Source organism: Bradysia coprophila (genome assembly GCF_014529535.1).
Source record: "Bradysia coprophila strain Holo2 chromosome X unlocalized genomic scaffold, BU_Bcop_v1 contig_40, whole genome shotgun sequence".
NCBI classification, from domain to species: Eukaryota; Metazoa; Arthropoda; class Insecta; order Diptera; family Sciaridae; genus Bradysia; species Bradysia coprophila.
This window is the reverse complement of record NW_023503332.1, coordinates 1-61,257: the sequence shown is the minus strand read 5'-3', so window position 1 is coordinate 61,257 and position 61,257 is coordinate 1. Positions and strand designations below refer to the sequence as shown.

Below are 61,257 nucleotides of genomic sequence, written 5' to 3'. Positions count from 1 at the left end.
AATTTGCTTCAGCTGTTTCTCAGCCGGTTCACTTCTTTCAGAACCTTGAAAAAGCTCTCGGGCTTGAAAAAGTTTATTAAAATAATTTTTCGGAAGTTGCATTCAAATGCTTATAGGTCTTTATTCGGACGAAATATAGTTACACGCATGCGCGTATAAAGACGATTGATCAGGTTATTTTTTTTGGATGAGTGAATCAGGCAAAAAAAATTGAAGCAAATTTATGACTAAATTTCATTGACATTTGAAGTAAATATAAAAAAAAGTCGGAATTTCATAGCAATCTTATAACGGTTAAACGGAAGTCCGTTGATAAATCTGGAGCGTCAAGAGACCTGATTCTAACCTGGCCACTTCAGTGCAGTGGTCGCTAAATTAAACAGTTTTGGTTGAACCGCAAAGTCTACGTACCTAAAGTTTTTAGTCAATCATACAATAGTTATTTATCGATTTCGTCTCCAATCGTTTACACCATCACGAACCGATAACCCGTTTAGTTTACAGTAGATCAAAAGCAACCTTTCAGTCCGTCCATATACAAAACTATTCATATAGCAAGCCTCAATCCTTCCCCTCATAGGTCAATAATCTACTATTATATAGGCTGTTCTGATTAGAGCGAAAGTTCTGACGACCAGTCAATTATAAGTCCAGAAGATGAAAATATGCAGTTCTGGGCAATATTATTATCGCTGGACAATAATATCATTTATTCTATGGACCAAATAAATGGACCGAATCTTTACCTATAACCGAGGTAGTCATTTTCATCGATTCTAAGAATAGCTGTAATTGGAAATCACAATGACCTCACAACAACTACTTAGCACACCGCTTACGAGAACAAATCTCCAAACTGAACAAGATCACCTTAACTATTCAATGGATTCGTACCCTAGCCATGTTGGCATAAAGGATCAATTCTGGGACCACTACTGTTTCTACTATTCATTAACGACCTACCTGATGTCTTTACTTCGTCCTGCTTGCTATTCGCTGATGACAACAAAAATTTTCGCAAGATCGAAAGCTCAGCAGACAGTTTCAACCTGCAATCAGACATCTCATCCTTATCAAAATGGTGCGTTAATAATGAACTGAAACTGAATCCGGAAAAGTGTTCGATGATGTCTATAACGTACAAACCTCAGCCGATAGAGTATCATTATCACGTCGAAGATAAGGCTATTGAAAAGATGTCGTTTAAAAATGACCTGGGTGTCACATTCAACAGAAAGCACAATTTCAGCGAACATTTCTCGGAAATCACAAAGAAATCCTATCAGATGATTGGCTTCATATTTCGATCAACCCAGCATTTCAAGCGGCCGGAGAGCCTGATTACACTTTACAACACTTACGTCCGCAGTAGACTGGAATATTGTTGTGCTGTGTGGAATCCGCACTATGACAAGTACAAGGAACAATTGGAAAAGGTACAACGGAAATTTACGCGGATGCTCCACTACAGGTTCAACTGGGCCAAACCAGACTATCCGGCTAGGCTTAAACGACTCAAAATGAAAACCCTTGAGACCAGGAGACTAGAAATGGATGAGTTGGTTCTGTACAAGCTAATTCATAATAAGATTGTTACCAACCTGTCGTCACGAATCTCAATTCATCAACCCCAACGGTTTACTCGACAAAATGTCCACATTCTCTTTCACCTATCAACACCTTCATCCAATGTACAACTCAACTCGCCAGTCTACCGTTTACAGAATCACCATAACATTTATTTTAAGTCCAATGATGTTTTCATAGTTTAACCAAAGCACCAAGCAGGGTAATAGAAAAATATAGAGTAGTACTTTAATCGAAGTATGCGAATATTTCCATACCTTTTTTTTCATAATGTCATTGCAAAATTACCATTAAGGCTGCTGATGGTATTATTGGTATCAACAAACTACTCTATTTGACATGTAAAAATCTCTATTACCCTCCTAGGTGCTTTGGTTTAACGCTTAATCAGTATAAAAGGCTTGTGAAGAGTATGTATCAGTTTTGATGAGTGAAGTGTGACTTTGATTTGATAAGTTTTTTTTGTTTTATCTTTTCTCTTTACTGCTTGTTAATTGAATTATTACTATTATTATATCCGATCGATGTATAATTGGGCGTCATGCCTGTTCGTTTGATCTAGTTTTATACACGACAGAGTAAAGTTAACCAGGCAGGATTGTTTGACTAGGGACCTGAATAATCTAGTAGCCCTTGATATTTTGCGAATAAAATTTTTCAATTTATGTCAGTGTTCACTTGAGTTCATTTTCATCCCATGTATTAGGTCCCTTATTTGACGTTTCGAAAATGAGCCGCTCCTGCCTGGTTTATTTTACTCTGCCGTGTTTTATATCATTTGACTTTTTTTCCAACTGGCAAGTTCAATGGGAAAGCTGAGGCAGCCGATCTGCTCCAGTTGTCGAGAGACAATATTCTTTTGTCTGTTGCTATGAAAGCGTCAAGAAAAGTGGCCACCGGGTTGAACAAATGTCATCTATTCATGCAAAATCGGTTCCTTTTTCATCTAAAAAAAAAACTATATTTCCGCAAATCATTGCAACAGAAGGTGCAGCACAGCTCCTTCAACAACAACAACACACAATTTACCAGCAATAACAATCGATTTTAAGAAATTTATCGACGATTTGGAGGATGTACTCGGTCAAAACAACCAAAGTAAAAACAATTCAATTTATTGTTTAGCCGTTTCGTTACCAAAATTTTTCCAATTAGTACCCAATATTCAGGCGTCTACCGAAGCTCGAGCCATTACTTCATTCATTGCACGCGTCGAACGAATAATGGAATCAAAGGGGTTCCAATCTGAAAGTATCTTTGCCGTCAAGAAGCAACTTCTGACGATTCAGGCCGATTTTCTAGTTTATCTGGCTGAAGTGGATGGATACGTTCGTATAAAGGAAATTATGAAATACTGTGTTTAAGTAACACCCACTGTTCACTCGCATAGATCTCAGTTTGATAAATCGTTTTTCTTTTCCATCTGGAGCAAAAGTATTTTTCAATTGTGTTATTTGAATACATTCATTCGATGCGACCGGTTCTGGAAGTGTGGATGGTTGAAGATGTTTTGCACGTAAAAGTCAACGTGTCGATCTTCCTAGCTGAGCAATCTAACAGTTCTGATAGTTTTGATTCAACTCGTTTATACCATTCGGCAGACTTGAGTTTAGATGGTTGAACACTTGGCAATTCCGTCGAAATTAGTGATTTCGAAATATGATTGGTGGCAAGAGGAAGAAGGGACGTATAGGTTTTGGTTCTCGTCCACCTCATCTCTAACATCGAACCAAATGAATCTGAAGTCTCACCTGATATTGTTCCGGATCCCATTAAATCTGTCAAAAAAGAAACATTTTCAAACTTATTTCGCTTTTTCACTATTATCAGCTTGTATACCTCCTGGTCTAACATTGCAACCAGTGACTGTATGATGAAATTAAATTTAAAAATTTTGAATTCATAATTTGTTTAAAAGTAACAAAATTTCCGCAAAAATTATTTGCGTTTTCAAAAATTTCGCGCACAATAAAAATCCATATGACGCTCAATAGTTGTCATTGCATAAGCGGCGGATGTCCGGAACGAATCCGACGTTTAAAAATCGGTCAACTTTTGGCTGGTAGAGAGCCTTTGATATCGGACATATCGAAATATCTTCTGGGCGATATTATCATCCTTTTTTATTAATTAATTCATTTCGTAGCGAGGCTTCCTGACTTCTTACATTTAATATTTCAAAAAATCTACAATTCAGTTTAAGCACAGCACAGCATGAACATAGAAAATATTAATTTGGAGGCTGATGAATTCACAGCAGTGCCTTTTCTTTTGTAAACGTAGATGACTTGTTTACGTTCGCGGCAGCTTTTATCACTAAAGCCTCTAAATTTGACACTTGTCAATTCAGTGTTCATGCTAGGAGCAGTGCTGTGGTTTAAGTCACAATTCATTTCAAAATTCATTAATAACGGCGATCAGCAACAGATCGATAACCAATAAATAATCAGATAGTCAGCGTACTATGTTCGGCAAAGGACAAGTGTTCCCTTTAGTCAGTGACCAGTTGGACAATAGATTAATAGTGACAAAGCTAAATTATTGTCGACATATACGAAAGCCAACCTAACCGTTTGGTTCTGGGCGATATGCGATATAATCGTTTTTTCGGTTTTTCTCGGAGCGATAATATTGCCCAGAACTGCATATTTTAATCGTCTGGACGAGAATCACACGATGGAAATGTCATGCCTTCGAATGGTAGTTGGTTCGTCATTAATGTTCTTGTTTCATGTGTCGCTACCGACAATAATAAATTCTTAAAATAAATAATATTTTCATTGAACATACTTGACGATCTCTATGCTTTTCATATGGTTCTTGTGATCGCATCGTTTAATATTTCCGTGCACTGTATTATGATATGGAAGAAACTATAAAAGCTGGAAGCCCATATAAACAGAGCATTTTTTGAATGTACCTCATATTTTCATAGATGAAAAACAGAAATAATTATTTGTGAGATTTATAAATAAATATGTGGTAGCACAAGGCTCCAAGATAACGTATAGTCATACTTAATCGAAACGGGCGGTTAAGACAGTATACTTTCGGGATGTGTATATAATAAGTTGGATTTTCGGTTATACTTATTCAAAGCACCTAGCAGGGTAATAGAAAACAAGGCAAGGCATCAGAAAAGTCGGAGCGTTTGCTGCGACTTAGCCCCGTACGACCCGTAATCCTATTTTGTCCGTAACCATAATACGTCCGTAGCCGTAATACGCCCGGAACCCTAATACGTCTACAACCCTCTAATGCTTCTGTTGCCAAAATGCAAGTCAAGTTGGGCATGGTCAAATTTACTGAAAGTGTTCATTTTTAAAATTGCGCATAGCGCAATTACGAAAGCCCGTATGAAGTACCTCTCAAATAAAACCAACAATTTACGACATTATTTTAGAAACCCACAATTTTTTGCCAACTTTCTATTGGGTATTCAATTATCTCTCAAATGAAACAAAAACTAGCAAAATCGGATGAGATTTACTCGATTTATGTGCAAAAAACACTTAGGGCCGAGTAGCGGCCTTAGTCCAAGGGCCCAAATTTGAAACTTTTTTCGCCACGTTCTTTTCGGTATTCAATTACCTTCCATAAAAAACTAAATCTGGCAAAATCGGATGAGATTTACTCGATTTATGTGGAAAAAACACTTAGGGCCGAGTAACGACCTTTGAGCCCTCCCAACAAGCTCGCGTTGCATCCTACACAAAAACAATGTTCAGCAACTTTGTTCTACTCGTCAATACCTTTCATTTGATATATCACAAGCAGCTATTGCGTGCGTATTTCGGTAGATATCGTCGAAAGACTGAAAAACACCTATAGGGCCCTAGCTCTGGAAGGGCCGACCCTACCATGCCCATTTTCGAATTTGACCTTACTTTTGTCGATACCAATCGGGGAAAAAAAGAATTTTGAAAAAAGGTTGTGATTTGCTCAAGCTAGAGGGGTCACAGACGGACGGACGGACGGACATTTTTTTTATTGCGGATTCGTCATCTATGAACACAACCAAATGCTTTGCCCTTACTGTCTGCTTCCAATTCGACGTGTTACAAACGGCATATTAATCTTATAAGCCCCCAGTACTTCGTACGGGGCTAAAAATAGAATAGTAATTTAATCTACTAAGTATGCGAATATTTCCATACCTTTTTTCTTAATGTCATTGCAAAGTCAAGGCTGCTAATGGCATCAAAATACTAGTCTATTTGACGTGGTAAAACCTCTACTACCCTGCTAGGTGCTTTGACTTATTCTATACGAGGGATAATATGACGAACACGATTTCAAAATTGTTGTTTTAAATAAATTCCCATCAGTAGCATGTGATACTCTCTTCTGTTTTTCCAATAAAAATACATGTTCCTCTCCTCTCTCACTTACTGTCAAACCGTCGTTTGTTTCTCCGCAGTCCCATACACGACTTCACATAATGTAGCTGCATGTCGGGTGTATAGTCCTTCAACCAAAAAGAATTTTTTTTTTTAATATAAAAATTGTTTGTGATAATAACAAAATAAGTTTTTTTTTATTATTTGTTTGTGCACACCAAGACAATTGGTAAACAGACTTTATGGCTGCCAATTCATGAATCGAACAACAACCAAAAACAATCAGAATTTTGTGCACTTTCGCAGATAGTGGTCTGTCTATCTCACTGGTGAATGAAGTTTTTTTTCTTTAAATAATAATTTTGATGTTTTTACTTTCATTAGAACTCTTTGTTGTGTTTATGGAAAGAAGAAAAAATGAGTTGATGCAATGATGAATCATATATTGTGAGTTATACGAGACGTGTAGGTACAGGAAATGATTTAATACGCCTACAATTTGTTACCAAATCTTAACTTAAGTTAGAAAACAAGTTAGTCAAACCCGTAAAGTTTTATAGTTAATCGGACAGCCAGTTGTTGGTTAATATAAATATTATACGTTCACTTCCACGAAAATACTCTCCAGTGTGGATACCGAAAAAGAAAAAACAAAAAAAATTTTGTTCAATGCGGTAAGTTTCATTTTAGCCATCGATTTAGCGAAAGAATCAAAAAAGCAACAGAAACAAAAAAAAAGAAAGAAATAATTTCCCATTCTTTTTGCATTACCATAAAAGTACATTTTATGTGTTAAAAGTGAATTTATAATTTATTCGGTTTTATTACTGACACTTTCGTGTGCTATTTCCTTTTATATATGTGCCACAAAACCTTCTGGTTTGGGGTTTGTTTATTTTATGCGCTAAAAATGTTTATGACGAATGAAAATTCGCTTATCATGTGTGTTGAGTTCGCATAGAACTGCATTTTAGTTGATGTGTACATATTATCGTTGTTGCGGTAAAAAAGGGTTGCAAAATATGCCCTTTTTTCCACGTACGTGTACACACAACCATGTACAAAAGCTGTGCTCTGAGCAAAAAAGAAGAAAAGAAAAACGAAAATTGCACATGAACCATTCGATAGTTTACTTTACGAGTGTGCACCGCACCGTATGCTCAATATGCGGAAAATGTCTTAACATTTGATTGCCATTAAATATATCATTTTATACATCGTTAAACAATATATGAACTGTTCCATATAAATTTTCTGGGACACGGGAATTTCTATTTTTTTTTTGTTTTTCGTTCCCTCAGTCATATGAACGTTTTGATGACTAGAAAAGAAAAAGCTATCCACTCCAGTTGTTTCTATAAATGTGTGATTGATCTAGATGTATACATACATATATACATATATTCGTATGTTACAGAGAGTACTCGCCTCATACTTTATTGCCGATAAAATGCAATTCCTGAGTGGAAAATGCTGCCAGAGTTTTCAACCCACTTTTTGCCTCACCATTGAAATGTCTTGTTTGTTTGTTTATTTGTTTAAAATAGAGCAGAAAATGCCAAAAGTCGACTTAAGTGTTTTCACTATAATTGTTACTGGATGAGAGTACAGTCATTATTGTAGGTAAATAAAATCGCTTAAATTTTATGAAATCAAAATCTGTCACGTTCGAATTGCTTATTCATGACATCGAGTGCGACGCACTATATTAGGCTCTAGATGTGTGTTTATGACACGACGCCGCAGGCTGATGAGGTACTTTGCACCGAGATTCATACAACGATTTATGGGCTAAATTGCAGTTTATAGTACAAACTCCGTTTGGGGCAAACGTGGGTGGGATCGATAGGGGGAGGTTACCTGATGACAAAACAACAAGAATTAGGGCGCGGAAGCCTCTCGTCGAGACGCCAGGGCCCCCCAAAGTTTTCATATTTTTTTCAAATTTTCACGCTTTTTTTGACGAAATTAATAGAGACAGGTCCCTTGATGACAAAGCAACAAGAAGTGGGACGCAGAAACCCCTCCCGAAGCGCCAGACCACTTCAACGTTTTCATAATTTTTAAAATTTTGGCGCATTTTATACGAGATCAATACTAGATGACCCCCTCACACAACAGCACAACTTTATGTTCCTTGTACGAAATGCCGACGACTAGACTGCGCGCTTCAACATAACTTCATGTTCCTTGTACGAAATTCCGACGACTACACTGCGCGCTTCAACATAACTTCATGTTCCTTGTACGAAATGGCGACGACTAGACTGCGCGCTTTAACATAACTTCATGTTCCTTGTACGAAATGCCGACGACTACACTGCGCTCTTCAACATAACTTCATGTTCCTTGTACGAAATGCCGACGACTAGACTACTCGCTTCGACATAACTTCATGTTCCTTGAACGAAATGCCGACGACTAGACTGCGCGCTTCAACATATGTTCCTTGTACGAAGTGCCGACAACTACACAAACAATTAACTTTACTTTTGTGAATTCTGGTCCGGAATTCGTTTCTGCGTCCCGATTCTTCTCGTTTTGTCGTCAGGGTACCTGTCTCTTTTAATTTCGTTAAAAGGACAAAAATTGTAAAAAATCTGAAAACTTTTGAGTGCCCTGGCGCTTTGAGAGGAGTTTCTGCGTCCCACTTATTGTTGCTTTATCATCAGAGGACCTGTCTCTATTAATTTCATCAAAAAAGCGTGAAAATTGGAAAACATATTAAAACTTTGGAGGGCCCTGTTGTCTCGGGAACGGGCTTCCGCGCCAAAATTCTTGTTGTTTTGTCATCAGTGGACCTCTCCCAAACGATCCCACCCACTTTTGCCCCAATCGGGGTTTGTACTATAAACTGCAATTTTGCCCTGCTGCCTCCACCCTATCACGAAAAAAACCATAATTCGAGCCACTTGATAATCCATAATACGCTGTAGCTTAGAGTTTAACCCAGCCGAAAAATTCAATCGAAATGCCGACGGCGACAGCGTTCTTTTCAATTTTGATTCGACCGATCTGTTTAACCAGATTAAACATTCATTCAAAATGCATTTCAAACAAACATCTGTCTATTGCTCTCTCCCTTTCATTTCCATTAAAGTCAAAAGTTTCCCTAAGTCGACCGAAAGATTATGTGCCATTTAATACAGAAGTAATCTTATCTTCTCGAGGGTGAATGACTTGACTTTGCATGCTGTTGCGAAAAAGTCAATCTGGTTGGTTAAAATGTATTTGTTCCAATTTCGGTTCATATGCATTATTACATCGCGAACATTATAGTAAAACGCTGTGCAGCACGACAAAGTTTTGTGAAACAAACTTGGATTCTGTTTCGAAAACAAAACCACAAAATTGCACCAATCACAGCTGAGAGAACGAGGGAAAATTTTCTTTAATTAAAGTCAGTGGCAGCATGATTTAGTTGTGCAATTACCCTCACAAATTGTTTTCTGACGACGATAAAAAAGAGATTCCAGCTTCGTTTTGCCAATGTTTGAACCCGTGGCCCACAGACTGAGGGTAAAATGTTCTTAGGTTTTGTGTGTGTGTGTTCAACTAAACAAAACATCGTCGCCCACAAATCAAGTCGATTTTATTGATTCGCAATTTATAAAACATTTTACATCAATCCGTCTCCTTGACGATTCCGATCCATAGTTACGTACGATTTTCAATTATTTCGCTAATGATTCAACCACCCCTGAGTCCCCAGTCCTTTCATAACTAGTTGTAACTAATTTTCGAGCAAATTGATTTATTTTATGACAAAAGATTTTCACGCTACGAAAACATTCAAACACCCGACACATTCAATAACATCTCATGTGAGCTAATTATCACGTTGTATTATTTGTTGTCATAAAAGGAGTCGGAACTGGCAGAAACATAATTTGAATCTTGTGACATTTTCTTCAGAAAATTCTAATTAAATCAATTATATTTGTAAATGACGGTATTTTATGATGCCCTTTTCGTTCTTATCGCATTGTTTGCAACGATACACGGTGGAATGAGAGATTCAATTACTTCGAAGACAATGCATCTTTTACGCTTATATATTGTGAGAATGGTTCTTTATTGTGATTTGTCAGTGTATCAGCGTCGCTAATAGTCTGCTAGCGTAAAGTTATGTACTCATCATCGTGTAGAAAAGTTTATTCAAATCGAACGAGTACTTTTAGGTCGTACAGCGTTCTGTTTTAATCTTTCATTGTGTCTCTTCAAATTGAATGGATTTTTTCGCAGATTGTTTTCCCTGGGGTCGAAAATGGCTTATAACACATCTAAGGGAAAAAAATTGGTCTAGGTTTCAAAAGCATATAATAGTTATTTACTTTACTAAGTAGGGAAAGTGCCGTTTCCCTCACTAGGGAAAAGTCTTTCCCTCGCTCGTAAAGCACAATGCCGTACAGTACACGTGAAATAGTTTGATGTCTCGTATCACGATGATTGAAAGTACCTTGGGCTAAAGCTGGTATTGTATTACATGACAAGGGATAAAAAGTTGCAAAGTCCAGTTTTCGTGTGAAGTTGATCTAATTTTCGTCCCTAGATAGACCATTACATAACTCGGTGAGGGATTCTTTTGAATTTCGACTGACCGAAATCGGCGCTATTTTTTCCGGGACTTTTTTATATATGCCTAGTTAGGCCTTGGTGCCTAGGCCCCAAAACCAGTCTCAGATATTTTTGATCTTCTATACCTGGCTGGTTGTAAGTGGCCAAAAGTCGAAAAATGGGGTTTCGTAGTCCGGATGTCATTTCCGTAAGGTGGCGAGGACACGGGCGTGTATGGGTTCGTTGGAAAGCTGAGGTCAAGTACTCCTGGGGCAAATAATAACTTCATAAAATTTGATAATAATCAGCCGAAAATATGACTTCCGGAAAATTTCTCAAAATTGATGTAACCTCGGTGAACTTTGATGAGTGCTGCGACCTCCCTAATGCAATTATTTGATTAAATTATTACTTATTATGAATGTGGAAGGCCTCAGCTTTACAGCGATACGCATATTTACTAGTTTGGCGGAGTGAAACACACAGTTTTCATCTGTTACGTACCAAACTACTAAATATGGATATCGGTGTAAAGCTGAGGTCCTCCACATTCATAATAAGTAATAATTTAATCAAATAATTGCATTAGTGAGGTCACAGCACTCAGCAAAGTTCACCGAGGTTACATCGATTCTGAGAAATTTTCCGGAAGTCATATTTTCGGCTGATTATTATCAAATTTTATGAAGTTAATATTTGCCCCAGGAGTACTTGACCTCAGCTTTCCAACGAACCCATACACGCCCGTGTCCTCGCCACCTTACTGAAATGAAATCTGAACTACGAAACCCCATTTTTCGACTTTTGGCCACTTACAACCAGCCAGGTATAGAAGATCAAAATATCTTAGACTGGTTTTGGGGCCTAGGCACCAAGGCCTAACTAGGCATATATAAAAAAGTCCCGGAAAAAATAGCGCCGATTTCGGTCAGTCGAAATTCAAAAGAATCCCTCGGTATAAAAAAGAAAAGTCTCATTTTCACGTGTTTATTGCCCTCGGCTACGCCTCGGATCAACAAAATTCACACGAAAACACTACTTTTCTTCTTTTTGTCCCCTGTCAGGTAAATAACTATTGCTCTTGTTGTTGCTGTTGTCCATTTTCTTCTCAGTTTCCATGTTACTTAACGCAATTTATTAACTTTACTCAATTTTCAATTATTACAGGTTTCATCACAGATTCAGTGATGTTAATCGGTGCGTGTACAACACAATAATAGTGTGACTAAAATACAAATAATAATGAAATTGCTTTTAACTGGTTGAAAACTATGACGTGAATTTTATACATTAAACAAAACGAAACGAAACGAAACAAAATAAGAAACAACAACCCCAGACCTGGGCGTGATAGCATGGTACTGTTTAGACTTAAGCTGAGAACAAAAACAAAACATTGTGGTTAAGATCGGGTCGTAATTTTATCAACCGCGTGTAACATGTTGTTATTGAGTGCAATGGCACTTGGTCTGGTGGTGGAGTCCACCAAGACAAGTACTGATCTAAAAGTTACACGCGATACGGATCTGTTAGGAAACGAAACCCACAAATCAACTGGACCGGTAGATTGGACGATTGAACACTGTGCATTGTGGCACCGACCCAATCATCTGTATTACCAGTTGGGCAATGCGTTCTTTTTTTTAGCTTTTGTTGCGCCGCATGGTTCTTATGGAATGTTATGGTTGCGGTGCTCACTGGTGGTTGGATGCATATTGCTAACGATGTGGGGATGGATTATTGAATGTTCTGCTGATGTGGTTTTATGGAGTAGCATTTTTCTAGCAACGAATTTAGTATATCTAGTTGTACTGTTGTGTCGACTCCGACCAGTTCGATTTGAAAAAGAAATTGAGTCGGTAAGTTTTGTTTGCCATTTAGAATGGGATTGCGATAAGTAATTCCGTAATGGAAAATAAGATTTGACCGCAGCGGGTGAATACGGAGCACGCAAGCGATCAAATTTTATTTTTTTTTAAATTTCCGGTTTCCTGCCACGATCATGATCACTTTCTGATTAGTTGAACTGATCGAATAATCGGCTTCACATTTGCATTACATTTCTTCAACAGATATACTCATCACTGTTTCAACCACTCCGCGTTTCTCGCTATCAATTTAAGAAGATCCTAAGCTGTATGAAGCTTATCAGATCCCTGAGATACCAGGAAGTGTATGCACAAGAAAAGGTTTCAAAAATCGACAGTCTGTCACTGGTTTTATCGGGAAAGTAAGTTTCACATGCAAATATCCTGGTCCCGATTCCCGAAGAATTCTACTAACCAAAGCATTTGTAGGCTGGTCGTGTCACAAAATCAAAAAGCTTTACACATCGTCTTTTCAAATCAATTCCTCGATTCGCCGGAATGGTTCGGTGTGTCGACTGATGACTTTTCACAAGTAAAATTCACATTTTATTGGTAATTTCGTTTGATGCAGACTTCTCACAATGTGATGGTTGTTTCAGGTTTCAATTACTGCGATTGAAGATTCGCGGATTTTAATCTGGCATCGTGACAAACTGAAACTTTCTATCATGGAAGAACCGTTTCTACAAACCGTATTTGATCATATTTTAAGCAGAGATGTAGTGAAGAAGTTGATGCAGGTCACCCAGGTATGGAGAACTTTTTCTTTACACACCATATATTCATACAGTGCAAGCAAGGGGTCGTTCATAAATTAGAGTGGTATAAGGCTTGTATGACGGTCCATACATTTTTGTGTGTGGATTTTTTTTTGTATTATGTGCGACAGGGGGAGAGAAGAGTCTTGAAAATCCTAGTTTTTGCGTTACGTGGAAATGGCACAAACAGCACTATGAGATAGCGATGTGCTTTCGTGCACTGCTTTAATCAGTCGTCTAATGACTAAAGCTCTGACATCACAAACACTATGTGCCCAGTAGGGCGTATCGAATTTTTAGAATTTTTAAGGGCCGCGATAGCCTGTGTGCGGAAAACGTAGATCATTGAAAACTAATTCCAGGCATATGGTTGATGGATCCGAAGGTGCCCGGGAAGAAGTCCCCCCGGACGACTTTAACTTTCAAATGGTCATAACTCGGAAAGTTGAGAGTATTTTTGAAAACAATGTTCTAGCAGGATGTAGAGCGTTAAAAACTCTACAAAACTGCCAAAGAAACCGATGGTCCAAAAGGTGTGTCTGTCGAGGTTTTCTAACATCGAAAGTTCGACATTTTGGTTTTTGACTTTTATTTCCTGAGAGACAAATTATTAACTTTAGCTTTTGGCATGAGGTTGTAGAGGAGGTCGAGTACTACCAGTACACTAGGCATTGTCCCGGTCGGCGATCCATCCGAAACCACTTTTTCAACATTAATGAATGAACTTTTTAAGTGTACCCACGTCGCCCACGAAGCCAGTGCAGCCACTGTAACCGGTGTTGCTGAGTCGAGGTAACCTTGGCCAGTAAGTGCACATAATATTCCATAACAGTAGCTGAACTCTTTTACAAAATATTTGGGATCTCGATGTAGCACATTATATTGACACGGTATACCACGAAGTTCAACCTTTTGTAAAAATATCGAAAAATGTGTATTTGCAACGAAATCGACTTCTTACTACTGTTCGTGGGTCAAATAACTAATTAAAACGATTATTACGAATTCTTAAATATTTTGTAAAAGAGTTCAGCTACTGTTATGGAATATTATGTGCACTTACTGGCCAAGGTTACCTCGACTCAGCAACACCGGTTACAGTGTCTGTTCTGGCTTCGTGGGTACACTTAAAAAGTTCATTCATTAATGTTGAAAAAGTGGTTTCGGATGGATCGCCGACCGGGACAATGCCTAGTGTACTGGTAGTACTCGACCTCCTCTACAACCTCATGCCAAAAGCTAAAGTTAATAATTTGTCTCTCAGGAAATAAAAGTCAAAAACCAAAATGTCGAACTTTCGATGTTAGAAAACCTCGACAGACACACCTTTTGGACCATCGGTTTCTTTGGCAGTTTTGTAGAGTTTTTAACGCTCTGCATCCTGCTAGAACATTGTTTTCAAAAATACTATTAACTTTCCGAGTTATGACCATTTGAAAGTTAAAGTCGTCCGGGGGGACTTCTTCCCGGGGGACTTAGTTTTCAATGATCTACGTTTTCCGCACACAGGCTATCGCGACCCTTAAAATTCTCAAAATTCGATACGCCCTAGTGCCCAGAATGTTTACTTGCATCTCACTTTGTTTCATACGAAGTTATGACTTGAGCTGCAATCTTTTGATGATAGATTTACCTTCGACATTTTAGGTAAGCGAAACCATGGCCGCCAGCAATGGATTTCTTCCTGGAGAATACGATGATATGAAAGATAAACCAATGATGTTGATGAAAAAAGGCTCGTCAGATGGTCATGGCATCACAGCGCTAATTAGTCGACAACTTCAAGGTAATTAAATTTGAAAAGTTGGCGAATTTCCGTTTCTGCATTTTGTGTCTAACAATTGTCAATTTTTGCATGCGAGTTGATTGTTTGCATTGTTGATGTTTGATAAGTCGATATGCTGCTGTCAGCAATGTTTCTTTTTGTTTCTTATTTATTTCGATGATATTCTTTTAATGTCTTGGTCATTATCATCATCTTACACAGTGAACTTAAAATCGGAAAAACACATTTTTGTTGGGCTTGTCATGCGACAGTACAGACATCCGCTGGATGAAATTTCAGCATGAATTTGTTTCAGCTTATCCACATATACAATCAAGACGTGGTAAAACCGTATAAAGACGTGTAAACAGTTTTGATTGTTTGTATGGATCAGCTGAAGCAAATTCATGATGAAATTCCACTGTCTCTAACTGTAGCCATCCTTTGTTGTAGTCTTGTCTCAATAAGGTATTTAACATCAGACTTAGTTAAATTATTATGTCGCTTCTTAGACCGATAGTATGTACTCTTGCATCTCAATTCTATAGAAGGTCACGGCTTGAAACCTGCACCATTATTGCAGGGCCATTTTTGGGGAAATATTGTCTCGAAAGATTTTTTTCTTTGTTCCGGTACTATCGTTTTTGAGCGCTAACAGGACTCTTAACCTGAGTGGCCCTAGTGTAATCCAGTCAAATATTCATGTGTTCAATTTGTCATCTAAACCAGACACTTCAATAACTCTGACTAAGACAAACTTTGGGCCTAGTCACGTAAGAGACCTCCTAACGCTCACACAAACAAAAGTGCAAGCACAGAGATCTTTCGTCTTAAAATAGTGTAACAATGTTCGTTTCATTCCGCTGCCTTATGATGACATTATTATGATATGCACGTGGGCTCTCAGCCTAATTTTCGTTTCTTTGTTTCAACTGCTACTTTACGTTTCAAGTGATATCGAAAAGCTTACATCTCTATCACCAAAATTAAGGCTCGGAACGGGTCGGGTTCGGTCAGACCGGAACCCGAACCTGATCTTGACCCGAACCGAAACTAAGACTTCGGGTTCAACCCGAACTTGACCCGAACCTAAATTTTCGATTTCGGGTTCCAACCGAACCCGACCCGAACCCGAAGTTATTCAACCCTTACTTGACCCGAACCCGAATTTCCATTTCGGGTTTGACCCGAACCTGACCTGAACCCGAGATCTTCAAATAAATCAGGTCCGGTTCGGGTTAACCCGAAATTTTTGGCATTTTTTAGTGTAAAATTTTCGGGTCACCCGAACCGGACCTGATTTATTTGAAAATTTCGGGTTCAGATCAGGTTCGGGTCAAACCCGAAATGAAAATTCGGGTTCGGGTCAAGTACGGGTTGAATAACTTCGGGTTCGGGTCGGGTTCGGTTTGAACCCGAAATCGAAAATTCTGGTTCGGGTCAAGTTCGGGTTGAACCCGAAGTCTTAGTTCCGGTTCGGGTCTAAGACCGGTTCGGGTCATAACCTGAACTGATCAGGTCAACCCGAACCCGTTCCGAGCCTTAACCAAAATTGTCAAATTGAAATTTGTTTTTTTTTTAATTATTTCTTTTGTTTTTGATTTTTTTTATAGAGGAGCATGCCCCGTTATTAGGTCAACAATCTTTAACTGACCAGAACGTTCATTTTCCTGTACCAACAAATTCTTTGACGGATTTAGAAACATCTGCTTGTTAAAAGTATATTTCATTTTCAATTTTGTTAAACGAAATAATTTTTTATTTTCATTTTTGGTATTTATCTAATCTAATTATTATATATATTGAACGTGAATGCCTTTATTTCTATGTACAGAATTGGATGATTGACCGTTTATGATAATTTTCAATTTTAATTTTATTTAAAAAAAAAATTGGAAGCATGGATCGTTTTTGTATGCTGTATTGTGATGTAACGTGAAGTCGCTTTTTATAGTCATTATTAGGTAAGTAATTTTGATGTTGTTTTTTCTATTAAATAATTTTATGATCAAATTTCGCTCGCAAATATACGTTCGACTTTTCCCGTAAAGAAACTCACAAATTTATAGAATTCGAACACAAATGTTAAGTCTCATACCTTCTGTCTGCAAAAGTTAGTAACTAAACTATTACTACGGCTCAAGCTCATACACTACGTCTGATTCACGATTCAAAATACTAATTACAGTCTTTCTGATCTTTACAACATATTGGTTCTTACATGCTGCATGCGTCAAATACGATATTTTTCATAGCTTAAACGGTTCTTTCAGAGCCCTCAGTCCTTTAGTTATCGGCTTCGCCTCGAATCAACAGACACGAAAATTGAACTTTTGTTAAATGGTTGTGGCCTTGTCTGGCTCATTTTACAGCTTAAATAGTTATTTCTATAAATGTTTATACCTTTCATAAAGAATGTGACTTTATTCGATAAAAGTTCTCACAATTGTGGTACATGAAGGTTCATAAATGTGTCTTGCAGGGGCGGATTAAGGTTTTCAGCGCCACTGGCAAACGCAATTTAAGCGCGAATTTTTCTATATGAATTTCATATAACAAGGTGGTACTAACGAAAATTGCTGCTTGTTTAAGACGTGCATTCCGGAGACTATTGAAATGAATGATAGTGTTACGATAGAAGTGGAAGAAATGTAATTGCGAGCGCAGCGAGCAAGAAATTTTCAAAAATAAGGTATCACTACACAAATTCTGATACCATAAAAAAATGCTTTTTTGATTATTGGCATGGCACTGACTGCTGGTGTGAATTAAAAGTTACAAATTTTAGTTTATGAAGACCACATTACAATTCGTAGTTTTTACACTAATTCAATGGTCGAGGTTTTTCTTTTTCGAGGCATCAGATTTCCTTTTTTAACTTGATTTACGCTCTTGTGTGTAAAAGGCAAATGAACATCAGCTCAGCAATTCATTCTGAACTAGTTCAAGTGATCGAATAGGCGCTGTTTTCTCGTTTTGTGACACTTTCCATGATGTGAAGAACTATAGTTCTAAATGTTTCATTTTAGACTTCACACCATTCATGTTTCCTCGCAAAATAATTCCTTTTTGTAAATGTTTGGACTGAATACTATAACATACGAATTGAATTTTTCACTTTTAACCCGTGGACTCCTGCACTCGTCAAAATAAAAATTTTAAAAACTACGTGTGTACTGTGCTTTATGTGATTAGGCATCCGCAAACTGTCTATAGGTTTGTGACAGATTACGAGCGCCGCAGGCAAAATTTTTTTTAATTTCAGTTTGAAACTAATAAACAATTTCTCTTCAGACAATAATTGTCCATTCTGTGGCTGAGCTCAGCGCCAACTGTTTCCAGCGCCATGGGCACGGTACCGAATTTCCCATAGGGTAATCCGCCACTGGTGTCTTGAGGGACAATCTACACATTTTTTTGATGCAAAATCATTTACTTCATTAAAAGCAAAAAAAAGGCTGCAAAGTGCAACCAGTAAAAAAAACGATCTTTTCAACAAACAAATATTTACAATAAATAAAAATCATCAATTCTATTACGTCCCAAGGTCCCCAAGGCCAAATCTCTGTCGTCGTTATGTCAAAATTACGTTAAACCGATCAAAATCAAATTGTCTAAGCGGCGTTATCCCTAAAGTACCTAGAGACACCGTTTCGTCCAGCTAATCTCAAAACTCACTAGTTCACTTCCATAAAATTCCCGTGTGAATTTTATGTGGAAACAGAACACTGGGGGACTCGTCAGGAACGACAGTGTCGAGAGTTTTGTTATTGTATGCGCTCTACGGTAGGGAGGGTAAACTTTTTGTAAAAAATCAAGCAAACAAACGAAACCAAAAAGAAGAACAAAAATCAACATTTTAATGAAATAACAAATTCAAACCTCAACCCATCGGCTCACGCACAGATCCATTCACCCATTCATTTAGTGCTCAATCGCACTACGATACTTGGTTGCTATTGGTGGTTGAGAAAATTCATGGTTTCTCTACGCGTTTGGGGTGACATTATTTTGAGAACTGAGAAGAGACCATGTTTTCTACGCAGCTGTGAAGAAATAAGAAATTAAACCTTAGGCAATGGGCTCAGCCGAATGAAACTTTATTTTTTAATTTTAAATTACACTGAAGTGGCTTCGGCTCGTGCTGGAAACTCATTTGCTAGAAAGGCCTTTGAGCATTCGTTAGGAACAACGTTTCTCCTAAACAACGACAGAAATAATTCAACACTAAGAAACTAAGAAACCTTACGTTAAGCACTAGTGCGTAAATATGACGTTTCAAAGAACGGGGATCCCTCTGCCGTACAAAAAATATTGATCCTAACTTGTGTGTTAACTGGAATTTTGCGCATGTTCTCCTCGTGATTCGCATCTTTTGAGCAAAATGTCCATTAATTGAGGAAATAGTTCATTTCGTACCTTGGACAATTCGATTCCAGACCTCGCCCTCGGCTCTGTCTGGAAACTTCTCACACGCTAAAAAAGACTTTTAGTCCGTGGTACGAATTGTATTTTTCATATTGCACGGAGAAAAAGTGCGACGAAGGCGCACTTTTCGGGTCCTAGGTATGAAATAGTTATTTATGTAAACAAGGCACTGCATGTGTGACAATACACATTGTGTGCCTGAAAAATCACTTATCACCCATTGTTATACTACATTTTATGCAGCAGATGCAACGAAAGATTTTCGTCGCTGATTTGAGAAAATATCTAGAGTCTCTCGATGTAATCACGGTAATTTAGGTATGAACTGTGACAGTTTGCTGTAAGTCAATTTAAATATTGAAAGAAGACAAACAACATTTTGGAATTGTTAGAAATCATAATGCATTTCAATAGAAGAAAGTTTCAATGAATACTGTGGCGATCATAATACCCATTTCTCAACAAGCATGAAAATGAAACTCTCGCGAAAAATCTACTCCTACCGACTGCCTCGATTTTAAATGATTGTTATGGCATTTATGTTCTGATCTGAATTTAATTTTCTATTTAAGTGCAAGTTAAATGTGATGGCTTTTTCACTCAATCTTAAACATTTATACTTCAAGTGCATCTTCCTATACTTAAACGTTTTGTTGCAACGTCAATTTACAGAAATTGCAACCACTCATACTCTTTATGCCAAATCAAAAAAAGGTTTCTAGTTAAACAAAACAAAAATTTGAAGTGACCGCGCTTTTGAACATATTTTTATTTCTCTTACCTTGCATTACAGCCCTGCCTAGGATATCCAAATATTATTATTGTGGTAAGTTTGAGTGTTATGTTAGATCCATAAGCTAGATTTAGTAACATAGAAAACGTCGGACGGTATTACATTACCTTTTTTCGTAAATAATAAATTTTTGTCTTGTCAAAGTAAGCAGTATTCGGCATGAGCAGTGAGGCATTTGTGTAATTTTTTCTTTGTGTAGGTATTGATTCCGATAAGACAAATTTGTAGTTCTCATGGATACACTAGATTACAGATGACATAGACATCTGCAAGCTACCCTTTTATACATCATGTCCGGAGCGATAGCGGAGGACTTGACGCAGTCTAACTTCCAAAAAAAGAACGAAATTTTTTTTTGAGACGTGGCAACTATATATAGGCGAGAATTTAAGTTTCTTTCCTTTGGCCTGTATCACCACAAATCCTATTCTATCTCGCGCTTCAAATACGAGCAAAACGAGCTATCACTCGACTATGTAACTTTAAAATTGCCGGAGATACATCGTTTTGAAGTTGGTCATTTTGATAGAAAATGCACCAAATTAACGTTTTCCAAGCAATCAAAATCTTTCAACTTACTCTGTATGTTTCTATCTGTCTATCTATCGACGGTCGATCTCGGAAACTAGTCAGCCAATCTCCATGAAATTTTGCAGTAGTCTCAGGGTGGGCATAAAAATGAAAATGTGATACGCCATTACCCCAGGAAAAACCAGAATTTTGTTTTATTGGCCTCGAAGTGGTTTCTGAGTGTGGTTTTCGAGGGTCGGGAACGCGTTTTCGGCTGTAGCTTAGCTGTATTGAAACCTACAGACGCGTGCGACCCATCAAATGAAAGGTATTCGTAACACGATTCGAACAAAAAAATAATTCAAAAAAAAATCGGGCAGATTCGTTTGAGCTAGAGTGATTAGAGTGACCAAATTTTGAGCTTCTCGAGCGTAGGATGAAAGGACTAATATTTTTTTGGGTTATGAGAGATAGAGAATTACTTTCTTCGGCAAAGTCTCAGAGTTTTACGAGTAGAACAGAGGGGCATATGTGAAAAATGTCGAAAGTTGGAAATGGGTGGGTCAATTATGTTTTTAGAGGTATTTCTTGAATGGTGGCAGATAGAGAGTTACTTTCTTCGGCAAAGTCTCAGAGTTTTACGAGTAGAAAAGAAGGGCATTTGTGAAAAATGTCGAAAGTTGGAAATGGGTGGGTCAACTGGGGTTTTAGAGATATTTCGTCAAATTTTCGAATTTCGTCAAATTTTCGAATTTCGTCAAATTTTCGAATTTCGTCAAATTTTCGATTTTCGTCAAATTTTCGATTTTCGTCAAATTTTCGATTTTCGTCAAATTTTTGATTTTCGTCAAATTTCGAATTTCGTCAAATTTTCGTCAAATTTTCGAATTTCATCAAATTTTCGATTTTCGTCAAATTTTCGAATTTCGTCAAATTTCCGAATTTCTGTTATAAACTGTTATAAAAAGCAGTGTTCTAAAACTTCTAAAACGACTGATATCCCAACAAAAATCTCTTCGAGAAAAGTGTGACGCAGTCTTTGAAGTACAATTTCTAAAATGAATGATATCGCTAGAGTTGACGCTTTCAGCTTCGTTACGCAAAAATTAAATTTTACACCCAATTTTAGTTCAAACAAGCTGGCTTAGTTTTTCTCATCATCTGCCAAATAATTTTTACCAAAAAAAATTTGACTGGAAACAACCAAAATTTTACCAAAAAAATCTGCGTCGCAAAGTGGTAAATGTTCAGGAACAGACCAGCAAGAAAATTTATCTGCCACATGCGACGCAGATTTTTTTGGTAAAATTTTGGTTGTTTCCAGTCAAATTTTTTTTGGTATTTCAAATGTTTAGATTTTAGTGAATGAGAGCACATTTGAAAGACCTCGCCAGGAAATGTGGAAATGGATAAGAATTGAAGCGAAGTTAAATCGAAAACATGACGAAATCTTGATTATTTTGTAAAATTAGAGCGCTAAGGGCAGCGTTACGAAAATATCGGAAAATTCGTTATCGCGTGATGCATTTAGTGCAAACAGGGACGACGTGCTTAACTGTTAACTACACTGGAGATTCTCCAATACACTTCAAGTTGTAGGAATTAGGGTAAATTACGAAAACATTAAAGTAATGGTGGTCCATTTCCGCCGCTCCCAGCATTATGTACTAAACTTTGCCTGTGGGTATGCAAAAGTGAGATACGAAAGCGTTAACTTTCGCTCCAGTGAAATATCTACATAAAAGAAAACTATCTTATTCGAACATAATTTAAAACGAACAATTATGTACGCCAAAACACTTACAATTTTCGTTCGATCGTTAATTCAGTACTTTTCTTCTTTTAGTAGGTAATCCGAACGCATGGCGGCTGGGCCGAATAGATGAATTAGACCACGAAACAGCCGTTTAATCCAAATAAAAATAAAACAAAAAATTTATATTTTTTAAAATAACAGAAAAAAAACTGATTTTACTTTCCAAACATTTGTTAATCAGAATGATGTTTCAGTATATTGTATGTATAAAATAAGATAATAAAACAATGATCAAAGTGTAACTCTAATTAAAGTTGTTTAAACAAAATAAAACTTTTTGTAAAATATTTAATAGGAAAATATTTAAAGAAAATGGAAGATAATTTTATTGTGTATAAGAGAAAAGCATAATTTCTGTTTTACCACCGGGTACCATTGAAAAAAAAAATTCTATGAAGAAATATATAAATGTAAAGAAGACAACAAAAAATTACAAGAACATGTTCACTACATATATAGACACAGCCTCAACAATAGTGCATTACATAATCTATGGGACAAATCAGCTGTCAGCTGGGCAGCTGTCACTACGTTCACTCATGCTTGCAGTGCGTTGGACGAATGATTGAAAATGGTAGATTCTTGCGTAAAATTTGTTCATTCGAGCTAACACCACCATTTTCAACATTCAGCCCCCCCCATTTGGAAATTTATTTTAATTTACTGAGTTACGAGAGTGGAAGTTTAACGCTGCGAAATGGCATTAAACTTCACGTAACGTTGTTGAGTGAAATATAAAGAAAAAAAAAATGATTCACAACCGAACGCGCAAGAATGGACTGCTATTTTGTTCGTTAGTTTGTTTTTCATTTGTTTCAATTTTTAGATAGTTCAAAATTTAAACAACACATTTTGGTACCTGTACTAATTCTAAACTGATAAATGGGAAAAAAATATAAAATGAAAATGAAAAAAGAAATGGATTTTATTCACGGATAGTCTTTTTACCCTCTAGTTTCAGATACTACCCTACCGTCTCATTGATTTACAGAGCTCATCACCTTCATTGGTAGGATTACAAATTCAAGCTATAATTGCGCCAAAAATTTAAATATTTACAACTGACAGTTGGACAAAATAACGCTAACGCCATATAATAAATGTAAAAAACTGAGCGGTTGAAATGAACCAATCGGGCGAAGGATCTTTTTGGGAAGAAATCGAAGACGTTTGATAACACCAATTCGCTGGGACACGATCGATCACAAGCCGGAAACATGTTAGTCCCAGTTAACGAACTGGTCGAGAGTTAAGCCGAGACACTTAACAGAGGGTAAAACTTTTATTTCAATATAACGCCTGAGGAATAAATTTTCTTTTGGTCATTGTGACATGAAGTATTTTCCATATTATATATTATTCACCACATGCTTTACGTGAATTCCGAATCACGCCTATAGGTCAGCAAAGCCCTAGGATTTTTCGTCTGGTGCTGATTAAATCTGCGCCTAAACTTAGACTTTAAATATTTGTAGATAGAATTCATTGTGAATGGGTTACGTCATTCATGTCATTCTTCTTCGCGAAGAAGCGCTTAAGAGTGATATCGCCAAATCTTCAGGTGATTTTTTTAACTTTGGAAACAAGCGGTCTCCGATTTTAATGAGTGATAGCTCGTTAGATTCGTCTTTCAATTCTAGGAAACACGTGTCTTTCACTTTTTCTTAAAAAAATTTGTTTTCTGTGAAAAGCGCTCAAAAGTGAAGACATGCCAGAGGGTACCGTAAACAGTTTTTCGGCAATAACTCAAGAAAAAATTATTTTAAATTGTTGTAATGTTGTACGATTGTCGGCCTTGAAAAGACCTACAGGTAGAGTATACGCACCGCTTGGTGCTAGTTGATCCACTAGAGTTTTGACTAGAAATATAGTGAATGTTCGGAGCGTCCGCCTTCTCTGCAGCTTCGATGTACCACGGAACTGAGTATGGGGTGTTGTAGCTGGCCTCACCCACTATCGTTGCACATATAAATGAACCCAGTACATTTGAGCTGCAAGCCTACAGAAGTCTTGAAAAAAACGTTGGTGCCAAAATGTAGATTTTTTCCTTCTGTCTGAGGGCCCAACTACCAGTGACTCGAATAAAGGTCGTTACAACATATCCAGTGTTAGTAATTCTTGTGAAAAATTATTAAATTTTTCTCGGAGGATTTTAGCAAATAAAGTGTTAGCGTATAGCAAATGACCTCAGGAGTCCGGAACAGTAATTAGTTTTTCAATTGGACCAATATTTGCTACGCGACAGGAGTTTGGAAAAACGATACGATCAAGTGGGAGCAAACGGTTTTCCAAACTCCTGTCACGTAGCAAATATTGGTCCAATTGAAAAAATAATTACTGTTCCGTAGTCCTGAGGTCATTTGCTATACGCTACCACTTCTCTTGAAATTACTAATAGTGGATCTGATATATTCGCGACATAGCGAAGCGTTTTTCTATTGATAAGGTGAAAGAATAGTAGACAATAAAACATGATTGCCGTAGTACCGTTCCAGATGCTCTTCTGGCAGTTGGGCCCTCAGACAGAAGGAAAAAATCTACATTTTGGCACCAACTTTTTTTTCAAGACTTCTGTAGGCTTGCAGCCCAAAAGTACTGGATTCATTTATATGTGCAACGATAGTGGGTGAGGCAAGCTACAACACCCCATACTCAGTTCCGTGGTACATCGAAGCTGCAGAGAAGGCGGTCTCTCCGAACATTCACTATATTTCTAGTCATAACTCTAGTGGATCAACTAACACCAAGCGGTGCGTATACTCTACCTGTAGGTCTTTTCAAGGCCGACAATCGTACAACATTACAACAATTTAAAATAATTTTTTCTTGAGTTATTGCCGAAAAACTGTTTTCGGTGAGTTATTGCCGAAAAACTGTTTTCGGTACCCTCTGGCATGTCTTCACTTTTGAGCGCTTTTCACAGAAAACAAATTTTTTTAAGAAAAAGTGAAAGACACGTGTTTCCTAGAATTGAAAGACGAATCCAACGAGCTATCACTCATTAAAATCGGAGACCGCTTGTTTCCCAATCACCTGAAGATTTGGCGATATCACTCTTAAGAACTTACATTTTCACGCTATAGTTGGTTGACACCACCTTACTTATAACTTATGTGTCATATGCGCAAACTCTATAATGTCAACAGCCTTTCCAGAGTATATCACTGCACTGGTGGAGAATATTCAAATTTTGCCGCTCGATCATTAAAAAAAACATTTTTTTGTATCCGCTCACTCACGTCTCACAACCCTCACAACCAGTCAATCTTTTTGTTTTTCTTTCCAAAAACGGAAAAACCTGGCGTGACAGTTCATTTGTCAAACGGTCGAGTGTGTTTTTATTTATCTTTTTGTTTTGCGTAGAGGCTCCAGAATCTGTTTATTTGAGGAGTGACTTCGTGTACTCCGATTTCAAGAGGAAATTCATAACTCACAATCATGGAAATTGAGAAAGAGGAGAATATCATCGTTCGGTACATTCCTCAATACATCGTAATTGAAACTCGGTACAAGCCGCTGGAAACGTATGTTGACCCACAACCAGTTTCACAAACTGTACGCAACAGCGTAAAATATGAAAGTGAGGCTAGAATTGAATCGGAAACTTCACTTCAAGACGTCCAGTCCGATCAATACTATGCCATCGACGATGATGACAACGAATGTGCAGAATTAAAACAAGAGAACTTTGAGGATGACACCAATGACGGTGGGGTACACTCGAAACTGAGTCCAACAAAGCGAAATTGCAATAGCAAATCCAGACGATTGCTAAATGAATGGTTCATGAGTAATCTGCAGGTAAGACCTACATTTGTGAGCGGCACAACTTGGCATACACATTTTGGCTGTCCCAATTTTTGTTTCAGAATCCTTACCCCACCGAAGAGCAAAAGGAAGTCCTAATGTCACAGACAAATATGACTAAAGTTCAGGTTCGTCGATTGATTGCTAGCCAGCGACTGGAAGATTTGATCCAACAAATTCGAAATGTTTCAGGTGAACTACTGGTTCATCAACAAACGGAAAAGGAACAAACATCTCCTGAATAATACAAAGAAAGCAACCGGCGATATTGATCTACTTGACGATGTAGAAAATGCACTTCTAAGCGATGCCGTGCCCGACACTGCCGGTACCACTGTTGAACTGGAAGTAACCATACAATCAGATTCGGTGCGAAAACGTCGACGAAAAAAAGCGATTGCTGAACAGGGTCAACTACCCGAGATATGTGATGTGTGCGGCAAATCGTTCGGTCAACGTTACATGTTGCAATCGCATTTGAAACGGCATGATCCAAGTACGTGGGAAGTGTGCCACATTTGTAAGAAAAGTTTTCCGGATGGTTTGAAGCGTCATATGCGTGTCCATTCCGTAAGTTGATTCTTCCTTAAAGCGAAGCACCCGGTCCGGGTACACTCATACAAAAACTTCTTACAGGGTGAAAGGCCTTACGTTTGCCACATCTGTGGCGCTTCGTATAAACAAGCCTACGGCTTGACGATGCACAAAGCAATACACAACGAGTCGGGTGAATTATTTTACTGCGACACTTGCAACAAAGGTTACAGGAGTAAATACACTCTGAAAGACCACTTGAAACTGCACTACCGTGTTAGGAACGATGACTCAGCCTTAGTGGTGATGAAAAGTACCTGGAAACCGGCCAAAGTTTGCACAATTTGTGGATTCGAAACGTACAACATAAGATCGCACATGATAGCCCGCCATTCAACGTTACGTCCATTCAAATGTGAAATTTGCCCCGAAACGTTCAAATTCAAGAAAGATCTGCAAACGCATTACGCCTACCATTCGGACGAAATGAACTTCCACTGCGACGAATGTGAGAAACGGTTCAAAACCAAACGGAAATTGGTCATACACAAACGGATACACACGAACGAAAAATCGTACGTCTGTGAGGTATGCGACCGGTCGTTTCTGGTTAGCACATACTTGAGGAAGCATATGAGAGGACATACGGGTCAACGGAAGCGGCACGCTTGCACGGAGTGTTCGAAAGACTATTCGGGAATAACGGATTTGCGGCGCCATTTGGAAAAGGAGCATGGGATTAAGGTTCAACCGAATCCAAAGTATTCAAATAACAACATGACTAAGAAGTATAAAGTGACATAACCGGAAAGAATCGTTTTTTAGAATAAATTGTTTTGGCAGAATTTTTTTGTTTTTAGCCCCGTACGAAGTACAAAGGGGCTTATAGGATTACGATGCCGTGTGTAATTGATGGAATTCGAAGCAGACGGTAAGGGCAAAGTGTTTGCCTATGTTCATAGATGACGAATCTGCAATAAAAATTTTGTCTGTCCGTCTGTCCGTCTGTCCGTCTGTCACGTCGATATCTTGAGTAAATCAAATCCGATTTCAAATTTTTTTTTTCCCTGAAAGATAGTCGAAATAGTGAGGCTAAGTTCGAAGATGGGCATATTCGGGTCGGCCCTTCGTGAGTTAGGGCCACCTAAGTGATTTAAGGTCTTTTGGTGATATTTATGGCAAAATAAACGATGGAAATGTAAATGACACGGCAAATGATAGGTATTGTCAATACCAATCCAGGAAAAAAAAGTTTTTTAAAATCGGGTGAGTGGACCGTGAGTTAGGGCCTTAGAAGTGAAATGCTACTAGGGCCCTATGTGTATTTCACATATAACTCGAGTATATTTCATCCGTTTTTCGTAATTTTTGTTTCATTTGGAAGGTAATCAAAGGCCGAATAGAATGTTGTTGAAAAAAAATTAAATTTGGGTCCTTGGACTTAGGCCACTACTAGGGCCCTATGTGTATTTTACATATAACTCGAGCAAATTTCATCCGTTTTTCGTAATTTTTGTTTCATTTGGGAGGTAATCAAAGGCCGAATAGAATGTTGTTGAAAAAAAATTAAATTTGGGTCCTTGGACTTAGGCCACTACTAGGGCCCTATGTGTATTTTACATATAACTCGAGCAAATTTCATCCGTTTTTCGTAATTTTTGTTTCATTTGGGAGGTAATCAAAGGCCGAATAGAATGTTGTTGAAAAAAAATTAAATTTGGGTCCTTGGACTTAGGCCACTACTAGGGCCCTATGTGTATTTTACATATAACTCGAGCAAATTTCATCCGTTTTTCGTATTTTTTGTTTCATTTGGAAGGTAATCAAAGGCCGAATAGAATGTAGTTGAAAAAAAAAATTAAATTTGGATCGTCGGACTGAGGCTGATACTAGGCCCTATGTGTATTTATACTCAATAAATTAAAATTTTAGGGCTATTTGAAATTTTTGTTTTATTTGAAAGGAACGTCGTACGGGGCTTCGGAATTGCGCTATGCGCAATTTCTAAGATGTACACATTACATAATAATTTTACTTTAACTACATTAACCGGCGCAATGTGCTTACGGTCAAAGTAGGGTGACAGACGTACTAGGGTCACGTACGCAATAGATACGGTTTTGTACGGGGCTCAGTCGCAGCAAACGCTCCGACTGTTCTGATGGCTCGTTTTTAGATGTATCGCCATTTAGTAGGTGCAGGATAATTTTTAATTTATCTGAAATGATTACTAGATTACATAGCGGTTTACCCCAAGCGAAAATGATTCATTACACGAATGAATACATCGAATCAAAGCATTAGTGGTACTCTAAATAGAGGGCCGAAACTGACCATACAACTTGTGGCAATCTAAAAATTTTTGGAATTTTTTTTCATACAAAATGGTTCTCTATTTGCCACTCCCGATGCTTGCTGTGCTCTGATCGAATACTGCGACGTAATTTGGAAACAACTTTGTGATACTCGCAAACTCACAAGTGCAGTTGTATATACCTAGCTTTCGACTCGGATATCACTGCTCGAAGAGACAGTTATCTTTCTCCTGCTGAAATGTGTATACATCTGCTGCCGAAGTATTATCAGTGGTTTTTTGTGTAACTCTAAGCGAAAACCAAATTGAAAAAGAAGAGATCACCCTATCACTTCGTTATTGTTAGTAAGCATGGCTAACAGCACAATTCATCTGTGTCGTCTGCAGATCTCAGAACTCACTAGTTCACTTCCATGAAATTCCCTTGAATTTTATGTGGTAATAGTACAATCGGGTACAGTATCGAAAATTTTGTGATTATATGCGTTCTACAGTAAGGTGAGATTTAAGACCTAAAATGTGTCACTCTAATGACTGTAAAAAGAAACAAAACAATCGAAGGGCTAGATTGTGAGATAATATCGCAAAGAGATCGTCAAACATACAAACGTAATCCGTACTTTTAACCCCTTTGTGTAACGTGTAGGTAAATTTGTAAGTTCAGGTTAGGTTAGGTTATTCGATTTTCAGGTTCAGGTCTGGTAAAAACCGACTCACCTAGAATAAGAAAATGAAAGAAGGTCTCAGCCAAGGGACCTACCTGACCTTATGATTGAAGTATGCATCCAAATGGTTTTGTTTCTTGTTGTGGAAATGATTCCAATTTTTGTACGTATATGCTTACTCTGCTATGGACATTGCGAGTCCTACAGTCTAAAGCAAATCAAATTGGAAAGAATTAGATTTGAAGGATGACATTACAACGGAGCCATCAACTTTTAAAGTATAAAATGTTCATATCGGAGATCACACATAAACCATATAAAAACACGCGTGCGGGAGGTGCGGGAAAAGTAGGAAAATTTTGCTTGCTTTCTCGCTAATAGCTACTGTTGTATCAACCCGATTTTCTTCAAAATTGAATATTTTGTTTCGTCTCGTCTACACCTTTCATCTAGAGTAAAAACGTTGTCGAGACTCAACGGGAAGTTCTCTAGAAGAGCGACAGAAGTTTGGAGCCAAGTTTCCGAAATAGTGTCTTTGCTTGTTTTTCATTAGTCTTAGAATTTTTCGGTATTTTTATCGTTACGCATGTCTCTGAATGTTTTCACTCAAAAATCATGTGCTTTGGGCGAGAAAAAAAATGCATATTTTCCGACTTTTTCTGTTTTTGGCAATTTAATTCCGTAAAATTCTTAAAATTTCAAAAAAAATTCTCAAAATTCATTGGAAGAATTTTGAAGAATTTTTTCTTGGAATTTTGAAGAATTTTACGGAATTAAATTACCAAAAACAGGCTATGTTTCCCAACTTTTCCTGTTTTCCCGCACCTCCCAGATAGTCACAACCTACTCTTCAGAATTTATAAAAACGGCTAGTCATCCGCTGTCGACATCGACGATTTGAATGAGTCTTGCATAGTAAAATGTTATGTTGAAACGAATGAAGTAAAAGATTTCGTATCAAACAGTACGTAACACTTTACACAAATGAAGTAAAAGACTTTGTGCGCTTACCGTTTATTTTAACTTTTTATACCGGCAACAGTTGAACAAAAACATGTTCTGCTACATATAATCGATTCAGTGAACCAATGAACATGAACAAGCACATCAACGTTCCCAGTACCTACAGTATCAGTTACATTTTATGTGATTCGGTTGAGACTCTCATTTAATCGTTTTTCATGAAATTGGATTTTCTTTTCGCTGTGCACTCTTGAATGCACTTTTACGATGACTGCATTCGAATCCAAACATTTGCCTAATACGAACCCATCAATGCAGCTGAGTTGAGATCATTCATCGCACAAATTAGTTCAAGTAAAATCGATAAATCTTTTCTTTTAAGTTTTTCCAACGTAGTTTTGGTGCTTAGTGACAATAAAAAATGCCGTCAACAGCAGTGCTGGTACTATTGGTGTTATTCTTGTGTTATGTTTATCTGAAGCACATCTTCAGCTACTGGGAACGCAGAGGAATACCGCAACTGAAGCCAACCATTCCATACGGAAATATTAAAGAAATTGGCCGATCAACACAGATCTCCTTGTTGATACGCGATTTTTACAATCAAACCAAAGACAGATATCCGTACTTCGGCGTGTACTTTTTTCAACGGCCAGTCTTGATCGTCAACGATCCGTATGTGATCAGAAATGTTCTGATCAAAGACTTTAAACATTTCCAAGACCGGGGCATCTTCTACAATGAACGTGATGATAAGCTTAGCGCCCACCTATTTTCGCTGAATTTTGATAAGTGGAAAATTTTGAGGAATAAAATTTCGCCAACATTTTCATCTGGAAAAATGAAATTTATGTTTCCCACTGTGTTAGACGTTGGTCAGTCGCTGCAACAGTACATGTCGGTACAGACGATGGACGGGGAGTGCGTGTTGGAGATGAAGGATATTTTGGCTCGATATACCACTGACGTTATCGGGAAATGTGCCTTTGGCATTGAGTGTAATAGGTAAGCAGTTGCCAGTGAGTCAAGTCTTGATATTGACGGACTGATGTTCGATTATCGTTCTGAACTAATTCTGATGTGTTAGGTCCTGCTCATAATCTAATTATTTCTTGTATTTCCAACGTTCTCGTTACCAGTCTAACCAATCCTGATGCAGAATTTTGGCGAATGGGAAAGCGAACCTTCGAAACGCCAAGACACAAACCAATACTCACATTTTTAATCGGTTCATTTAAGCGGTTAGCTGTGTTGCTACGAACGAAAGTTATTCGGGACGATGTGAGTGGCTTTTTCCTGAACATCGTTCACGAGACAGTCCATCATCGGAAAGCCAACGCCATTCGGAGGAATGACTTCATGGACATTTTGATTAATTTGACCAATCAGGATGAGGGATCGCTAACCATCAACGAAATAGCTGCACAAGCGTTCGTGTTTTTCCTGGCCGGATTTGAAACGTCTGCGACTAGTATGACTTTCGTGCTGTACGAATTAGCGCGAAACATGGACATACAGCGGAAGGCTCGACATGAAATTATGACGGTTTTGGAACGACACAATGGGGAGCTGACATATGAAGCGATGATGGAAATGGGCTACATCGACCAAATCATAAATGGTAGAACAAGAATTCAAATTGCGTACCATAGCACTGGTCCTAGCATTAACATAGAAAGTATTTGGAGTTTAATGGTATCAGAACGGGTTTCCTTAATTTGAGTTAAATCAGACATATAAATCTGACGTCTGACGTACGAGTGTTAATGCTAGGCGCAGTGCTATGGTCATACCGAGAATAAATTGAAAATTCGCTCAACGAAACCTCTCTTTGTAGAAGGAGTTCGTAAGAATCCGCCCGTTGGAGTCCTTATCCGGAAAACGACCGAAGATTATCACATCCAAGAGACCAATCACACTGTACCGAAGGATTCAACCGTAATAATTCCGGTGCTGGGCATCCATCGAGACAAACGATACTATCCGAATCCGGACAAATTCGATCCGGAACGATTTTCAGCCGAAAATAAGGTAGAGAACGACAGAATGTTCCTTGGGTTCGGAGATGGTCCTCGTAACTGTCGGTTACCGTTTTGGAATGGTGCAGACTCGAATCGGACTCATCAGTTTGCTGTCCAAATTCGAATTCACCAGCTGCAGTAGAACGATGGGAGAGTTGAAATATTCGTTGAGAAATGTTATTCTATCACCGGAAGGCGGTATGTGGTTGAAGGTTAACAAGGTTTAGCTTTACAGAGTCAGGGGAAATGGTTCCTTTAGAGTAGTGTCTCAGCTGTTGTTAAATCCACTTGAATTGATGATTGAATAAAGGAGCTGCTTTAGACCTGTGACTGAAGACTGAATTACTCTCGTAGCAAATCACTCCGTAATTGCGCCAAAAATTCAAATATTTGGATGAGAACTTGTACTGTAAATCCTGTCAATTCTCATACAATCTCCCTTCTGTCACTTCTGTCATCATAACCTATCATGGCGCAAGCGCCGATCTCTCCATTGTCACAATTTTGTCACACTCAACACTCAAATGTGACTTTGTCAAAACGTGTTTTTGTTTACATCGCGTTACAATCCTATCGAAATGGCCAAATTAACTTGGTCAGAATTGTCGAAACCGCTCAACCAACATCTGTTGGAGGTGATCAACGGTTTCGGTTTCGATAAAATGACTCCGGTTCAATCGGCAACAATCCCGCTGTTAATGTCATGCAAAGATGTGGCAGCTGAAGCTGTCACAGGCTCTGGCAAAACACTTGCGTTCATCGTACCGACTCTGGAACTGCTACTACGACGTCATCGCGAACAACCGTGGAAACAATTTGAGATCGGTTCGATTATCATTTCGCCGACACGGGAACTCGCTGCCCAGACCAGTACCAGGTACTGGACCACTTTTTGGCACATCCAGACATTCCATTCCAACAGAAACTGCTTGTCGGTGGTAATAATGTGGAGGAAGATGTCCAGTATTTGAGGAAAGTTGGAGCGAACATTTTGATTGCAACGCCGGGACGGTTGGTGGATTTATTGGAGAGAAAGAATGACCTTAACTTGGCCGGCAATGTTAAGAGTTTGGTGAGTAAATGTTGGTGTCATTCTGCTCCGACAACTAACGTATTCCATTCCAGGAAATTCTTGTACTCGATGAGGCTGACCGACTGCTCGATTTAGGATTCACGTCTGCCATCAACACAATTCTGAGCTACATGCCTCGGCAACGTCGTACCGGATTATTTTCGGCCACACAGACGAAGGAAGTGCAGGATTTAATGCGAGCTGGTCTCCGGAATCCCGTCATGGTCAGTGTCCGTGAGAAGGCTGCCACCAGCACTCCACTGCTGCTGCAAAATTACTACATGATCGTTGAGCCGGAGAACAAATTCGCGAAACTGTTGGATTTCATCGACCAAAATAACATCCAAAAGGCAATGCTGTTCCTTCCCACTTGCGCTTGCGTTGAATACTGGGCCGACGTGATACCGAAGTTCATAAAAGATCGGAAAATCCTGTCACTGCACGGAAAGATGAAAAATCGTCGCGCCAAAATTCTCGAAAAATTCCGTCAAACTCCCAAAGTCCTTCTGCTGTGCACTGACGTTCTTGCCCGTGGCGTGGATATACCCGAAATGGATTGGGTACTGCAATGGGAACCGCCATCGAATGCGGCCGCATTCGTTCATCGAGTCGGTCGAACGGCACGACAGGGTCACGACGGTAATGCACTGATTTTGATACTGCCGACCGAGGACGCGTATGTGGAATTCTTACAGCGAAATCAAAAGGTTTCACTCAAATCGGTTACCAGCGAAACGACCAGGACCTACGAAGATGTCAATAAAATTCTGCACCAAATCCAGATCGATGATCGAACCATCTATGACAAAGGAAACCGAGCGTTTGTGTCGCACATCCGAGCATACAGTAAGCATGAGTGTAACTACATTCTCAGAGTGGCCGATTTGAATCTGGGACGAATAGCCACTGGATACGGGCTGCTCAGAATGCCATTGATGCCGGAACTGAAGAATGTTGATTCGAGTGATTTTGTTGGACCCACAGATGCGATCGACTTTTTGACCATCGGTTATAAGAACAAAGAGAAGGAAGCGTCACGTAAGCGAAAACTAGAGATTTACCAGGAAACAGGACAGTGGCCCGGTTCAGTCAAGAAATTCCAAAGGAAAACCGAAGCTTGGTCGCTGAGCAAGCAGAAAAAAGTCGAAACAAAGACGAAGAAAGAGGAAAGAAAGGGGAAGAAGCAATTGAAAAATGCAGCGCAAAGTGAACCGAAGAAAAAGAAACGAAAAGGCGGCTACACGAACGAAGACATTGAGGAACTGGCCAACGATATTGCGATGTTCAAAAAACTGAAACGAAAGAAAATTAGCGACGAAGAGTTTAATAAGCAAATGGGAATCGAGGATAGTGATTGAGAATTGATAAGTTGAGGTGAGGAATAAAAATATTTTCTGTTTTCGAATCGAATGACTTTTCGTTGACTTGGTGCGGATAAAATGGATCAGAAAGCGGCGTTTTCTAAGTCATTAAATCTATTACTTCATTTGTTTAAAGTATCGTCCAGGTCTACATACTTCGCTAGTTTTGGCATATGTAACAGTGAACACTAGAGCTCTACGTTTATTGTTGTCGAGTCGATAACAGAAGTCTCTTTATATAACCATTTGTGCCTGGCTCATTTTAAATGTCAACAACCAATCGATTCTGGACTATCTAATCCATTAATCCACTTTTCGAGGCGGAAAGGGTGTTCTTGAACTGGAGAGCGAGTTAGAGAGGTTAACAAGGCCAATGAACTTTCACAAAAGTACGACAAAAACATTTTAATTTTAATTCAATTAGAATAGAACTTTTTGTTCATGAACAATTGAGTTACTCTAATTATATTTTTGACAAAAAAAAACAAAATCGTGAGTGTACGTACTCGGACTTTTCTAATCTACTAATTGAACATGTGACACCATCTTTTTTATCGCTCGACGTGATCATACTGCTGACTATATCCTCGACTGCATTCGGATCGCTGAATGGTCTCGTTTGTATGTATTTCGTGTATGTTTCGGGTGGTGATGTTGATTGAGATGAAGATGGTAATTGATTGGTTCGAAGTGTATTTTGGGAAGTCTTTTTGACTCCGCTGAACAGGAACTTTGTAGCGGGATACACAGTGAGGCAATATCCGTCACCATGGACGTGCTGCAGGCCATCGGTTTTATGGACATTTACTCGTACCTTCATGGCTTTCAGTTTGTTTAGCATAATAAGAGTGTTTACATCTACTTTGGTTGGGTCTAGTGTAGATATTCGCTGGCCATCCATCAAGGTGAGGCCTAGCTCCTCGCATATCATCACAAAAAGACAAACAATCAACCTGTTTATATTGACTTTTTGTTTAAAGAATCGACGCATCGGATCACTTGACTGCTTGAACTTGGTAACAACATTTTGCGCAAGTATTATCTTCGAAACGGTCGCTAGTTTTTCTTGAAATTCGTCGTGATTTTTAAAGGATATTGCCTTTCCGTGTCGTTGGAAAGAATTATTGAGATACATAAATTGAAATTGTGGGTTTTGTTTCTTTGCCGTTCTTGACTCACATACATAAAATGAATGCAACGTCTTTAAATTTGTGCAAGTCAAGGAGAAGATATAAATAACGCAGAGTTTGGTAAATTAAAAATTGTCAAAGCAATTCGCTTACCCTCATTAACTTCGGATCTGTTTAAACACTCTGCCATTATGACAAATTATACAGTAAAAATGAATGTAACAAGTCGAGTGATCAACGGATATTGATGGTTTGATAAGATGACTTTAACATAACTTTCCCTCTCTCTCTCTCGCCGCGTCTCTCTCTCTCTCTCTCTCTCTCATACTAGACTTTTTGTCACAAGCTTCTTTTCAATAGATTTTTCGACTCATAATCGAGAGGTCCCGTGTTCAAATTCGCGGCTGGGCAAGATGATTTTTTCCTTCATTTGCTTTCAATGTAAACACTCACTCATAGATATTTGAATAGTCCGTTGCCAATTCGCAACGTTAAAAATATCGAATATTCTAGCTCCAAAGCCACTAGTTCAGACAAAATGATGTGTACTTCGAATATTTCAGACACATCATGAACAGATTCATCATATTAAGGTTGATTACATAAATTTTGCAAACATCCGTGACTCTGATATATGCGAAGTGCGTTTTAACGTTACAATTGCGCAACGAACTATTTTTAACATCAGCACCATCCCACATCGCGAGGCTATTATACTAATCGCGAGCCATTAGTCTGACGCATTTCGATAAATCAGAAAACAAAACACATAAAGGCCAACTCTCTGTCCTCGTCAAGTCAAAATTACGTAAGACCGATCAAAGAACAAATTGTCCAAGTCACGTTATCCCTAAAGTACCTAGAGACACCGTTTCGTCCCGCTAGTTTCAAAAGTTTCACAGCTAGTTGCGAGGATGTTTATACTCAGATTAACCAACTTTTAATCTCTCGTAATTAGTTAATCACTGGTTAATCACTGGTTAATCACATTGATCAAAAAAGTACAAACCCCATCGGTTCTTGGTACAATTTTGGACTATATTAGACCACTAATTTTGGAAATTCAACGAAATTTATCATCAAAAACACTGTTTTCTTCAAATTTCTATATCCAAATTACCAAATTACGAAGCAAAAGTTAAAAGATTCAACTGTTGCATCATTAATAGCCTTGAGATCAACATCGAACTTCCTGATCGGGTTCACAACGGGAAATCTTTAAATTTCCATTTGAACATTCAATCAGCCGAACAGCCATGTTCAGAGCGGAATCGGGTTTACATTTTCCAATCTCTTCTTTCAAAATCGAAACCACCTAATTTTTCATATGGATTTCGTCACTTGTTTCATGCGACACGCGCAATCAAATTGAAGTGATTTTTAATCGAAATTCGATTGGTTTCCAATCTGGATAATAGTGAGTAGGGTGGAGTGATTTAAAAAAATTATTTTATTTCCAAAAAGGACATGGTGTGCTATGACCGCTAGAGCTAGCTGATCATTTTTCCGAAAACCATTTTTTTTATTTTACATTTTAAGGCTGCCGCACGACCAATTTTTGAGTAGAGCATTTTACTAATCATGCCCGCACGTTAGTTAGCGGGCGTGACGCAAGTCCACTACCAAAAATGTTTTAACAAAATTTTTTTGCGGACGGCGGAGCATATTTACAGCAACTTTTTTACTTCTCCCCCTTAACTCCAACGACCCCCAAACTTAGATATTTGGAATCTGGGCATCAATACGAGTTCAACGAGCTATCACACGTTACTACAGCTTCAAAATTGGCCGAGATATTGAACTTCGAAATATTGACTTTTGTATGAAAATAAGCAAAATTTCGTATTTTCAGATAATTGAAATCGCCTACGTTAGTTAGTTAGTTAGTTAGTTAGTTCCTATAGAAAAGTAGATCCAGCAACTCCAAAACGTTTCTATAGATTTTCCTGAAATTTTGGTTATAGGCTAATAATGGCCCAAAAATAAGAATGGAATTTTCAAAAGTTGGAAAAAACCCATATCTTGGGAGCTGGAGCTCCCCCAAGTCTCCATACAAATGCCATATAAAAGCCAATTTGTATGTGTGTGTGTGTGTGTTGTATATTTTGGTACATGAAATGGATGGTCATGTGTGTTGTTTTGGGATGTGTTTCTTGTTAGAAATTGTGTGGATCATTAAGTATTAACTTCCACTAGGTTGGTTCCTAAAATCGTGGTATGGTTGGGCAGCGGGAAAAATTTGGGCACTATCAGTTTTTAGACTTATCTCGGGAACTGTGGCAGATGGTAGGTTGGTTTCTTCGGCAAAGTCTCAGAGTTTTGGGAGTAAAATAGGGCAGTATGTACAAAAACTGTAAAAATTTGGGCGTTATCAGTTTTTAGACTTATCTCGGGAACTGTGGCAGATGGAAGGTTGGTTTCTTCGGCAAAGTCTTAGAGTTTTGGGAGTAGAATAGGGCAGTATGTACAAAAACTGTAAAAATTTGGGCACTATAAGTTTTTAGACTTATCTCTGGAACTGTGGCAATTATGACATGAGTGAGTTGTTCCAAGGTTGGTTCCTAAATTTTGGGATGAAAGATGATTCCTCTGGCACTTCGTAACTTCCATCGGATTTTTCGATGGATTTGAGCTGTTGTCGACATGAGATGCTTACAGAACTAGTGACCCTTACCCAAACGCAAAACGCAAAAGTGTTATCAACAAACGATTGACTCAAACTATTTTAGAAAGAAAATTCAAAGAAAAGTTGCGTCACAAGTGGCAGATGTTGAGGAAACTACTGTTAAGAAAATAGTTAAAATAGCGAAAAATATGTACTGAAAGAATGGAATTCTATGGGAAGAAAGCCGAATCATCTGCCACTTTGTGACGCAACTTTTTTTTGAATTCTCTTTCTAAAATAGTTTGAGTCAATTGTTTGTTGATAACACTTTTGCGTTGAGGCGCAAAATGCGTCACCCTCAGCGATATCAGTTATTTTGTAAGTAGAAACAAGGACTTGCGTCACACTTTTACCCTTTAGGGTTTTTTGGTGGATTACATTGAATTTGAAAAAAATATTTTTGTGAGCTTTATGAATTGGAAAAATTTTAAATTCGAGTTTTGATTTTTTTCAAAAATTCTTGATGGAAGTTGACAATTGTTTGTATTGATTGCTGTTTTTTTGATTCTTGGATGTATGCGACGAAGTTGACAATTCCTTTAGATACCCTGATGGGAAAAGGAAGAGCCCAGCTCTGTTTGTCTGACTTTGGAAAGTGAAGTGGAAAGCTCTGTTAGTTGAATTTGATGCTTGTTTTGTTCGTAGTTGTCTGCGTCCGAGCTTCATGTATTTATACACAGCCCCTTGCCAAATCGTGAAGTAAAAACTTTAAAACAATTATTTTGAAGTTAAAATTTTTTATTTTAAATCCAATTAAAGTCCAATTAAATCTCTCAAAGAGAGTTCAATTTTGTGAATTTCATTTTGAAGAAAGAATTCTTTCGGGTATTACCATCTTTGTATGAAACAGTACACAGTAGCTTCGAATTAATTATTTTGTTGAGAAGTGAAGTTTGTGAAAAATTGAATTTTGAGTAATATTTTTCAATTTTTCTTTTACTTAATAAAGAGTGTAAAATCCGACGATCTCCAGCCTGTTTACTTAAGTCTAATGTCTCTGGCCTGTTTTTAGTGTATCTCTCGTCACAATCGTGCTAGTCGCTCAATCATGGTGCCATGAAATCCCTCTCCTCCCGTCCCTTCCACTCACAATCCTCCAGTTTATTTAGTTAAGTCTGGCAATTATAATTTTTAGTTTTAAGTTAAGTTTTGTTAAGTTTTCCTTTCGTCGTCTCGCTCGCTATCACCATAACACACTAACGTTAAAATTAAGGTGGAAAGCCATAAGCTAAATTCTTGCTGTACTCCAAATATTATTATTAGAGTCGTATTTTGCGACCTGTGTGGGTAGGACGAAAAAATGGGAATTGGAAAGCGAGTCCATGATCGCACAGTCAGCATCCACTCACTAGGCTTGATAATTTTCGGAACTTGATCGAACAGCGAATTTTGTAAGTTTATCATCATTTGGGTGACTTCCTGCTCCTGGACGACAGAATTCATGTGGGACACCGTGCTTTCCACCTCCTTGAAGGAATCTGTGAACGTCAATCGTCACTGGTCAAAATCATCACCGAATCGACTGTCCTGGAGTTTACCTTGGAATATCTTGAAGTCAAAGTCATCGACCGGACTGGAATATAAGATGACCTGTTGCAGCAGCAGTCGATATCTGGGAACCCGCTGAATTGGCGCTATCAACAGTGACATCAATTTCGTCTGAACTTCGGGCCGAGATTCAGTTTGTTCCAAGAACTAACGGAACCGCTGGTTCTTCTCGGTTAGCTCCTGGAAATCGACAAAACAGTTGATTGAGAGCATGAACATATTGTCCCTAGTCCCAAGACAACATCGTTTCGTTTACCTGCAAAACAATTTGTGCTCGATTGTAGTCGAATGCATAGACGAAATACAATGTGAAAAACGGCGCCAGTCTCAGAAATGCCTTCCCCACTTTGCTCAAATCGCTTTCCAAGCTCTTCAACAGTTCCGTGATCAAATTGTAAATCATTTCGATTTGACCGAACAGAACATTGAATTCCTCTACGCTCAACACGTCCTGCTCCTTCAGCGGATTAACGAATTACTTCATCAACATCTGCAGTTGATTGATGTAACTGCGCTCCGAGGTCAGTATTTCATGTACGGCTTGCAGGTGAAAATTTTTCCTTTGGTTCATGTCATTGAATTTGCCGGGCGGAGATATTTTCGGCGACATGCTATCCAGCATATGGCACACTTAATATGCAACGAAAGATACACCAGTTACATTCTATCCAAGGGATTGAACAGGGAGCGTTGAAGAGAGCCAATGTGGCCGTCGTGGCGACACAAAGGAAAGTGTCAGGAAAATAAATCGATGCGTCGACGGTGTCTCATTTATACCGGATCACAAAGAACATCGGTTGCGCGATGACCGGTAGAATTGCTAAGAGAGTCGGCTTTGCGTTCATTTCTCGGCTGCCGTACCGTAATTCATCTCTTCTCTACAGCCGACAGTAGATCTCAAGTTCAACGTGGCCGATACGAGGCCGCCAATTGGTGATACAAATTCGGCACCGACATTCCCATCGAATGTGTGTACAAAACCGATCCGGCTGGATATTACTGCGGTTTTCGTGCTATTTCCGTTGGTGTCAAACAGACCGAGGCGAACATTTACTTGGAGAAGAAATTGAAGAAACGCACCGATTTCAGCGAAGACGAGGCCATTCAATTGGCCATTGCCTGCTTGTCGACTGTGTTGGCCGTTGATTTTAAGCCGTCTGAAGTGGAAATCGGAATTGTCACCAAGGAGGATCCAGCCTTTCGTGTATTGAGCGAAGATGATGTGGAAAATCATCTAACGGCCATATCAGAGAAGGAGTGAACGGGACGGGAGTTCGGCGAATTTCGTTTTCATCAAATTTTGTATCTTTGTTTGTGGATCACGGCATCTCAATTTGAATAAAAGGCGCAATTTCATTGCAGAAATTTCTCGTTTATTGTGATTGGCAGTCTCTACTCAAACGGGAAATAATTCATGGAACGATAATTATGAGTGGATTAGGTTTAATCGAGTAGGACCAGATGGAAAATTAATTCAATCCTAAATCGACACCGCCAATATCGAGCGTATCGTTACCGCCTTCAAACATGTCGATTTCATCGCCATAATTCTCGCCACCAGTCACACCTGCACTTTGTTCCAATGATATCGGATATATCTTGGACACTTCTCCAGCGATCTGACTTACATTTGTAGCCAGTTCGCCAGCATCTGTAGGCATTCAAAAATTTGTGTTAGAAAATTGTCTCTCCTGGTTTGAATTCAACTTATCAAAATTTAACTTTTACTAGGTGATTGGATTGGAAATTTCCTGGTTCCACGCAATCCATCAAGCTTCCGTAGCCGATTCCTCCTAGAAAACTTAAATTTTGATAAGTTTTGTTTCGTTGACCAGTACCTATTGGTGAATGCCATCCCGGTTCCGAATTAGTAGTTTCATATTTCCAGTAAAATGCTGTTAGTATTCCCTCTTCTTCTGGGCTTATTCCCAACATTGAAAAAGACAAGTGCAGCTTCTGACACATACAAGTTCAAAAGTTAAGTTCCCAAACACAAAAAGTACAAGACAATATTTATTCCCAAACAGTACATAATACTTAGTTATTTAACAGTAATTACAAATAATCGTTTGCTGCCTCTGAAGCTCAAGAGTACAATTTCTTTACTTCAAAAAAAAACCCTGCTATAGAGCAATCCCTCGATGTAGCCAGTGTGACGAGTCCACAAAACAGCCCACAATTTACATAAAACGAGAAATAAATTTGTACTCACTGAATAATTCGACTTGCTCAGTTTTGCGACTAGCTAAACTGTCCTTCAACTGCCGGTTCTCAATTATCAGTTCGTTTATTGTTTGTTGTTGCCGTTTTATTATGTATGTATGAACGTCACTTTCTTTACCAATTAAAAAAAGACAAATTTGATGAATTTTTTGGAGACTTAAGGAAGTGAATATTTGATCGGTGCAGGCTGGGTGTGAAACAGAGCAGTATGTGTAGATGAAGCCGAAATTAAGTGGGGCACAAATAATTTGGTTCTCTGTTGTAGAAGCGGACTGGCGTACGATTTCGTATGCTAACAAGGTGATTCGATCGCAAAATGGTTTAGTTCGGGCTAGGCGTAACGAATTTTCTTCATTTGACGAAACTGACTCAGCCATGACAAAAAAATTGAGAAAAATGTGCATAATTACACTCACCTACAGAGAAACGATCAAAGATGTCGCCGTGCATTTTTGTTACATTTCTCACCTCTCCAACAATTTTTTCTATTATTTGGCGGCACGGTGCTTGTTTCTAAGTGAACAAAAAATTTAGGAGATGGAATTCCGTTGGAATTGACAAGGACTTCACACACTCACCTCATCGGTGCTGGGACCGCAGTCAATATTTGGTGTCGGATCTTCCTTTTCGGCCATGCTGCTGGCTGCCCCTTCAGACCAATGTGTGAAGACATCATCGTAAAGATGAAGATATTCATCTTCCTTGCACTCTTCTGGCGAATTGATTTGCCGATCAATCTCGGGGAGGATGAATAATATGTGTTTGACACATTCGACGTTGAACCATTGTAGAAGCTGTCAGAGCTACCGGCTGTACTGTATTTTCTACCTTGCTATTATAAATACATTTATATATGAAAGACTATTTTCGTGAAATTTATTCTTGGGCATTCCTGAAATTCTTGAAAATGTTCGAAATTCATGAAATCGATTGTATCAAGAATTTCTAGAATTTTCAAGAAATTAAATTGTTGAAACTCTCTTGAAATTCTTGAAAATGCTGAAAATTCTAATTTTCCAAGAACTTCTATAATTTAAGAATTTTGGACAATTTGATAAAATTCTTGAAAATTCTAAAAAAAACAATTTCTGAATGTAGGCCCCTTATCTGTGTGGAGTGTCATGTTATTGGAATGCAAAAAACGCGTTCAAATATTTTAGATGTAAATACAGTTTAAAAACTAAAAACAAACCTTGCAGCTATGACGTCATATTACATCAGTACATTGCAATTAATTCACATTTTCTCACTGTAGTAAAGCTGTTATACAATTTATACAAAATAGAAAAATCCGAGCTCAGGCAAATTTTCTTTAACACTAATGCTGTCGGTAAATTAGAACTCTAAAAAAAATCACTAAAAGAACCAAAGCTTTTCACCGCAAGAATTTTATAATAAAAATGACAACAACAATTTGACGAACAATCTTAGTGTTTCCTCCGTATATAGAATTGATTCAATGTCAAGGCAACAATATAGACTACTACTAAAACAAAAAATAATATTGGTCTCACTTCAAAAACATTAGTTTTCTATATAGTTTTTCAATTGTGCGCATGTTTGTTGAAAATATGTTATTTATTTATGCATAACGTAATGTATATACACGATCATCGGTACATGAGCGTTTTATTTATTATGAGAATCTATCGCTCGGCATTAATTATGCGTTTTTTAATTAGTTATTTATGCGACCGAAAGATTTTCTTTAAATGCCCTTTTAGGCATTAGATGTGCAATTGACGAGGTTACAGGTCGATTGAGACAATGTACATACATTGTTTGCCTAAAATAGGTATTTATTCAACTCACCATCACAATATTCGAAAATTACGAACTTTAAATGACTCTGTTGCATATAACGTTGTATAAATCTCCCTGCAAAATACTTTATTAAGGCTCACGACGTGTATTATCACACGCGGCCTGCGGCCTTGTGTCATAATTACACATTTAGAGCCTCATAAAGTACTTCATCGCACTCGATGTCATTAATAACCATTTCGATGCACGTGTCGAAATAGCAACAAAACTTTTAGTTTTCGACACTAAGTTTCAGAAAAGATTATCTTTTTATGAGCATGAGTAACTGACACATGAACGTAATTGTAATATCAAGGGAATACCATATTTTCGTTAACATAACGTAAAAGCTTAAAGCTTCCTTGATTAATAATACAGCGTGTGGTTCACGTTCACACAAAGTAGAAAAGACGAGGGTAAGCAGACGATTTTTCAATGAGTGTCCTTTCCATTCATAACCAAACAGTGGTTTTCAATATATTTAGCGGAAGGTATGCTCATATTGCTGAACCAGATAATAGGTTAGGTATGAGAATCATTAAATGAACACCATTATGTGTACATAAGCAGACAATGTTTTTTTTGCACTTTTAGAGATTTAAAAATGTCAACGTTTACTATCAAACGAATCAAAATGAACGTATTTTTGCACTAGTTCGATAAAATTTCAACGTAAAACAACAACAAATCTTGCTCAATACATAATGTCGAAATTGAGTATGCGGTTACTTACGTATAGCCCCAATATATTTCCAGGAAGATCATGTTGGGCTTCACGTACTACAGAACGACCGTTAACAACTACCCTACAATCGCGAACTAAGCATAAATATTATACCGATGAATTACTTTACCTAGAAGCAGCTCTGTCTTTTGGGTTTGTCCTTATCAAAACAGAAATAAATTAAATTGAAGCGGAGTCCGAGAACGCAACAATCCTAAATATTCAATTTAATTTCCACTCGAAATTAGAATGTTTCCATTTAGTTCCGAAAATTCCATTGCCTGTCCAAAATTCAATTTCTATGAAAATACCTTCAAAGTGAAACGTTACAACGACATACCCACTGATTTGCGACTACTTTTTTTTAATAATTGAATTTTCCAATTTACTCTGAAAATCGACCTTCAGGAACCTTTGGTCTAGATTTTTACAAGGTAAATATAGTGAGGTATGCCATATATAACCGAATCAGATGTGCGGTGGCACGAAAGTTCGATACAAACGCCATCTCATTCCTTCGTTGAAAGCAAAAATTGGAATAGAAAGTCGGACCATCTTTTGTGAGATAGTGAAAATATTTTTGTGAAACACAAGTAAATCTTAGTCAACCATGTTCATTACCTCCTCACTATATTTACCTTGGATTTTTATACAAGTAAGGTGTTGAAACGTATTTTTTGGTTCACTTAAAATTCAAATTTTAGGCATACTTACGGCGTGAATTGCCGAAGACAATTAAAAGTTACTATAAAAGAAAATCGTTGTTGCCGAAAACTGAACATTCAGAAAATTAAAAAACGAGTCGATCATTTCGAACGACATTCAACAATGCTGGTACAAAAATCAAAAATGTACTAAGCAGCGACAATAAAATAGTACATTTCGTACCTACGACTAAAAGTCTTTTTTTAGCGTGTGAGAGGTTTCCAGACGAGCCGAGGGCGAGGTCTGGAATCGAATACGCTAAAAAAGACTTTTAGTCCGTGCGTGGTACGAATAGTATTTTTCATATTGGACTTCGTCGCACTTTTCGGGTCCTAGGTATGAAAAAACGGTGTTAAGGAATCTCGCGCCGCGTCATTCACAATAATTCACATAGTGACATCTACCTTATACAAAATGTGTCAAAATGATAATTTTTGTGAATGACGCGGCGCGAGATTCCTAGCAACCGAAAAATCGTTTTAAGTACCCTGCGGTCATACCATGTAGAATAAACAAAAAAAAAATTGACAAAAATAGCTAAAAGCTTTTTTGGTGAAGGTTAGATGCGTTAGATGGTAACGCTACCGGAAAATTTTAGGTTTTTTGACTTTTCACCACCTGAAGTTGTCTAAGACCATAGTCTGAAAAGTGGTTTTTTTGTTATTTTTCAGGCAATAATTGATGAAGATGCCTCTAATAGGTTCATTCATCCGTTAAAAGATAAAAACAATCAATTTTCCATTGATCGAAATGCACCGCCGAATTAACCGACCATGGAAGGTAGGTTTATTTGGCGCTGTTTCACTAGTTAGTTAGTTAGTTAGAACCACTAGAATTTTTTTGTCTATCGGTTTGATAAACAAGTTGACATTTCAAACAATCTGTAATGAGTCTGTTCAACAAAATGTGTCTATTCGTCAAAATGTCTGTGTCACCCGCCTTCGTGGGTGTCTTGGGCTGAAAACAAACAAGGCTTTGAAAACGTGTTTTGGTCCTTGTTTTCATGACGAAATTGTCGAAACTGTCAAACAAAATTAGAAATTTCTCTATCGAAAATTGCGATTGTTGCATCTGTCAATGAAAACTAGGACCAAAACACGTTTTCAATGCTTCGTTTGTGCTATCCCATAACCTGTTCTTTCAGAACTTTTGTTTTAATATAGGAGATTTTTACGCGTAAATTCTTTTGTGTTTAAATCTTCCAATGAAATTGCGCGCAGTATGACAAAAGAGAACCGCACATTAAACTTATCATTAAACGCGCCCATTTATGTCCGGCATGTCTAGCACATAACCTCTGTTATTGTTGTCATTATACCAACAAAATAGTTTTGGCACTTTCGTTGAAACTTAAAATTATGATGAAACCGGCCCTGATATCGAATTGTGAAAAGAACTTTATATCGGACATTGTCAGCAAGAAACAGGTGAGCCATTTTTCACTCACATCCAAATTTTCGTCAACCTCAAATCGAATCATTTTCCTGAAACCGTTGCAGCTACGTCTCGATGGACGGGATTTAAATGAATTTCGGCCGATAAAAATAAATTTCGGTTCTGACTGGGGCAGTGTGCATGTGTCGCTGGGTGAAACACGGGTATTGGCACAGGTCACTTGCGAAGTAGCTCAACCCAAATCGACCCGACCGAATGAGGGACTTCTGTTCATTAAGGTGGAACTTGGTCCGATGGCTGCACAACATTTCGAAGCGAATCGGAGCAGTGATTTAAGTGTTCAGGTGAATCGCATCTTAGAGCGTGCCTTAAAGGATTCACGGTGCATTGACTTGGAGTCGTTGTGTATCATTGCCGAAGAGAAGGTGTGGAATTTGCGGGTGGACCTGAACGTTTTGAATCACGAAGGGAATATTATTGGTGGGTACAGGACAGGAATTGTGACTCGTTCAACAACTGATGCCGAATGTTTCTGTTTTAGATTGTGCTTCGATTGCTGCCCTAACTGCTCTGGCACATTTTAAACGGCCAGACGTTACAACCACAGGTGACGAATTCATCATTCACACTCACGCCGAAAAAGATCCAATTCCAATCGTCCTTCACCACCATCCAGTCTGCATTTCATACGCAATCTTCAACAACGGGTTAATTGCTTGAGTTTGTAGTTTCGACACGTATAAGTCCTAAAATCAATCTTTTTAGTGCAACTGCCATTGCGGATCCGACAGCTATGGAAGAACGGGTGTCCGAAGCAAATTTAGTGTTCGGATTGAACTCGTATCGGGAATTGTGTGGATTACATTTCGGTGGAATAACCCTCACAAGTTCAGAACTACTGTTACAGTGTGCCACTCGTGGTGCCAAGCGAGCCAAACTGTTAGTTGACATGATCAAAGACGCTTTACAAAAGGATGAAACAAGCCGGTAATGTGACCGACAAAACGTTATTGGATTTTGAAACGATGATTGATGATTGAGTCATTGCAGGTCTCAAAATCAGCTGGTTGGTTTCACCGAGTGTGTTCGTATGAATAAAATTACTTCGATGAAGCAGGACCGTTTGAGCATCAAGTTGAAACGCTTCAAGCTAAACGAAGCCGATGAGAGTAATGACGACGAACGGATGAGTGAGGACGATGAAAAAGTTGCAGATAAAGGTTGGTCCATCGATTTGAGATAATTTGATAAAATCTTTAAAATTTTGGCTTTCGGCTTTGCAGTACAATTATTGGACGATACATCGGCGGTCCTAATACCAGATAAATGGGAGTCGGAAAGTGATTCAGCTGATAGTGATGATGGAGAAGACTTCCAAATGGCCGAGGTGTTGCCGGTGGTGAAAGATGAAGAGGAAGAAGCTACAGAAAGGAGTGTCAAAAAGAAGAAGACGAAGAAGAAGAAGAAAAAGAAGAACAACTCGAAAGGGGCGATTTTTGGTGAGTTCAATTTTTGGGATCGTTATTTGGACACTTCAAATCTGCTTTTTCCACCGCTTGGTTTTATTTCCCACGTTTCACAAATACCTTTCCGAATTCTTATTTCTCTGTGATTTTCCTATTTTCAGTTGAATCAAGTAACAGCGAAGAGGAGGAGACCGTTACACTGAATACATCCGAGAAGAGTGACACTACATCTTCCAGGTCGCACATTTATTTCAAGTGAAAAAATGTTCAATAAATTTTTGTTTGGAGAAACTTATGGTTTTATTGGATTGAAAGCGGTAGATTGCAGTGAGACAAACTTAAATTTCAAAGTTTCGTATGTTTTGAAATTGATAGATTTTACCAAGGAAGATATAGTGTGAAGGTGATGTCATTCAGACGCGCGGCGTTTCTCATAAATTCGATGCTAATGACACCTTCTTTAAAATGGTTATCGCTTTCTCAAAACAGATGGCCCTAGTCTCTATTCCATTTTTTGTCTTAGGGAACTTGTCATACGAATAAAAAAAGGAAGGGTAGAGATGGCGTTCGTATCGAACTTTCATGCCGCCGTACATGTGATTCGTTTATATATGACATTAGCTCTGCACTATATCTGTGCGATATTCCATGAGTGTTTTCCCTCGTTCATCGTTCAATTAAAAACAACCAATAAGTCTAGTCAGAGGATATAAATACAGCGGTTTTGTACGGAATAAGGTCAGAAAATCGATATAGGGTAGATTGGTAATTGGTACACACGAAGAACGAAAATTTGGAATTATATCACACACAACGACAACAATTTTTAATCAAAATAAATCGAAGGGACATTAAAGGGTACATTCAAAAAGGAAGAAAAGATTAAGATTTTGAAATATTCTGTGTGTGTACCAATCTACCCTATATTATATCGATGGGTCAGAAATAACATGAACGTTGAACGGGCAACAAGCTCAATATGAAGAGTTTAATTCTCGTAGACGGTGTAGTCAGGTAGAATTACGGTTTATTGCCATAGCCATACCACCGTAGTAGCAATTTGTAACCGTGCCGATCTTAGAAGAACAAAGTTTCTAAAATTTCGAACAACATCTACTTTGGTTTTTAGCAACCTTTTTTTAAAGCTTTGTTACGGTGAAACTTTTGAATTACTCGGTGGATCTGGTTGCACTTTCACTGTATGTCAAGATGTAAATCTAAGAAACTAATTTGAAGGAATTATCATAAAAGTCAATAATTTCGGAGCTATGAGCGTTTTAAGATATTAAGTTATGTGACCAATATCTCGGAAAATATGGCAGATAGACAGTTTGTTTTAAAGCCAAATTTATCATTAGCCCCGTACGAAGTACGAAGGGGCTTATAGGATTACGATGCCGTGTGTAATTGATGGAATTCGAAGCAGACGGTAAGGGCAAAGTGTTTGCCTATGTTTATAGATGACGAATCCGCAATAAAAATTTGGGCCGTCTGTCCGTCTGTCCGTCTGTCCGTCACGTCGATATCTTGAGTAAATCAAATCCGATTTCAAAAAAAAAAAATTTCCCTGAAAGATAGTCAAAATAGTGAGGCTAAGTTCGAAGATGGGCATATTCGGGTCGGCCCTTCGTGAGTTAGGGCCACCTAAGTGATTTAAGGTCTTTTGGTGATATTTATGGCAAGATAAACGATGGAAATGTAAATGACACGGCAAATGATAGGTATTGTCAATACCAATCCAGGAATTTTTTTTTTTTTAAATCGGGTGAGTGGACCGTGAGTTAGGGCCTTAGAAGTGAAAAGCTACTAGAGCCCTATGTGTATTTTACATATAACTCGAGCAAATTTCATCCGTTTTTCGTAATTTTTGTTTCATTTGAAAGGTAATCAAAGGCCGAATAGAATGTTGTTGAAAAAAAATTAAATTTGGGTCCTCGGACTAAGGCCGCTACTAGGGCCCTATGTGTATTTTACATATAACTCGAGCAAATTTCATCCGTTTTTCGTAATTTTTGTTTCATTTGGAAGGTAATCAAAGGCCGAATAGAATGTTGTTGAAAAAAAATTAAATTTGGGTCCTCGGACTAAGGCCGCTACTAGGGCCCTATGCGTATTTTACATACAACTCGAGTAAATTTCATTTGTTTTTCGTAATTTTTGTTTCATTTGAAAGATAATCGAACACCGAATAGAATGTTGTTGAAAAAAAAAAAAATTTGGGTCCTTGGACTAAGGCCGCTACTAGGGCCCTATGTGTATTTTACATATAACTCGAGCAAATTTCATCCGTTTTTCGTAATTTTTGTTTCATTTGGAAGGTAATCAAAGGCCGAATAGAATGTTGCTGAAAAAAAATTAAATTTGGGTCCTCGGACTAAGGCCGCTACTAGGGCCCTATGTGTATTTTACATATAACTCGAGCAAATTTCATCCGTTTTTCGTAATTTTTGTTTCATTTGAAAGGTAATCAAAGGCCGAATAGAATGTTGTTGAAAAAAAATTAAATTTGGGTCCTCGGACTAAGGCCGCTACTAGGGCCCTATGTGTATTTTACATATAACTCGAGCAAATTTCATTTGTTTTTCGTAATTTTTGTTTCATTTGAAAGATAATCGAACACCGAATAGAATGTTGTTGAAAAAAGAAAAAAAAATTGGGTCCTCGGACTAAGGCCGCTACTAGGGCCCTATGTGTATTTTACATATAACTCGAGCAAATTTCATCCGTTTTTCGTAATTTTTGTTTCATTTGGAAGGTAATCAAAGGCCGAATAGAATGTAGTTGAAAAAAAAAATTTGGATCCTCGGACTGAGGCCGATACTAGGCCCTATGTGTATTTATACTCAATAAATTAAAATTTTAGGGCTATTTGAAATTTTTGTTTTATTTGAAAGGAACGTCGTACGGGGCTTCGTAATTGCGCTATGCGCAATTTCTAAGATGTACACATTCCATAATAATTTTACTTTAACTACTTTAACCGGCGCATAGGCTTACGGTCAAAGTAGGGTGACAGACGCACTAGGGTCACGTACGCAATAGATATACGGGTTTGTACGGGGCTCAGTCGCAGCAAACGCTCCGACTGTTCTGATGGCTCGTTTTTTTAAAACTATTCGATCAGCCTTGCGGAACGATCACGTCTGACCCAGAGACATTCTTCTGCAGATAGTTTTTTTTTTCATTGACCAAGTGACCATCCGTCGCTGAAATTGAACTCATGAACTTCAGATTTACATTTCCTTCACTTCTGCTGTTGCTTGCTGTTCCAATAACAATGCTAACATTTTTGTTATGCGAACCAATTTTGTACGACACTATCATCGTCGTTCAACATTTCAGGGTTGTTTGTTAAATTTATTTTCGTTCTGATGATGGTTTAAAATAGAAGAGAAAAAAAAACGAACCAAGTTGAAGTTCACGGTCAAATTCATCGATAAATATTTCAATTTTCTTAATAAGCTCGAAGGGTACTCTGTAGCTATTTGTATTATACATCGTACCCGTGCTTCTCTAAATAGTTTCACTTTTAATCCAATTTAAAGTTGATATACAACCATCATAAAATTCACAGGGCCAATAAAAAACGTTAGATTGACCAAGTGTTAGGTATATACCACAAAAACGATTGAATTTGAACGAAGGCTAAACATGGAAATGTTTGTTTGTTTGTTTGTTTTTTGTTTGTCGATTTTGTTTTTTATTAATCGATATTAATGGTTTTGACTGACTTCCTCATCGCAAAGAAATCAAAACGATTTCTCTATATGGTTTTTAATTCGAGAGCACCTCGTACAATCAAACTGCACTCATTGTGTGTTCTGCGTTACATTTTTGTTTTCCTATAGTCATATTGAAGGTTATAATATGTTACATTCGGAAGGTAAGATCGATTTTTATCCGCTGTCATTACATTACTGCCAGCCCTTGGAATACAGCTTGGAGTGTATTTTCTGAAGTTCGTATCTGGATTTTGGACCAGAAACTAATTTCGACCTATTCGTGACATAGGGACAGTTTATAAATTGCCTCGCAAAGTTTCATCGCACACAACAAAAATTAGGAAAAACGGATGAAATTTACTCGAGCTATATGCAAGAGCAAGATACACATAGGGCCCTAGTAGCGGCCTTAGTCCAATGACCCAATTTTAACAATTTTTTCAACAACATTCTATTCGGTGTTCGATAACCGTTCAAATGAAACAAAAATTGGGAAACATGGATGAAATTTCACTTCTAAGGCCCTAACTCACGGTCCACTCACCCGATTTAACGAGTTACGAGTTACGAATGTTCTCATAAGAGCTGACTGTGGACTGTTTGCCGACGATCTTAAGCTTTATCACGTCGTCAATGGTCTATCCGACGCTGTTGACCTTCAGAGTGACATTGATGCTTTTGCGAATTGGTGCCTTAGCAATCTTATGACTATTAATGTTTCCAAGTGTAAGGTTATGTCATTTTATCGGATTAAGAACCCAGTGGCTTTTGACTACTCAGTTGGTGATGTTGTTCTGACGAGGGTGTCCGAGATGACCGATCTTGGTGTGTTGCTGGATTCCCAGCTGACCTTTAAGCCTCACATTAGCGTGAAAGTTGCGAAGGCATATTCTATGCTGGGTTTCTTAAAGAGAATATGTTCTGATTTCAAGGATGTGAAATGTTTGACGAGTCTATATAATGCGCATGTCAGGTCTCATCTTGAATACGCTTCCGTGGTCTGGTCTCCTTCTGGTGTTGAGCTCAGCGACACCATTGAGTCTGTACAGAAGAGGTTTGTTTTGTATGCTCTAAGGCACTCGGTAAGGAGAAATCGGAACTATGAGCTTCCCCCGTATGACGAGCGTCGGAGGTTTTGTGTCTTGAGCGGCTGTCCACTAGGAGGAGGAACGCGCGTGTGTTTTTCTTGTATGATGTGCTGAAGGCCAGAGTGAACTCGCCGAAGTTGACTACGATATTTGAATCGTATCGTCATATCCCTGACCACCCATACGGTTTGCGTCACTTTAATGTTTTTCGTCCTCCACGCCATAGAACGCTTTATGGCTATCATGAGCCGATTGCTGAGGCATGTAGAGAATTTGAAAGATTTACAGACGTTTTTAGAACCAGTGATTCTCGTGAGATTTTTCGTTCCAGGGTGAAGTCCTCCTCACGATGAAGGATCGTTACTGGCTATTCTCGTCGTTGCAGCAACTCATGACACACAATTCATTCGTACTACAAGCATAAGGTGGATTGCAATTTTGACGGGTCGACTGGGTTGCTTCCACTTCCGGTTTGCTTCTTCGTGCTACATCACAGTTAATCGATGTTGGCACCGTAATGATTTTATCAGTCTGATTACTTGGTTTTGTAAATTCTGTAATCTTTTGATAAATAAAATGTTTCAAATCAAATCAAATTAAAAAAAACTTTTTTTTTCCTGAATTGGTATCGACAATACCTATCGTATGCTGTTTCACATTTCCATCGTTTATTTTGCCGTAAATATCCCCAAAGACCTTAAAACACTTAGGTGGCCCTAACTCACGAGGGGCCGACCCGAATATGCCCGTCTTCGAACTTAGCCTCACTACTTCAACTACCTTTCAGTGAATAAAAAAATTGAAATCGGATTTGATTTACTTAAGATATCGACGTGACGGACAGACGGACAGACAAAATTTTTATTGCGGATTCGCTATCTATGAACATAGGCAAACACTTTGCCCTTACCGTCTGCTTCGAATTCCATCAATTACACACGGCATCGTAATCTTATAAGCCCCTTTGTATTTCGTACGAGGCTAAAACTCTTGAGAACCACAAAACGGTGCATGCTCCGCCGGGCGGAATTAGACAAAGTTTACTTATACCCTTCCAAATCTGTCATAAGTGTCACATTCATTAAAATTGACGGAGTATTGGATACTCCTTTATAGTAAAAAAAAGTTTATTGGAAAAAATCGGATCTTCTGGAGATGTTTCACTTTAATTTTTACTTTTAAGGCCAGGTGAAGGTGTTTACTATCCGACTGGAAATCCATTTTCCAATTCAAATTAAATTTAAACGAAGTTAGTTCCATACTTTTTCACCACAAAGAACATGCGCGATCACAAAAAAGTCAAAAACTGCCGGGCAACGGAACCACTTTTTCTGAAATTGGACTAAAGAAAAGTTGGGAAAAAGTGAAACAGAATAGAAATAAAAGCGAAACACATAGAAACACAATCGTAGCATGAATTGAAAGTAAGAAAGAAATAAAACCAAACGCCAAAGATAGGCAAAATGTCGAGGGAAACCAAAATGATAAAATAAATTTTGGTCGTTAGTTGAGATACATGATAACTGTGCGAAATTGCTCAACCATTTTTATGCTTTAAAAACGTGCATGAGTTGAAGAAGGGGCTATTTTTAGTACTTTGCTTTGGGTGCTTCGGATAAACGAAAATTAACTTGTACTCTTAAAATGCACTCAATGCAGTGACCATTTTTGGAAAATCATTTCCACAAATTTCTTTCTTAATTTTTCTTACATTTTCCCATTTTTTTTTGATATTGGGAAAATGTTTTTTTAAAAATGTTCCATCTGTTGAGTGCACTTAAAGAGTTGAAGCTAATTTTCGTCCGACGAACCAAGAATAGCAATAGAAAATTTGGTGTACCAAAATACCAGAGTATTTAATACCATTCATAATAAAAATCACCTGGCATGTCCTTGGAACACTGTGGAGATGAAAACTCACATGGTTACACTGTCGTAATGGTCAAAATGATAAGCGTAAGAACCCACATGTATGGGCATAAAGCCGGCGATGTGGAATTCGTGCTTAGTAAAATTTGGCAGTAGAACCTCAATATCACATTTTCCCGCTACTCACACAACCAGGACCTTCTTTTGAGAATTTTTTCTCAAATTTATCGAATTTCTTGAAATTTCTCAAATTTCTTGAAATTTCTCAAATTTCTTGAAATTTCTCAAATTTCTTGAAATTTCTTAAATTTCTTGAAATTTCTCAAAATTCTAGAAATTTCTCGAAATTCTTAAAATTTCTCTATTTTTTTATGAAGTTTACGGGATGAATATTTATAATGTAAATTACTTTCAACGTGATTGGCTTGTAATGAGAAGGTAAAAAACTTCGAAAATTACACTCAAAGGCAACGCTAATATTTTCTTCCTAACTTCCCAACCTCAAAATTGAAAAATACAATAATTTAAGAGAGCAATTCATCTTCGTGCCAGTGGCATCAGAAACCACAGGTGTTATCGGAAAACTTGGTCTTAAATTATTGAGAGAAATCGGCAGCAAAATTACAGAAGTTACAAAGGAAAAACGTGCAACAAGCTACCTTTTCCAACGGTTAGGAATCGCAATTCAACGCGGGAATGTTGCTTCAATTTTAGGTACAATTCCGCCATCCAAAAATTTGAATGAATTGTATTATCTGTAAATCCGATTTTTATTAAAAGTGAAATAGATCGAATTAAGTAAAAGATTTGGTGGAAAAATATTCCAGAATAAAAATATATTAATTACTAGAGTGTTGATGATAAGAAGGTGGTCTCTGGACTGTTTATAGACCTGTCCAAAGCGTTTGACACAGTTGTCCACAAGCTGCTTCTCATCAAGTTAGAAGCGTGCTGGGGTGAGGGTGTTGCACACGATTTGATCAGAAGCTATCTGACCGATAGAAAGCAGTGCACGGTGTGTAATGGAGTCACTAGTCCGTTGGTTGATGTGACGATCGGTGTTCCGCAAGGTGGCGTCCTGTCACTTTGCTTTTTGTAGTGTTCATTAACGTTTTTTCAAGCTGCCGATCCATTCCACTCCCTTCGGATTTGCCGACGATACGAATATGTTCGTCTCTTCTGCAGTCGTCGCTCAAAACGTTTCCGATCTATCCGAAGACTTGCGGTTGTTGCTGAGTATTTCCGTTTGAACAAGCTTACTCTCAACCTGAATAAGACGAAGCTGGTTCACTTTCGGAAGCCTCATGTGAAGGTTGACGGTCAGCCAGTTTTAACCTTTAACGGCGTTGAGATTAATGTTTTTTCCTCGGTCAAATGTCTCGGCTTGACTCTTGATCAGTTTGTGAGTTGGGACGAGCACATTTCCAATTTGTGTTCGATTGTGTCCAAGCGAATTGGAGTACTTAAGCGTCTTCGTTTCTTGCCTAAAAAGATCCTCCGCCTGATATACTTTTCTACTGTTCATTGCCATTTGACGTATTGTGTTGGCGTGTGGGGTTCTGCCAAAAAGTCATTGATTGAAAGGCTTCACGGTTTGCACAAGAGAGCGCTAAAAGCCACCCACCGATTGCCATTGAGATACCCATCTGAGCGTCTTTTTAGCGAGCAATTTCCGAATGTATTAACGGTACAGCGAATGTACGAATACGTTTTTTGTTGCATCAATGATCTGAAACATCACTCGCTGCAGTTCTCGGACAAATCTTAATTGCTACCAAACAAGGTATTCATACTTGCTGAAGAAACCTAAGATTTCGTCGAACTATGGTAAACGTTGCCTGCTTTATTATTGCCTGCTAAAATAATGGCCTTCCGCCAACGATCAGAAATTCACTTACCCTCAATCAATTTTTGTCGTTCATTGAAAGCGTATTTACTGACGCGACTCGATTCGTAATTAAATTAAATCAGCTGTAAACGAAAATCACGATCGAATAAAGAGCAAATATCATTTCTATCTGTTTAAGAATTTAATATGAAGATTTAAGATACAACCATCACCTCATGGTACTTTTCGCCTTGCTAGCTGTCCTTGTTGTCTAGATTTATATCAACTTTATTAATTTGATTTTATGTTAAACTGTTGTAGCTCCTTAAAATTGTAACGCATACTGGAGCTACGCTGTGTGTTTAATGTAAGAAGTTTTTCGTGGAAATGAATGAAATTGAATTGAATTTTTGAATTTCTCGATTTTCTCGCTTTTCTTGAATTTTTGCGAATTTCTTGAAATCGTTTCTCAAAAGAAGGACTATAGTAGATAACAATGCACCGAATGAAAAGCGTGTTCATTTCTTCTTAGATTAAATTTTATTGAAAATCTAAATTAATTAATGGGTGGCAATCATAAAAATTCTTTCTTTTTTCTTCTTCATTTTAAATACAAAATATCACATTTCTTTGTTTAATTTATAGTTAATGCTGTACGCAGGATACACACGCTATGTATATAAATATGTGCATAGGTAGATTACTCTTGGCCCGCAAAAGAGAAAAAAAGCAAAATAAAAAATCATCGACCGCTGTCATTCGGAAAAATATCATCGAATCGTTGAATTAATACTTTGATTAACGTATTTTTCCGGATAAGGTCACTGGTTTCAAAAGTGTCGTTGAATGTTACGGATGATGTGAACAGACAGGCACCCCACACAATCGACAAATTCGATGCATTCATCAGATTCTCTTTACTGTTAGCATCCACTCTGAAACATTTTGATTGAAAAATTTATTTTGGGAATTTATTTCGATTGATCGGAAATCGATATGTTGCAGTTCGGATCGCATACTTGACTAAATGACGCAGCAGATATTTCAGCGTCATCCGTGAATCGATTGCTATTCCATTTATTTCCTTTCCAATTGTTTTCACACTCTCTTCGGTTCTAAACGGATTGCAAGCATTTACCGGTAATATAACAGAGGTTTGATGAATATAGTGTTTGGATGGTTGAGCTTACCTAAATTGTTCGGAAGATTGCGGAATATATCGATTGGAATGAATCCGTTTTCATTTCACGGAAGAACTGTTTCAGTGAGCCCGTTATGGTGTGCACATCTTCATCCTTCAGTATGGAATATTTGGAACCTTTCTTTGGCTTCGTCTCGTTCATCTAGGCAATTTAGAATTCAATTTATACGTCTCAACAGCGATGAATCAAAACGTTTTGTGTCCTCACTTTTTTCTTAATTTTATCGATGCTTTCCTTCTTCCCAGACGCTCGGTAAATTCCATTGGTAACTAGATTCTCCTCATTTTCAATTATGCCAATGCATTCCACGACAAACTTTGGAACATTCGGATGTTGATCATCCTTTTCCGATTTCGTCCATTTCGACCGCCGTAGAATTAGGTGACCTGGAACCTTTTTCGCTTCCATTATTTCAACAAGATCTGATTTTTTCTATGGTAAACAGACAAACAAAAAATTTAAGAAAACTCGAAAATTCCGAAACGATTTACACTGGAGCATTTACTTTATACGACACACAATGAACGCCTGGGTCTTTTGAATCAGCGCTGGCATTTTTCGCTCTGAAATTTAGAAATAATTTATTCGAATAAATAGTACGGGGACCTCGGCGCAATGCATGTATTCGAGACGCAGAAAAGAATTCTATCAGAAAGTAATTAAGAGATTCAACAATTTCAATTCAAACATTATCATCCAATCCACATCAATACTACGAATCGTACACTGAAACCTGATTTTCAATTTCTGGTCCGAACAAACAGGTCCGGTTTCAGGTATGTTTCAAGCACTTCCTTTCGACGCCCTCAGCATGTAATAGTATTTTACATAACTCGGGATAAAACGACCATCAGAACAGTCGGAGCATTTTGCTGCGACTGAGCCCCGTACAAACCCGTATATCTATTGCGTACGTGACCCTAGTGCGTCTGTCACCCTACTTTGACCGTAAGCCTATTGCGCCGGTTAAAGTAGTTAAAGTAAAATTGTTATGTAATGTGTACATCTTAGAAATTGCGCATAGCGCAATTACGAAGCCCCGTACGACGTTCCTTTCAATGAAACAAAAATTTCAAATCGCCCTAAAATTTTAATTTATTGAGTATAAATACACATAGGACCTAGTATCGGCCTCAGTCCGAGGATCCAAATTTAATTTTTTTTTTCAACTACATTCTATTCGGCCTTTGATTACCTTCCAAATGAAACAAAATTACGAAAAACGGATGAATTTGCTCGAGTTATATGTAAAATACACATAGGGCCCTAGTAGCATTTCACTTCTAAGCCCTAACTCACGGTCCACTCACCGATTTTAAAAAACTTTTTTTTCCTGGATTGGTATTGACAATACCTATCATTTGCCGTGTCATTGACATTTCCATCGTTTATTTTGCCATAAATATCACCAAAAGACCTTAAATCACTTAGGTGGCCTAACTCACGAAGGGCCGACCGATATGCCCATCTTCGAACTTAGCCTCACTATTTCGACTATCTTTCAGGAAAAAAGAATTTTTGAAATCGGATTTGATTTACTCAGATATCGACGTGACAGACGGACAGACGGACAGACAAAATTTTTATTGCAGATTCGTCATCTATGAACATAGGCAAACACTTTGCCCTTACCTCTGCTTCGAATTCCATCAATTACACACGGCATCGTAATCCATAAGCCCCTTTGTACTTCGTACGGGGCTAAAATGAAAAGTATCGTTTTCGTGTGTTTATTGTTCTCGCCTTCGCCTCGGATCAACAAAATTCAATCAAAAACTCTACTTTTCAACTTTTTTATCCTTGAATGAAAATTGAATATTACACCGGACCCACGAACTGTTTGTATCAAAAAAACGATTTGTCGGACCGAAATATACTTACATATCAATACGTCCGAATTGAACTGAATAGAAATTCAATTATTTGATTCAAAGGACAAATTCGATCAGTTTTCTATTACATTTATCCAAAATCCTTCTTTTCTGGTGGGCGTAATGATAGGCGAACTTTCACCATTACCGGTTTTATGATGTCAATGGTGCCGACACAATTTCTTTTTCGGATTGTTGCTGTTTCAATGCCCTTTCCGTGAAAAATGACTCTGGAATGTTCTGGAAATAAAATTGTTCACATCATAGAATGGCGAATTGATTTGAAGATATTGCGAGTGCAAAAATTAATTTTTTGTTTAAATTGATAAATCAATTCAATTTGAACGACTTAATTTTCAATCGGCAATGCAGTCTTTAAGATGAAAAGACAATCGTGAAAAATGGTTTGAAAATTGACACCCATGGCATTGAAAAAGTGTTGACATATTCCAAAATGTACGAGGATCTATCAATATTTTTAAGGTAACAAAAAAATTGGTTTTAGGTTTGAAAAGAGCATAATGGGGGGCTTCGGGCAAACGGTTCGGGTTGACCTGAATCCAGATTTCAGGTTATGAATCCTGACCCGGTCTTTGACCCGAACCGGAGCGTGAAGACTTCGGGTTCAACCCGAACATTGAACCCGAACCAGAATTATTCGTTCTCGGGTCAAATCACCGAACCTGACTTCTTTTTTCCGACCCGCAGTTATCAACACCGAAAATTGTAGCACTAAAGAGAGCTAAAAATTTCGGGTTAACTTCCGAACCGCCCTAATTTATATTGAAGCTCTCCGGTTCGGTCAGGTTCGGGTCAACTCCGAAATGGAAATTCGGGTTGGGTCAAAGTAAGGGTTGAA

At 38.0% G+C, this 61,257-nt stretch overlaps 6 protein-coding genes, 1 long non-coding RNA gene and 2 pseudogenes across 13 annotated transcripts; 6 read left to right on the top strand and 3 right to left on the bottom strand.

The window, feature by feature from the left end:
- The first annotated feature begins 5,993 nt into the window (after window positions 1-5,993).
- Window positions 5,994-23,337, top strand: LOC119069883 (blood vessel epicardial substance). 6 transcript variants are annotated; one of them, XR_005086421.1, is made up of 10 exons: window positions 5,995-6,601; window positions 11,652-12,343; window positions 12,557-12,714; window positions 12,782-12,884; window positions 12,952-13,101; window positions 14,758-14,896; window positions 16,489-16,594; window positions 16,710-16,839; window positions 20,097-20,129; window positions 22,453-22,528. XR_005086421.1 is itself a non-coding variant. In XM_037174058.1 (8 exons), the coding sequence occupies exons 2-8, from the start codon at window positions 11,924-11,926 to the stop codon at window positions 22,515-22,517; spliced, it is 1,068 nt and encodes a 355-aa protein (XP_037029953.1). In that variant the 5' UTR covers window positions 5,994-6,601; window positions 11,652-11,923; the 3' UTR covers window positions 22,518-23,337. The 6 variants fall into 6 exon arrangements, 2 of the variants coding, with proteins under 2 accessions (XP_037029953.1, XP_037029954.1); XR_005086422.1 differs by lacking the exon at window positions 20,097-20,129 and having other exon boundaries at window positions 6,003-6,156; window positions 6,312-6,601; window positions 22,453-22,539; XR_005086423.1 differs by lacking the exon at window positions 20,097-20,129 and having other exon boundaries at window positions 5,995-6,256; window positions 22,453-22,539.
- Window positions 23,338-25,723: 2,386 nt separating this feature from the next.
- On the top strand, window positions 25,724-27,605 carry LOC119069872 (zinc finger protein 813-like). Of its 2 annotated transcripts, XM_037174047.1 has the most exons (5): window positions 25,724-25,977; window positions 26,047-26,223; window positions 26,292-26,357; window positions 26,422-26,799; window positions 26,866-27,605. In XM_037174047.1, the coding sequence occupies exons 1-5, from the start codon at window positions 25,861-25,863 to the stop codon at window positions 27,565-27,567; spliced, it is 1,440 nt and encodes a 479-aa protein (XP_037029942.1). In that variant the 5' UTR covers window positions 25,724-25,860; the 3' UTR covers window positions 27,568-27,605. The 2 variants fall into 2 exon arrangements, with proteins under 2 accessions (XP_037029942.1, XP_037029941.1); XM_037174046.1 differs by having other exon boundaries at window positions 25,725-26,223.
- Window positions 27,606-30,788: 3,183 nt separating this feature from the next.
- Window positions 30,789-33,049, top strand: LOC119069888 (annotated as a pseudogene).
- Window positions 33,050-33,231: 182 nt separating this feature from the next.
- LOC119069873 lies at window positions 33,232-35,200 on the top strand (annotated as a pseudogene).
- Window positions 35,201-39,641: 4,441 nt separating this feature from the next.
- LOC119069882 (myosin-M heavy chain-like) lies at window positions 39,642-41,732 on the bottom strand. The gene is given in 3 exon segments (XM_037174057.1): window positions 39,642-40,432; window positions 40,493-40,682; window positions 40,759-41,732. Coding segments are annotated over 3 exon segments (882 nt in total). The 5' UTR covers window positions 41,125-41,732; the 3' UTR covers window positions 39,642-40,106.
- On the top strand, window positions 41,139-41,863 carry LOC119069881 (proteasome subunit alpha type-6-like). Its single transcript, XM_037174056.1, is given in 2 exon segments — window positions 41,139-41,334; window positions 41,387-41,863. Coding segments are annotated over 2 exon segments (573 nt in total). The 3' UTR covers window positions 41,764-41,863.
- A 5,318-nt stretch (window positions 41,864-47,181) lies between these two features.
- LOC119069886 (exosome complex component RRP45-like) lies at window positions 47,182-49,109 on the top strand. The gene is made up of 7 exons (XM_037174064.1): window positions 47,182-47,384; window positions 47,457-47,832; window positions 47,894-48,059; window positions 48,118-48,339; window positions 48,403-48,572; window positions 48,636-48,851; window positions 48,980-49,109. Exons 1-7 carry the CDS (start codon window positions 47,316-47,318, stop codon window positions 49,075-49,077), a joined length of 1,317 nt encoding a protein of 438 aa, XP_037029959.1. The 5' UTR covers window positions 47,182-47,315; the 3' UTR covers window positions 49,078-49,109.
- Window positions 49,110-57,969: 8,860 nt separating this feature from the next.
- LOC119069870 (rho GTPase-activating protein 15-like) lies at window positions 57,970-58,890 on the bottom strand (the record flags this gene model as incomplete). The annotated part of the gene is made up of 4 exons (XM_037174044.1): window positions 57,970-58,260; window positions 58,345-58,440; window positions 58,544-58,668; window positions 58,735-58,890. Coding segments are annotated over 4 exons (570 nt in total), but the record flags the coding sequence as incomplete, so codon positions are not given.
- A 12-nt stretch (window positions 58,891-58,902) lies between these two features.
- LOC119069887 lies at window positions 58,903-60,547 on the bottom strand. The gene is made up of 4 exons (XR_005086425.1): window positions 60,488-60,547; window positions 60,409-60,430; window positions 59,033-59,090; window positions 58,903-58,959 (listed from the first exon to the last, which is right to left on the bottom strand). It is a non-coding gene; the product is annotated as an uncharacterized LOC119069887 (long non-coding RNA).
- Window positions 60,548-61,257: the final 710 nt, after the last annotated feature.

Excerpts from the sequence above, each read along its gene's own strand:
- LOC119069883 (XM_037174058.1), top strand. The coding sequence starts at position 11,924 with ATGTTGTTATTGAGTGCAATGGCACTTGGTCTGGTGGTGGAGTCCACC. Across the intron at positions 12,344-12,556 it reads TTGAAAAAGAAATTGAGTCG|ATATACTCATCACTGTTTCA; the intron begins GTAAGTTTTGTT and ends TTTCTTCAACAG. Across the intron at positions 14,897-20,096 it reads AATTAGTCGACAACTTCAAG|CCCTGCCTAGGATATCCAAA; the intron begins GTAATTAAATTT and ends CTTGCATTACAG.
- LOC119069872 (XM_037174046.1), top strand. The coding sequence starts at position 25,861 with ATGGAAATTGAGAAAGAGGAGAATATCATCGTTCGGTACATTCCTCAA. Across the intron at positions 26,224-26,291 it reads GGTTCATGAGTAATCTGCAG|AATCCTTACCCCACCGAAGA; the intron begins GTAAGACCTACA and ends TTTTTGTTTCAG. Across the intron at positions 26,358-26,421 it reads CAAATATGACTAAAGTTCAG|GTGAACTACTGGTTCATCAA; the intron begins GTTCGTCGATTG and ends GAAATGTTTCAG.
- LOC119069886 (XM_037174064.1), top strand. The coding sequence starts at position 47,316 with ATGATGAAACCGGCCCTGATATCGAATTGTGAAAAGAACTTTATATCG. Across the intron at positions 48,573-48,635 it reads TGAAAAAGTTGCAGATAAAG|TACAATTATTGGACGATACA; the intron begins GTTGGTCCATCG and ends TCGGCTTTGCAG. Across the intron at positions 48,852-48,979 it reads CTCGAAAGGGGCGATTTTTG|TTGAATCAAGTAACAGCGAA; the intron begins GTGAGTTCAATT and ends TCCTATTTTCAG.